Genomic DNA, 72,089 nt, shown 5'->3' with positions numbered 1-72,089 from the left:
TCAAAAACCTGCCTCCACCCAAACCTCCGGCCAGGCACCAGCGCTCCACTGCCCCCGGCAAAAGGCCCCGTAACCACAAGACCCCGACGCATCCGTACACAATTCCAAATCAAAACCGGACACAGGCGCCTCCATCCACACCGAATGCCCATTAAATTCCTCCAGAAAACGCTCCCACACCAACAGGTCATCCCGAACCTCAGATGATAACCGCAAAAAATGGAAGGGCCTCCGCACCCCAGCCGTCGCCATGGCCAAGCGCCTGCAGAACACCCGGCCCATTGGCAGAATTCTGCATGCAAAATTCAACTTCCCTAGAACCGACTGCACACGCTGCAACTGCACCTTTTTCGCCCTCCTTAAAAAGGCAATATCCTCACGCAAGTCCGCCACCTTCTCCTCCGGCAACCGACACTCCATGGCCACACTATCTATCACTATACCCAAAAATTTAACAGACGTCGCCGGGCCCTCCGTCTTTTCCGGTGCCAACGGGACACCCAAACGACCAGCTATGCTCTCCATCGTGTGAAGTAACACCGAGCAAACTCGCGACCCAGCAGGTCCCAGAAACAAAAAGTCGTCAAGATAATGTAAAACAGAAGTCCAACCCGCCTCCTGCTTCACCACCCACTCCAAAAAGGAAGCAAACTTCTCAAACAATCAAAGAACATGAAATTGCACAACCCATCGGCAGACAACAATCAACATAAAAACTGCCTTCCCACTTAAACCCCAACAAATGCAAACTGTCCGGATGAATGGGTAACAAACGAAAAGCGGCCTCTACATCCGTCTTCGCCAACAAAGCCCCTTTTCCAAAACGACGCACCCACCGAACCGCCTCATCAAATGAAGTATACGAAACCGAACAAAGCTCCTCAGCAATACCATCATTAACAGAACTACCCTCAGGAAACGACAAGTGGTGTATGAGCCTAAACTTGCCCGCCTCCTTTTTTGGGACCAAACCCAACGGTGACACCCATAAACCTGACAACGGGGATTCCGCAAATGGGCCAGCGACCCGCCCCGCTGCAATCACCTTACCAATCTTCTCCGCTACCACGTCCGGCCTACGCAAAGCCGACATCAAGTTACGGGGAGCCACAACCGGGCTGACCGAAATACACGGGATCCGAAAACCATCCCTGAAACCAACAACAAAGCCTCTGCATCCCTATCTGGGTACCTCTCTAACCACGGCAACATCTCTTCCACCTTCACCGGCGTCGCCCCTCTTCTGCGCCCCATCAACTCCTTTTCCTCGCCCCCGCTTGAAACACCGTGACAGACTGTGCGCCCCACCGCATCCGGAACACTCGTGCTTGAACCGACAGTCGGCGAGGTATCTGCAATAACCCTCATTGAACTGCCAACAGCAACCCTTCTTTTGCCCAACACCAGGTTCGGACGCCGAGGGACCCCCGGCTGCCCCACGAAAGGACTGATGCCCCACCTTCGGAGCCGCCATAAGCCGCATCCAAAGACCGATATCTTTGTGATCCCAGCGAATACTCGCCCGGACCGCCTTCCGCTGACGAAACTGCTCGTCGTACCTCAACCATGCCACACCCCCATACGTCCTATAGGCCTCACCAATGGCATCCATGTAACAGAAAAGCGTGGAACAGTGCTCCGGCGCTTTTTCTCCCACCACACTTGCCAGAATGGCAAAAGCCTGCAGCCAATTCAAATACGTCCGCGGTATCAACCGATACTGCCGCTTCTCCTCCTCCTCCTTTTTGGACTCATCAGGCCTAACCCTATCCAAACTAAACTTTTCCAACTGAAGCAAAGAGAATATCTCCACATACTCGTCCTTCCAGATCTTCTCTTTAACCTCCGCCTTCAAATGAGCCCCCAGCGGCCCCTCAAAACAGACGTAGACCTCGCCCTTAGCTGCGTCCGCCAACCGCACCTCGTCCCCGACTTTTCCTTTCTCCCCAACACCGACCGACACATCCCCAGTCCCCGGCGCCTCCACATCCGCCCCAACGCTACTCGAGCCAACCCCGCCAGACTGACACCTCGTAACACCGGACACCTCTGGAGCCCATACCGCCGCAGGTGACTCCCGCACACCCGACCCCAACCTAGACAAAAGCGACACTATCCCCTCTAGCAATTCCTGCGCCAACCCCTGGCCCTGCAAAACACCCCCCCCACCGATTGCTCAACAGGAGCCCGTTGCTGACCCGAAGGCCCCTCACCTGACCGGCCCTGAGGTATCCGCCCAGCAGCCACGGTCCGCCCGGACACTCCCGCCATCGATGGTCCGCTCAGCTGCGCTGCCGCCGGACCGGCTCCATCCTCGTCCATCCGCCCATCGTCAGCTCTAGAGTCGTCCTGGCTCACCTCGCCGTCCTCCACTTCCGCCCGCTGTCCAGGCCCGCCGACAGGCGGCCGCCGTCTCTCGTCGCCCCCGGCAACCGACGTAAACCGCCTCCGTCCAGGCTCACCGGCAGGGGAACCGGCAGCCGCATCCGAAATACCTCCATCACTGCAGTCGTCCAGTACTGCAGCACCTCCTAGTCCAGCTCCTACAGCAACCTCGGCCTCCTGAACAAATCCAGCTGCAGTACCGGGGACAGCCACAGGTGTCGCTGCCGCGCTCCGCCCGCTCCTCTGCAGTCTCACTGAAGAACGCCGCCGGCCCAGCGACAAGGGCCGCGGCGCAACACGCACCACTGCTGACCTCACTCCAGGATCCAGGCCCCCACCGGAAGGCTGTTGGGCCGCATGCTCCTCTCCCCGCCGTGGTCGACTCGCCGCCCGCTCCTCAGGTAAGGGCCGATGCCTGGCTCGCTCCCCGTCCGACAAGGCCACAAGGGGAGACGCCGCACCTGCATAGCTCCTCCCACGCCGTGAATAGGACGAGGCGACGGGCGCAGCCCGGTCCTGTCCCGCTGGTGCCCGGCGCCGACCAGGATTCCTCCCGCTGCGGCGGCGAGGCGCAGGGCTCCCAGCCCTCACCGCCCGCAACGAAGGGTCCCTGCTGGGGCTCCTTAAGCGCCGCCGCACCCGTGGGGTAGCCTCAGGGCTCAGCCTCTCTGGGGGCACAGACCTCCTAGCCCTAGGCCTAGCAGCAGGGGCGGCCGGTGTGGGAACCGGACCCGCCAATACAGCTTGCAGACTCTGCTGCAACCAATCGGCCCCATGTCTCTCCGCCGCTGCCTTCACCGCATCCAATAAAACGTCCAAAGACTCCATAACTCCCAGCAAAAAATCCTTCCAAACCTTAAAAAACCTTCCTACTTCTTCACAAGCTCCTGACTGATAAACCCCGCCCCCCATTCCCTTCATATACTGCCCGGGAAAATAGCTGACCGAGACCCCTCCCCACGACCTAACCTTAACCCTCAGCTGCCTGAGCTTCCCCCCAAGTCAAAGAGCACTACGCCCAGGCTGCGCCCAGCTCCGTTGCTCCCATTCTTGAGCATTCCTCTTTACAGAACTGTTTCAGTTCAGCAATTTTCTTGGGATGTCTGGTGTGAATCGCTTTCTTGAGGTCATGCCACAGCATCTCAATCGGGTTGAGGTCAGGACTCTGACTGGGCCACTCCAGAAGGTGTATCTTCTTCTGTTTAAGCCATTCTGTTGCTGATTTACTTTTATGCTTTGGGTCGTTGTCCTGTTGCAACACCCATCTTCTGTTGAGCTTCAGCTTGTGGACAGATGGCCTTAAGTTCTCCTGCAAAATGTCTTGATAAACTTGGGAATTCATTTTTCCTTAGATGAAAGCAATCTGTCCAGGCCCTGATGCAGCAAAGCAGCCCCAAACCATGATGCCCCCACCACCATACTTCACAGTTGGGATGAGGTTTTGATGTTGGTGTGCTGTGCCTCTTTTTCTCCACACATAGTGTTGTGTGTTTCTTCCAAGCAACTCAACTTTGGTTTCATCTGTCCACAGAATATTTTGCCAGTACTGCTGTGGAACATCCAGGTGCTCTTGTGCAAACTGTAAACATGCAGCAATGTATTTTTTGGACAGCAGTGGCTTCCTCTGTGGTATCCTCCCATGAAATCCATTCTTGTTTAGTGTTTTACGCATCGTAGATTAACTAACAGGGATGTTAGCATATGTCAAAGACTTTTGTAGGTCTTTAGCTGACACTCTAGGCTTCTTCTTCACCTCATTGAGCAGTCTGCGCTGTTCTCTTGCAGTCATCTTTACAGGACGGCCACTCCTAGGGAGAGTAGCAGCAGTGCTGAACTTTCTCCATTTATAGACAATTTGTCTTACCGTGGACTGATGAACAGCAAGGCTTTTGGAGATACTTTTATAACCCTTTGCAGATTTATGCAAGTCAACAATTCTTAATCGTAGGTCTTCTGAGAGCTCTTTTGTGCGAGGCATCATTCACATCAGGCAATGCTTCTTGTGAAAAGCAAACCCAGATGTGGTGTGTGTTTTTTATAGGGCAGGGCAGCTGTAATCAACACCTCCAATCTCATCTCATTGATTGGACTCCAGTTGGCTAACACCTCACTCCAAATAGCTCTTGGAGATGTCATTAGTCTAGGGGTTCACATACTTTTTCCACCTGCACTGTGAATGTTTACATGGTGTGTTCAATAAAAACATGGTAACATTTAATTCTTTGTGTGTTATTAGTTTAAGCAGACTGTGATTGTCTATTGTTGTGACTTAGATGAAGATCAGATCACATTTTATGACCAATTTGTGCAGAAATCCATATCATTCCAAAGGGTTCACATACTTTTTCTTGCAACTGTATACTGCACATCTGGGATTAGACAAGCATAAGTGACTGTCACATTTAGGCCATAAATACGGGTTTGGCATACTGGGGTGAAAAAAGCCACTCATATACTGCACATCTGGGATTACACGTGCATAAGTGACTGTCACATTTAAGACAGAAATACAGCTTATTGGTTAGGGTGAAAAAACCCTCTAATATACTGCACATCTGGGATTAGACAAGCATAAGTGACTGTCACATTTAGGCCATAAATACGTCTTTTTGGTTACTGGGGTGAAAAAACCCTCTAATATACTGCACATCTGGGATTAAACAAGCATAAGTGACTGTCACATTTAGGCCAGAAATACGGCTTTTTGGTTACTGTGGTGAAAAAACCCTCTAATATACTGCACATCTGGGATTAGACGTGCACAAGTGACTGTCACATTTAGGCCACAAATAAGGCTTTTAGGATACTGTGGTGAAAAATCCCTCTGATATACTGCACATCTGGTATTACACTTGCATAGGTGACTGTCACATTTAGGCCACAAATACCGCTGTCATATAGAGTTTTAAAAAAAAATATAGAGGGCAATACCCTACATCAGGCTTTATATTGGGGGTTAATTATTTTTAACATACTTAACCACTTTTTACTTTGTGAACGCTAACTATGAGGCAAACATCTAATAAGGGACACGGTCATGGTCCCGGTGGTGGTGGTTTTGGTGGAGCCTCTGGTGCAGGGAGAGGACGTGGCCGTTCTGCCACAGCTACACGTCCTACTGAACCTACTACCTCAGGTCCCAGTAGCCGCCAGAATCTACAGCGATATTTGGTCGGGCCTCATGCCGTTCTAAGGATGGTAAGGCCTGAGCAAGTACAGGCGCTAGTCAATTGGGTGGCCGACAGTGGATCCAGCACGTTCACATTATCTCCCACCCAGTCTTCTGCAGAAAGCAGCTTCAAGGTTCCCTGGCAGGGCACTTCTTCACACAATGTGCTGACGACAAGACCCGAGTGGTTTGCACGCTGTGCCATCAGAGCCTGAAGCAAGGCATTAACGTTCTGAACCTTAGCACAACCTGCATGACCAAGCATCTACATGCGAGACACGGGCTGCAGTGGAGTAAGCACCTTCAAAACAAAGAAAGGGCTCCCTCTTCTGCTGCTGCCTCGGCCTCTTCCTCCGCCTCTGGAGGAACGTTGGCACCTGCCGCCCAGCAAACAGAGGATGTGCCACCAACAACACCACCTCCGTCACCAAGCATCTCCACCATGTCACACGGAAGCGTTCAGCTCTCCATCTCACAAAACTTGGAGAGAAAGCGTAAATTCCCACCTAGCCACCCTCGATCCCTGGCCCTGAATGCCAGCATTTCTAAACTACTGGCCTTTGAAATGCTGTCATTCAGGCTGGTGGAGACGGACAGCTTCAAACAGCTCATGTCGCTTGCTGTCCCACAGTACGTCGTTCCCAGCTGCCACTACTTCTCCAGGAGAGCCGTGCCCTCCCTGCACAACCAAGTATCGGATAAAATCAAGTGTGCACTGCGCAACGTCATCTGTGGCAAGGTCCACCTAACCACAGATACGTGAACTAGTAAGCACGGCCAGGGACGCTATATCTCCCTAACTGCACACTGGGTAAATGGTAAATGTAGTGGCGGCTGGGCCCCAGGCGGAGAACTGTTTGGCGCACGTCCTTCCGCCGCCAAGGATCGCAGGGCATCATTCTTTGCCTCCTGTTGCCTCCTCTTCCTACTCGGCTTCCTCCTCCTCTTCTACCACCTCCTCATCCGGTCAGCGACAGACCTTCACCACCAACTTCAGCACAGCCAGGGGTAAACGTCAGCAGGCCGTTCTGAAACTGATGTATTTGGGGGACAGGCCCCACACCGCGCAGGAGTTGTGGCGGGGTATAGAACAACTGACCGACGAGTGGTTGCTGCCAGTGAGCCTCAAGCCCGGCCTGGTGGTGTGCGATAATGGGTGAAATCTTGTTGCAGCTCTGGGACTGGCCGGTTTGACGCACATCTCTTGCCTGGCGCATGTGCTGAATTTGGTGGTGCAGAAATTCATTCACAACTACTCCGACATGTTAGAGCTGCTGCGTAAAGCGCGGGCCGTCTGTGCGCGCTTCCGGCGTTCTTATCCTGCCGCCGCTCGGCTGTCCGCTCTACAGGGTAACTTCGGCCTTCCCGCACACCGCCTCATATGCGATGTGCCCACCAGGTGGAACACTACCTTGCACATGCTGGAGAGACTGTGCGAGCAGCAGCAGGCCATAGTGGAGTTTCAGCTGCAGCACGCACGGCTAAGTCGCACTGCGGAACAGCACCACTTCACCACCAATGACTGGGCCTCCATGCGAGACCTGTGTGCCCTGTTGCGCTGTTTCAAGTACTCCACCAACATGGCCAGTGGCGATGACGCCGTTATCAGCGTTACAATACCACTTTTATGTCTCCTTGAGAAAACACTTAGGGCTATGATGGAAGAGGATGTGGCCCAGGACGAAGAGGAGGAAGAGGGGTCATCTCTAACACTTTCAGGCCAGTCTTTTATAAGTGGCTCAGAAAGAGGATTTTTGCAACAGCAGAGGCCAGGTACAAACTTGGCCAGCCAGGACCCACTACTGGAGGACGAGGAGGAGGAGGATGAGGAGGAGGAGGATGGGGATGAAGCATGTTCACAGCGGGGTGGCATACAACGCAGCTCGGGGCCATCACTGGTGCGTGGGTGGGGGGATACGGAGGACGCAGACGATATGCCTCCCACAGAGGACAGCTTGTCCTTACCTCTGGGCAGCCTGGCACACATGAGCGACTACATGCTGCAGTGCCTGCGCAACGACTGCAGAGTTGCCCACATTTTAACGTGTGCTGACTACTGGGTGGCCACCCTACTGGATCCCCGTTACAAAGACAATGTGCCATCCTTAATTCCCTCACTGGAGCGTGATCGGAAGATGCGCGACTACAAGCGCACACTGGTAGACGCGCTCCTGAGAGCATTCCCGACTGACGCCAAGGGACAAGTGGAAGCACAAGGCGAAGGCAGGGGAGGAGGAAGAGTTCGCCGACGTTGCTCTGTCAGCGCCAGCACCTCAGAAGACAGAGTTAGCATGGCCGACATGTAAAAAAGCTTTTTTACCTCGCCGCTACAACCGGCCCCAACTGCTTATATGGAGCGTGTTAGCAGGAGGCAGCATTTGAACAACATGGTGGAACAGTACCTGTGCACACGCCTACACGTACTGACTGATGGTTCTGCCCCATTCAACTTCTGGGTCTCCAAATTGTCCACATGGCCAGAGCTTGCCCTGTATGCCTTGGAGGTGCTGGCCTGCCCTGCAGCCAGTGTACTCTCTGAAAGTGAATTTAGCACGGCAGGAGGAGTCATTACAGACAGACGCAGCCGCCTGTCCACAGCCAACGTGGACAAGCTCACGTTCATTAAAATGAATCAGGCTTAGATCCCACAAGACTTGTCTGTACCTTGTGCAGAATAGACATTTATACCACCATCAAACATACATTCTTGTACTCAAGTCAAGTGCAATGATTCTTTGTTTTCTTTTTTTTTTTTGTCCCAATATTTTGCCTCCACCTACAACACCACATTCATGGCCTCCTCAACCTCCATATCCACCTCCTTCTCTGAGTTGCAGGTTTATAATTTGTAATTTTTTGTTATTTTATTTCATTTAAAGTTATTTCCCTATCCACATTTGTTTGCAGAGCAGTTGCCATGCTCTTAAGCACATTTTACTGCCTTTTACATCTCTCTAGCCTTTTCAAGGACTATTTTAGAGCCATTTTAATAAAAAAAAGTGCCAATTTTAGTGCCCTAAATTGAAAAAAAAAACTTATTTTCAATTGTCGGGTGACATTTCACCATTTTTGGCGTATACAAACCCCTGCTGTGCCTGGGTGACAGGGGCCTAAATCTCTCAAAATCCTCTGTTCTATTGCTGGGTGACATGAACCCCCTTTTTGCCGTGAATGAACCCCTGCTGTGCCTGGGTGACAGGGGCCTAAATCTCTCAAAATCCTCTGTTCTATTGCTAGGTGACATGAACCCCCTTTTGCCGTGAATGAACCCCTGCTGTGCCTGGGTGACATGGGCCTAAATCTCTCAAAATCCTCTGTTCTGTTGCTGGGTGACAAGAACCCCCTTTTGCCGTGAATGAACCCCTGCTGTGCCTGGGTGACAGGGGCCTAAATCTCTCAAAATCCTTTGTTCTATTGCTGGGTGATATGAACCCCCTTTTGCCGTGAATGAACCCCTGCTCTGCATTGCTGACAGGGAACTAAATTTAGTGAAAACATCTGTTACTGATCAGAAGATGCGCGACTACAAGCGCATGCTGATGATAGCATTCCCACCTGACAGCGGGGGCACAGTGGAAGCACAAGGCGAAGGCAGAGGAGGAGGAAGAGGTCGCCAATGCAGCTGGGGCACCGCCAGCACCTGAGAAGGCAGGGTTAGCATGGCCAAAATGTGGAAAAGCTTTGTCAGCCTTGGAGGTGCTGACCTGCCCTGCAGCCAGTGTATAGTGTGAACGTGTGTTTAGCACGGCAGAGAGCATTATCACAGGCCGCAGCCAATGTGTTCAAGCTTACGTTTATTAAAATGAACCAGGCATGGATCCCACAGGACTTGTCCGTACCTTGTACAGAATAGACATTTATACCAGCCTCAACCATCCACTCTTGTACTCAAGTGCACTTATTCTTTGTTTTATTTTGTTATATGTCCCAATATTTTGGGGGATACCCCAATTTAAAAATAAAAAATAACACAACTCAGTGTTGGCTACCTATTCCTCCTTCACTGCCGCTTCCACCTACACCGCCACGTCAACCTACACCGCCACATCCACCCATCCACCGCCTCCTCAACCTCCTACTCCTAGATCCAGATTGTTATTTTTAATTTTTCTGTATTTTATGTTATTTTAAGTAATTTCCCTATCCACATTTGTTTGTAGAACAGTTGTCATGCTCTTAAGCACATTTTGATGCCTTTTGCAGCCCTGTAGCCCTTTCCAGGACTATTTTAGAGCCATTTTAGTGCCCAAAAGTTTGGGTCCCCATTGATTTCAATAGGGTTCGGGTTCGGGGTCAAGTTCGGGTCCCGAACCCGAACTTTTTTTTCAAGTTCGGCCGAACCTGCCGAACCCGAACATCCAGGTGTCCGCTCAACTCTACATATTACCCTTTCTTACTCTAGTTTATTTCAAGATAATTTTCCTAAATTAATTAGGGACACATGCCCATTGCTAGATAAATGGAAGCCCTTGCCAATTTCATTTCTAGGCCGAATAGCAGCTATTAAGATATCTATCCTTCCTAGATACCTATACCTATTTGAGATAATGCCAATATGTGTACCTGCCTCTGTACTGAAATCTATTCAGACCACCCTTGTTAATTTTGTGGGCATTACAAACTTCATAGAATCCCAGTCTCGGTCCTATCCGCAGGGAAATTGAAAGGATGACCCTGCCTTCAAAATATTATGCTTTATTACCTGACAACTCAGTTAAGAAATATAGCCTGATGGACCAATTTGCTTTCCTTTAGCAGGTGGACTGAAGTGGAACGCCTTTGGCTTGCCTCCACACACCCTTGTTCTATGATTTGGGGCCAACCTGTTAATATACTGTCCCACACCCTACTGGGCCCTATAATATTCACGAGGGATGATTAGTATAGGTGAAGAATAAGGTATCAACTGGCCACCCTTGAGTCCCCTCTCACATCTTTTGTGTATTCCCCTCATCTTGCTAATAGCAAGATCTCAGCCATGGTTAGTAGTGTTGAGCAAAGCATTCAAAGTGGAATTCGGTCCAAAGTTTAGGAAAACTTTGATTCAAAACTAATCCGAATTTCCTCACGTTTTGTGGTAACGAATCTGGTTTTCCTAAAATCCTGGCTGCTTGTGTTATAAAGCAAAAATGAGTTTAGAGGAGACAAGCCTGGGAACGCAAGATTGCCCCTAATGCTGTGCAGCTAGCCAATCCACAGATAGCCATCCCCTGTGATGTTTCAGCCCTATAAAAGCGTCATCTGTCATTGTCCTGTGAGCTGAGCATAGGGAGAGATGGGGAAAGCGCTAATACGCTAGGTAAAGTGTTGCTGATTGAATGTTGCTGAATATTTGAGAGGGAGAGTGCAGGAGGAGTGGAGGGAGAGTGCAGGGTGACTTATTCTGCATAAGTATTATTTATTTGTTCCTACATTTAACTATTCCTACATCAGCCATAAACTAAAATATGTAATACCAATAAGATGGAAGCATTTATTATTCCAGTGCCAGCGTGCCAACCAATACCATCCAGTCCACACCCCTTAAGCCCCTTTCACACTGGCGAGTATTCCGCGCGGATGCGATGCGTGAGTTGAACCCATTCATTTCTATGGGGCTGTTCACATGAGCGGTGATTTTCACGCATCACTTGTCGCAGCATGTTCTATATTCTGTGTTTTTCATGCAACGCAGGCCCCATAGAAGTGAATGGGGTTGCGTGGAAATCGCAAGCAAGTGCGGATGCGGTGCGATTTTCACGCATGGTTGCTAGGAGACAATCGGGATGGAGACCCGATCATTCTTATTTTCCCTTATAACATGGTTATAAGGGAAAATAATAGCATTCTGAATACAGAATGCATAGTAAAATGGTGCTGGAGGGGTTAAAAAAATAAAAAAATTAATTTAACTCACCTTAATCCACTTGTTCGCGTAGCCCGGCATCTTCTTCTGTCTCCTTTGCTGAACAGGACCTGTGGTCATCACATGATCTTTTACCATGGTGACCGGAGTGACGTCACCACAGGTCCTATTCAGCAAAGGAGACAGAAGGAGATGCCGGGCTGCGCAATCAAGTGGACTAAGGTGAGTTAAATTATTATTTTTATTTTTTTAACCAGCACCATTTTACTATGCATTCTGTATTCAGAATGCTATTATTTTCTCTTATAACCATGTTATAAGGGAAAATAATACAATCTACAGAACACCGATCCCAAACCCGAACTTCTGTGAAGAAGTTCGGGTCTGGGTACCAAACATGCATGATTTTTCTCACGCGAGTGCAAAACGCATTACAATGTTTTGCACTCGCGCTGAAAAATTGTGCGTATTCCCGCAACGCCCGTGTGAAAGAGGCCTTAGGGTGGCCAGGTCCTAATATTAACCATCCTCATTTTGCTGGCTTTACTTCTTTCAAATCATTCTTCAAATTCTCCATGTCCTAGAAAAGTCAGCAAGATGCAGAGAGAGGAGTAGCTGGATGTTCCTGATGACATATTTTAATTGATATTAGATGATGTGGAAAAGTCTGAAAAGCAGTTGGCCAGTGAGAGCTGGGGTTGGAGAAGTGGGTATGCCAGAGCTGATTAATATTCTGTGTTTACTGTCAAATAAATATATGTTAGAAAAGGACGCTAAAACAAAATAACAAATTCTTTATTATAATGTTCAGGTAAAATAAAGGGGGTATCTACCCACACTGAATATAGCAGCTGAATGAAACAATCAGACGTCACTGAATTGTGGGACCAAACAAACTCATAACACCACTGGTAGAAGAGTATGTGTATGTAAGTAGTATGATAGGTGAGTCCCACAAACTAAACCCACCAACACTAGGAGAACAACAATAATATGCATGTTGTGCTACCACCTACCCAGCCAAACCTCATACCAGCAAAAGCACCTGTTTAAAGGTGGATTAAAGGTTAAACGTGGGCATTAACAATGAAGACCAACTATACAGAATGGTCGCCACCTGGCCACTCCATGTGGCCATACCCTGAGGCAGAGTGGCCTGGATAAACCTGATTTATAGCGATTCATGACAAATTAATCCAAAACAAATCAAATTTCTTGGTGAACTTCAGCGAAGTTGCCGAATTGAATTTTTTAATGGTTAGTTCATGGTTGTGGGCTTAGTTTGCATTATTGACTTGCTATATCTGTCCATTAGAGATAATTCTTTTTGGGATAAAATAGTTGATAATTGTTGTTTGCCCTCGACAGCAATCTTAACATGTTACCAAATTAGACACTATTGTAGGACTTCCATACGTTCCCTATACTTACCATCTCTCACCCCTTTTCAAAGGATATGTTTGCAAGGTCCCTTGGCTAAAGGCCTTATAACCCAGCTTTACAACCTTCTCAATACACGAGTATCCCCTTGACTATAAAAATCACTACATGCAGTGATGAGAGTAATGGCTAAGTAGAGAGATGACACCAGAATCCTAAAGAGTGATATAGTCAAGGGCACTGAAAAGCTCCTTATGTACATCTAAGGAGAATCAAATTTAAATATTGACAACGTGGTATCATGCCCCTGAATTCTCCACAAAATTAATCCAGCAGTCATGGACATATGTTGGATATGCTCAGCTAAGGGTTGCTCATTATATCAAATTTTTTTGGATGTGTCCAGTGATTGGCCCATTTTGGACAGAAGTGGCTTCCTTGATACGCTCAGTCTTTCATTGTTCGGTCACTCTGAACCCTCTTACTTTCATCCTAAACATGCCCTTGAAAGAGTTTGAAAGATCTAGTGCCAGGCTTCTCCTCCACATATTAATGGCTTCAAAATGTCTTATTTCATTGTTTTAGAAGCATCCAGCTTCCCTGTCGAGCTCAGATCTGTATACTTGAATTAAAGATCTCCATACCTTATGGCACTTCTCCATAATTCAAGTTTTGGGATCCATGGGAGAGTGATACCCATCAATTATGGTGTTAAGAGTGGAGAGCCACTCTTAGGACAGGGTACTTTATATGAGGCTGTCGGGAGACTACAGCTTCTTTTCTTTATTATTTCATTGGTTTTATGATGTTTTTGTATTGTCTTATTTCTATACAATTGTTCTTTTTCATTAATTGCACAATTGTGTAAGATGGACACAAAAACTAACAAAATTAAAATAAAGTTGGGGAAAAAAGTGCCCCCAAAGTTGTCCATAGCCTTTAAATTGAGGCGCTACACATATGAAAAGGACTTAAATAGGATATAGATCAAAGACAGATAGATGGAAATAGATAGATATACAGATATGAAATAGATAGGAGATACTGGGTTGCTGTTATTTTAAGGCATCATTAAATTTAGGAGCTATATATATGAAAAGGGGTTTATATATATTATACAAAAAAAACATGCATAATAAGCTTGACAGGATCATAGACAGAGGTTTACAATCTAAAATCTATAAAAAAAAATAAACTGCTACAAAAGGTACCAATCATATTTTATTGGCATCTATAATATTCTCAGAAGCTTTTTAATTGTATGGAGAGGCCTACAGAATGACAGAACATACACAATGTTTTGCATTTGCATGGACTGGGTTTAATAAAGTTGGTGCACCTGGACAAGATCTCTCATTCCCCCCATCCACCCTCCCCAAGATGTCAGGTCTTTATGAATGGCCATGTTTTTCGCCCTGGCCACTTAACAGGAGCAGTTTCTTATAAATATACAAGGTTAAGTGATGCTTGGCAAAACTCACTTTAGATAGAACAGAGACATTTTCAAGACAGGAGGGAGAAATTCAATGGGCCATATATGCCATATGTCATCCCTTTTATTAGAGGTGACGTCAGTGACCTTCATAAAGGGCAGCTAGATAATACGATGCTACACATTCTGTTTGTGCTACATTGAAGTAGGCATTCGGCTAAACACTCAGCATCTGATGAGACTAGAGGTTACTGCAGACTAATTTACTTATCATGTGAACTGACCACATAATTGGCTGAATTTAACCTATAATTATTGCAATGATTATAGACCAAGACTAGAGTCAAAATATTATAGCAGCATTTAACAACTTACTTCTTTGCATAAGTTCACATATGCAGTACAAACTGGCAGAGCAACAGTCCTGAGTTTACCGTATCCAGCATAGATAGATATGGTCAATGGGGATCTGATGGTGTGCAGAACTATATGGATATGCCAGATACTAGGCTTGGCTGGCAACGGTGACATCATTACTGATGACATCAGTGTGCCCGGGTAGCGTGTCGGCGTGGCCTCTTTGCGTGCAAATAGATGAGGTGAGTTCCTGCAATTCGGATTGAAGTCAATTCATTTTACTTCGATTTGCTCAACATTAATTATGGCATATTATGGAATTGAACACATATATTAACAGTCTGCAGATTTTTTCGCGTTCTTCGTACTGCAGGTCTTACTATCCATTTAAAATGTATGGCTTGCATCTTCTTGGATGAGGCTGTGCTAATTTATAGCTCACCAAGTGAGTGTGCTGACATTTCCAGTATTGAGCTGCTCGCTGCCTCATTGGGTTCCTCCTCGCCATGCCGTGTAATCAGAATGACTTTCATCTTCAATCTTTTGATACGCTTTTCATTGCTGTGCTCATTAACATTGTGTTCTCTCAGAAAGCCACCGGAAAGATATATGGGACTAACTCAAGATCACAAACATAGTCTCATTCTCCTTGAATAGGGTCACAAAGTTTGACTTTTTAACAAACCATCAATATGTACAAGCTGTTTTTTGTTCTACTAAGAAACATATCAAGGAAAACACAGTATTACTGTATGTCACTGTAGAGGAAAGGGTGAGATTTGAATATACAGTGGATATAAAAAGTCTACACACCCCTGTAAAAATGTCAGGTTTTTGTGCTGTTAAAAAGTGAGACAAAGATAAATCATTTCAGAACTTTTTCCACCTTTAATGTGACCTATAAACTGTACCACTCAATTGAAAAACAAACTGAAATCTTTTATGTGGAGGGAAGAAAACAAACAAAACTAAAATAATATGGTTGCATAAGTGTGCACACCCTCTTATAACTGGGGATGTAGCTGTGTTTAGAATTAAAGGGATTCTGTCATCAAGATTTTCGATATGGAGCTGTTCATATCATCCTCTCAGCCTCCATTATCTAATTAAAAATAAACTAGTTTTACCCCCACCTGTCCTTTCATTTTGGATAAAAATCGGTTTTATTAATATGCTAATTTCCTTACTAGTGTGCCCAGGGGGCTGTCCCTCCGGCCGTTTGTGCCCAGCCGCGCCCCTTATCTCGTAGCCCAGTGCCCCACTGCTAATTATGCACTCCTGTCATCGCCGATGGTGCGCCGTAATCTCGCGCATGCGCCCTAAATCCACTGGTCAGCGCCCGCGCGGTGTCCTGGCAGCAGCCTCAGCGAACAAAGCGCGCATGCACCAGCTGTCTGCGCACTTCGCCCGCGGGCACTGACCAGTGGATTTAGGGCGCATGCGCGAGATTACGGCGCACCATCGGCGATGAGAGAAGTGCATAATTAGCAGTGGGGCGGCGCTGGGCTACGAGATTAGGGGCTCGGCTGGGCACAAACGTCCGGAGGGACAGCCCCTTAGGCATGTTAGTAAGGTAATTAGCATATTAATAAAACCGATTTTTATCCAAAATGAAGGGACAGGTGGGCGTAAAATTAGTATATTTTTAATTAGATAATGGAGACTGAGAGGATGATATGAACAGCTCCATATCGAAAATCTTGATGACAGAATCCCTTTAAGCAATCACATTTAAAATCATGTTAAATAGAGTCAGCATCCACCTGCCATCATTTAAAGTGCCTCTGATTAACCCCAAATAAATTTCATCTGCTCTAGTTGGTCTTTCCTGAAATTTTCTTAGTCGCATCCCACAGCAAAAGCCATGGTCCACAGAGAGCTTTCAAAGCATCAGAGGGATCTCATTGTTAAAAGGTATCAGTCAGGAGAAGGATACAAAAGAATTTCCAATAGAGTTGAGCGGACACCTGGATGTTCGGGTTCAACGAGTTCGGCCGAACTTGAAAAAAAAGTTCAAGTTTGGGACCCGAAATTCACCCGAACTTGACCCCGAACCCTATTGAAGTCAATGGGGACCCGAACTTTTGGGCACTAAAATGGCTCTAAAATAGTCCTGGAAAGGGCTAGAGGGCTGCAAAAGGCATCAAAATGTGCTTAAAGGGAACCTGTCACCTGGATTTTGGGTATAGAGCTGAGGACATGGGTTGCTAGATGGCCACTAGCCCATCCGCAATACCCAGTCCCTATAGCTCTGTGTGCTTTTATTGTGTAAAAAAACCCGATTTGATACATATGCAAATTAACATAAAAGAGTCATATCTTACTTGTGTGACCAGAGAAGAGTCATATTTTCAAGCTCTGACTCATCTCAGGTCAATTTGCATATTTATCAAATCATTTTTTTTTTACACAATAAAAGCTCACAGAGCTATGAGGACTGGGTATTGCAGATGTGCTAGCGGCCATCTAGCAACCCATGTCCTTAGCTCTATACCCAAAATCCAGGTGACAGGTTCCCTTTAAGAGCATGGCAACTGTTCTGCAAACAAATGTGGATTGGGAAATGACTGAAAAATAACATAAAATACAGAAAAATTAAAAATAACAATCTGGATCTAGGAGTAGGAGGTTGAGGAGGCGGTGGATGGGTGGATGTGGCGGTGTAGGTGGAAGTGGCGGGGAAGGAGGAATAGGCAGCCAACACTGATTTGTGTATTTTCTATTTTTAAATTGGGACATATAACAAAATAAAACAAAGAATAAGTGCACTTGAGTACAAGAATGGATGGTTGAGGCTGGTATAAATGTCTATTCTGCACAAGGCACGAACAAGTCCTGTGGGATCCATGCCTGGTTCATTTTAATAAACGTAAGCTTGTCCACACTTTGGCCATGCTAACCCTGCCTTCTCAGGTGCTGGTGGTGCCCCAGCTGCATTGGCGACCTCTTCCTCCTCCTCTGCCTTCGCCTTGTGCTTCCACTGTGCCCCCGCTGTCAGGTGGGAATGCTATCATCAGCGTGCGCTTGTAGTCGCGCATCTTCCGATCAGTAACAGATGTTTTCACTAAATTTAGTTCCCTGTCAGCAATGCAGAGCAGGGGTTCATTCACGGCAAAAGGGGGTTCATGTCACCCAGCAATAGAACAGAGGATTTTGAGAGATTTAGGCCCCTGTCACCCAGGCACAGCAGGGGTTTATTCAAGGCAAAAGGGGGTTCATGTCACCCAGCAATAGAAAAGAGGATTTTGAGAGATTTAGGCCCCTGTCCCCCAGACACAGCAGGGGTTCATTCACGGCAAAAGGGGGTTCATGTCACCCAGCAACAGAACAGAGGATTTGGAGAGATTTAGGCCCCTGTCACCCAGGCACAGCAGGGGTTTGTTTACGCCAAAAATTGTAAAATGTCACACGACAATTGAAAATAAGATTTTTTTCAATTTAGGGCACTTAAATTGGCACTTTTTTGCATTAAAATGGCTATAAAATAGTCCTTGAAAAGGCTAGAGGGATGTAAAAGGCAGTAAAATGTGCTTAAGAGCATGGCAACTGCTCTGCAAACAAATGTGGATAGGGAAATAACTTAAAATAAAATAAAATAACTAAAAATTAAAAATTATTAACCTGCAACTCAGAGAAGGAGGTGGATATGGAGTCGGAGGTTGAGGAGGCGGTGAATGTGGTGTTGTAGGTGGAGGCAGCAATGGAGGAGGAGGAGGAGGTAGCCAACAATGTTTATTTTTTATTTTTTATTGGGGTAGGTAGCCCCCAAAATATTGTGACAAATAAAAAAAGAAAACAAAGAATCATTGCACATGACTTGAGTACAAGAATGTATGTTTAATGGTGGTATAAATGTCTATTCTGCACAAGGTACAGACAAGTCTTGTGGGATCCAAGCCTGGTTTATTTTAATGAACGTGAGCTTGTCCACGTTGGCTGTGAGAGTGAGGACTTTGTCCATATATAATGCTTGCATCTACAGTACTTTACTAAGTGCATTATTATCTTATTTCTGTGATTTTCTTCAATAATATGGCCAGGGACATCCGCATATTTATATCATACCGTGCAGGATGTTTTAATTTTTTTTTTTCTGTGATTTTTTTTATTTAACCTCTTCAGGACACAGGGCATACCGGTACACCCTGATGTCCTAGTACTTAAGGACACAGGGCGTACGGGTACGTCCTGTGTATTTCCGATCACCGTCACCCGGTGGGCGGTGATCAGAACCCGGTGCCTGCTCAAATCGTTCAGCAGGCACCTTGGCTAAATGCAAGGGGGAGTCCCGTGACTCCCCCGTGTTGGCGATCGCCGCAAACTGCAGGTCAATTCAGACCTGCGGTTTGCAGCTTTACCTGCGGGTTGCGGCGGCGATCGGCGGTGCCATCGGGTCACCATGCGGCTGTAGGGGGGACTCGATGGCATGGAAGGCAGCGCAATGCCTAAGGAAGGAATTGCGCTGCCTTCCGGTGACGAGCCTGTGAGATCCAGCCCCCTGGATCTCATAGGCCGGAAGCTGTATGAGTAATACACACTGTATTACTCATACAGCCAATGCATTCCAATACAGAAGTATTGGAATGCATTGTAAAGGATTAGACCCCCAAAAGTTCAAGTCCCAAAATGGGATAAAAAAAGAAAGTGAAAAAAAAGTTGAAAAAATAAAGTTTTCCCCCCAAAAAATTCAAAGTTTCAAGTAAAAATAAACAAAAACGTCATTTTCCCCAAATAAAGTAAAAAAAAATTGGTAAAAAATAGGGGGGAAAAAAAAGTATACATATTAAGTATTAACGCGTCCGTATCGACCGGCTCTTTAAATATATCACATGACCTAACCCCTCAGATGAGCACCGTAAAAAATAAAAACTGTGCTAAATAAACAATTTTTTTGTCACCTTACATCACAAAAAGTAAAACAGCAAGCGATCAAAAAGGTGTTTGCCCACCAAAATAGTACCAATCTAACCATCACCTCATCCCGCAAAAAATGAGCCCCCTACCTGAGACAATCTCCCAAAAAAAAAAAAAACTATGGCTCAGAATATGGAGGCACTAAAACATCATTTTTTTTTTTTTAAAAGCTGTTATTGTGTAAAACTTACATAAATTAAAAAAAAGTATACATATTAGGTATCGCCGCGTCCGTATCGACTGGCTCTATAAAAATTTCACATAACCTAACCCCTCAGATGAACACCGTAAAAAATAAAAAATAAAAACTGTGCTAAATAATAGCAAGCAAGCGATAAAAAAGTCACACGCACCCCAAAATATTGCCAATAAAACCGTCATCTCATCCCGCAAAAATCCTACCCTACCCAGGGTTATCACCCAAAAACTGAAAAAATTATGACTCTCAGACTATGGAAACACTAAAACATATTTTTATTTTTTTGCTTCAAAAATTAAATCATTGTGTAAAACTTACATAAATAAAAAAAAAGTATACATATTAGGTATCGTAGCGTCCGTAATAACTTGCTATATAAAAATATCACATGACCTAACCCCTCAGGTGAATACAGTAAGAAAATAAAAATAAAAGCTGTGTAGAAAAAGCCATTTTTGGTCACCTTACATCACAAAAAGTGTAATAGCAAGCGATCAAAAAGTCACACGCACCCCAAAATAGTGCCAATAAAACCGTCATCTCATCCCACAAAAATCATACCTTACCCAAGGTAATCGCCCAAAAACTGAAAAAATTATGGCTCTCAGACTATGGAAACACTAAAACATGATTTTTTTTGTTTAAAAAAATATATCATTGTGTAAAACTTACATAAATAAAAAAAAAGTATACATATTAGGTATCGCCGCATCCGTGACAACCTGGTCTCTAAAAATATCACATGATCTAACCTGTCAGATGAATGTAGTAAATAACAAAAAATAAAAACGGTGCCAAAACAGCTATTTCTTGTTACCTTGCCTCACAAAAAGTTCCATATAGAGCAACCAAAAATCATATGTACCCTAAACTAGTACCAACAATACTGCCACCCTATCGCGTAGTTTCTAAAATGGGGTCCTTTTATGGAGTTTCTACTCTAGGGGTGCATCAGGGGGGCTTCAAATGGGACATAGTGTCAAAAAAAGCAGTCCAGCAAAATCTGCCTTCCAAAAACCGTATGGCATTCCTTTCCTTCTGCGCCCTGCCGTGTGCCCGTACAGCAGTTTACGACCACATATGGGGTGTTTCTGTAAACTACAGAATCAGGGCCATAAATATTGATTTTTGTTTGGCTGTTAACCCTTGCTTTATTACAGGGAAAAATGGATTAAAATGGAAAGTTTGCCCAAAAATATAAATTCTGAAATTTCATCTCCATTTGCCAATAACTCTTGTGGAACACCTAAAGGATTAACGACGTTTGTAAAATCTGTTTTTAATACCTTGAGGGTTTAGTTTCTTAGATGGGGTCACTTTTATGGAGTTTCTACTCTAGGGGTGCATCAGGGGGGCTTCAAATGGGACATGGTGTCAAAAAAACAGTCCAGCAAAACCTGCCTTCCAAAAACCGTATGGCATTCCTTTCCTTCTGCGCCCTGCCGTGTGCCCGCACAGCGATTTACGACCACATATGGGGTGTTTCTGTAAACTACAGAATCAGGGCCATAAATATTAAGTTTGGTTTGGCTGTTAACCCTTGCTTTGTAACTGGAAAAAACTTATTAAAATGGAAAATCTGCCAAAAAAGTGAAATTTTGAAATTGTATCTCTATTTTCCATTAATTCTTGTGGAACACCTAAAGGGTTAACAAAGTTTATAAAATCAGTTTTGAATACCTTGAGGGGTGTAGTTTAAAGAATGGGGTCGTTTTTTGGTGGTTTCTATTATGTAAGCCTCGCAAAGTGACTTCAGACCTGAACTGGTCCCTAAAAATTGGGTTTTTGAAAATTTCTGAAAAATTTCAAGATTTGCTTCTAAACTTCTAAGCCTTGTAACATCCCCAAAAAAATAAAATTCCCAAAATGTTCCAAACATGATATATGGGGAATGTAAAGTAATAACTATTTTTGGAGGTATTACTATGTATTATGTAGTAATTAAGTAGAGAAATTGAAACTTGGAAATTTGCAATTTTTTTTACACATTTTTGGTAAATTTGGTATTTTTTTATAAATATAAATGATTTATTTTTTACTTCATTTTACCAGTGTCATGAAGTACAATATGTGACGAAAAAACAATCTCAGAATGGCCTTTATAAGTCAAAGCGTTTCAAAGTTATCATCACTTAAAGTGACACTGGTCAGATTTGCAAAAAATGGCCTGGTCCTTAAGGTGAAATAAGGCTGGTTCCTGAAGGGGTTAAATAGTTTTTATTTTTTTACCACAAAGAAGTTTTTTCTAGCACTGTCCTTAGAGCCTCTCCCTGCACTGGAAAATGGCAGAATCCAAGATGGTTGAGAATATTTTTAGGGCTGTGACATCACAGGGCTGGCTGGCTGCTGATTGGCTGCATGCATTGCATTATGGGTAATCCCACTTTCCCAGAGTTCCTTGCTCCATGTCCTAACACATGCAGCAGCCGTTTTAGGAAAAAATGGGATTCGTTACCACGAATCGCGAGGAAATTCGGCTTCAGTGAAAATCACATTTTTCCTGAAATTCGGATCAAATTCCACTTCGTCAGCTTCAATTCGCTCATCTCTATATATGATCAATGGCTACTTTTCTGTATTTCTGCTTCTAAATTTTTTTAATAAAAAACTTAAAGTTCAAAAGTTGTATCCACATTTCAGATCTTTACTAACTGTCAGAAGAAGACATATTCCTGAACTAAATGCAGGCATGCAGCTGAGTGAAAAGGTTACTTTCACAGATCAAGACATTTATTGAAGAACTCCCTGACATCGCTATGGCAATAATCTGCCAGTTAAATAAGAAAAAAAAAACAACAGCAGCAAAAATAACCAAAATAACACGTGAAAAACAAAATGCTACAAAATTTAAGCAGAGTAGATTTTTCTAGGACAATGATTTGATTTAAAATATGTAATAAGAAGAAGAGGCTCTAAGGGTCACGCAATAGAACAGGTTTTATGTAAGGTGTGCCCAATTAATAGTGTTGATCGCGAATATTCTAATCGCGAATTTATATTGTGAATATAGGCACTTTGAGAATTCGTGAAGATGTAAAATATAGTGCTATATATTTGTAATAGTGAATCTTCTAGTTGTTTTTTTCATCAGTAACCTCCCTTCTTGCTTGTGGGCCAATGAGAAGGCTGCAATATCTTTGTCAGAGCTGAGCAACATCCCTAGCATCCAATAGGAAAGTTGCCTACCCTTTACTATATAAGAAACTCTGCAGCAGCCATTTTCTGCTGTTTTTTTGCAGTTCTGAGAGAGAGAACAGTGACATTGCTGTGCTCTGTGCTTTCATCTGGATCCTCTTCCTTATCCAATTACATTAGATAGTTAGCTCATATACTGTATATACAGAGGGCAAAAATGGAATATATACACAGGGGACAAAAAGGATATATATACAAAGGGGGCAAAATGGAATATATATAAATAGGGGGCAAAATGGAATGTATACAGAGGGGTAAAATGGAATATATACAGAGGGGGGAAATGGAATATATATAAAGAGGGGGTAAAATGGAATATATATACAGAGGGGGCAAAATGGAATATATATACAGAGGGGGCAAAATGGAATATATATACAGAGGGGGCAAAATGGAATATATACAGAGGGGGCAAAATGGAATATATATATCGAGGGGGTAAAATGGAATATATATAAAGAGGGGGCAAAATCTAAATATATACAGAGGGGGGAAAATGGAATATATATAAAGAGGGGGTAAAATGGAATATATATACAGTGGGGGCAAAATGGAATATATATACAGTGGGGGCAAAATGGAATATATATACAGAGGGGGCAAAATGGAATATATAAAGAGGGGGAAATGGATATATAGTGAAGGCTGTTCACAGCCTGTATTTGTGGGAGGGGCTGCCTCCACTACTTATACCCGGCAGCCGGGAATCTGAGGGCGGTCGTCTCGTGCAGCAAGCGCCACGTCAAGCGCCACGTCATTTCCGCCTATTCCCGGCTCCTTCTCGCAGCGTGCAGTGGCCGTAAGCGGTGAGTAGCTTCGTCGGGTATTCCGGCCCTGGGTTCAGCAGCGCTTGCCTCCCAGCCGGCACAAGTCCCGCGGGACTGACGCGCCCAGCAGCCTGGTCAGAAGCATCCGCTGCTTGGAAGCGCCACTTTCCGGTCTCTGTCGTCCCAGGCGGCCATACTGTAGCATCACCTGTCATCTCAATTTCTCTGGTAAGCTAGCCATGGAGGCAATCGCATTTCAAGGTGGCGTACTATTGTCCTCTCCCGGTCTTGCATATTTTTCTCATTGCGATCTACTCCTTCTGTCCCTCAAATTATCCAGGTGTTTGGGCTTTATTTTCCACAGTACTCGGCTGTCTTCCATTTAGTGTCTGCCCTGCATCACTCCGGGCTCGGCATGCATATTCACCACGTGTCGGGATTCGTTCATCCTCTGAACGCTCATCTATCCTCTCCAGGTTTTCTTTCTCATTCCCCTAGCTAACACTCTACTATTCGTTCGCCCGGTATTGCTAGGGTTCCTGAAGCTCTCAGGCCATGTATCATTCAGTGTTTTCGCTCAAGTTGCTTGGTTTGGATCAGTCGATTCCAGGTTTGACCTGTGTCGCACAGGTCTCATGCATTTCCATGTGTGCTTTGTTTCCTGAATCATTCGGGGCACAGATCTTGCCGTGTCATGCACGTCTGCCTTCCTTTCAGTTCAGGTATCCCCGGTGTAGACATTTTCACCTGGATTGCCCAGGCCTCGTGTTGGCACGGTCATGCTTGGCTACTCGAATCGCTCAGGTTATGCCTCACCCATGTCATGTTCGTCCAGGTTATGCTTCATATAGTGTAAGTTGGTTCCTGAATCTCTCAAGTCATGTGTCATTCATGTATAATTGCCTGGATCATTCAGGTATTTCGTCATGCAGTGTGACGTTGGTTCCTGAATCGCTCAGGTCTGGTATCATTCATGTAGAATTGACTGATTCACTCAGGTCATCCTTCATGCAGTATAATATGGGTTCCTGAATTGCTCAGGTCAGGTTTCGTTCACGCATAATTGCCCAGGTCACTCTTCATGCAGTGTGGCGTGGCTTCCTGAATCGCTCAGGTCTGGTGTCATTCATGTATAATTGCCTGAATCGCTCAGGTTATCCTTCATGCAGTGTAACGTTTGTTCCTGAAACGCTCAGGTCATGCATCATTCATGTAGGGTTGCCTGAATCGGGTCATTCTCCATGCAGTGTTACGTGGGTTCCTGAACCGCTCAGGTCAGGTACCATTCATCATAGGCGTGCGCAGCCTATTGCATTAGGGTGTGCACCCTAAAGCACAAACACAGACGCAGCGCACGCACCTGTGTATGTATGTATATATATATTATATACACATACACACACATATATATATACACAAATACACTCTGTATACATACAGACCTGCACTATCAATATAATGAAGGGAGAAGAAATCATTTTTAAACTTACCGTATTTTTCGCCCTATAAGACGCTCTATTCGCCCTATAAGGTTTTAGAGACGGACAATAAGAAAAAAAAAATTCATTACACCTCAGGTCAGACCACCAATCAGACCCCCAATGTCAATAAGACCCCAATAAGACCTCAGATCAGACCCCAATGTGAATGACCCCCAATCAGACCTCAGATAAGAGCCCCAGTGCCTCATATCAGCCCCCAGTGCCTCATATCAATCCCCCGTGCCCCATATAAAATAAAATAAAAAACACTTTCCTGCTCCGGACGCTGCCGCTCCTCACCGCTCGCGCTCGGTAATCCTCTTGTACAGTATGCTGTGTGGGCACGCACAGTGTGAGGTCACAGCGCGGCCTCACACTGTGCGCAGCCTTCATAGTGGAGCGCATGAGGACCAGGAAGAGGTGAGTATAGCGCTTCCTGGCTCTCTGGTACTAATAACTTGATTAGTATTCGCCCCATAAGACGCAGGGGCATTTTCCCCCCACTTTTGGGGGAAAAAATGCATCTTATGGGGCGAAAAAGTGCAGCACGGGGGTGACAGAACCAGTGTTTCCTCTAAGCCTTGGCAGCTGCTGAGCGGGATCGGCTCAGAGCTGGGCACAGCGCCATCAAAGGTGGGCGATAGGAAAACCTAAGATAATTGTCACATCAAAGAGCATAAAAACCACTGCGCCATCCCGTACAATATACAGTATAATCCCTGCCCCATCCCGTACAATATACAGTATAGCCCTCTCTGTTATCACTGGACATTGCTCTCCATATATAAACCATACGGGGAAAAAAATCTCATTGATCCAGAGAACTTACATAGAAAAACTAATAACCAAGAGGCTAAACAAAACCCTGTTTTTGACCCTTATGTTAAAACAGAACTTCATTTGATTGCTCTAATACCTAAAGGAATTTTTTTTTTTAAAAAAGCTGCTGTTTCTCAGAGTCTCAAGGGTCTATAAAAGCAGCTACACTATTTTTGCAAACCTTTGAGACTCTATTAACACTACTATCAACATAAGGTCATCTAAAGAAACAGTAGGTTTTAAAAAAAAAATTCCTTTAGGTGTTAAAACATAACTTTCATTAGATTGCTCTAACACCTAAACGGAAAAAAAAAAAAAAGAATAAAAAAAAAATGCTTTTTCTCTAGATGACCTTATGTTAATAGTAGTGTTAATAGAGTCTCAAAGGTCTGTAAAAATAGTGTCGCTGCTTTTATAGACCCCTGGGACTCTATTACCACTACTATAATGTCATCTAGAGAAACAGCAGCTTTTTAAAATGATTTTTTTCCATTAGGTGTTAAAGCAATCAAATGAAAGTTATGTTTTAACATAAGGGTCAGAAGCAGGTGTTTTTTAGCCTCTGTCTTGGCCATTAGTTTTTCAATTCATAAAGCTCCACATGGAGCTCCCACCCAGCAGTAGATAGAAGCCTGCAGGACACTTCACCTGGGCACTTCACCTGGGCACATGGGGATGGCTCCATTCCTATGCTTTCCCTGGCACTTCATCAGCAGCAGGGCTGGTGCGCGCTTCCTGTATTCATAATAACTGAAAAGGAAGCTACTGCTGCTGTGTTCAGCTCCCGAGAGAAGGGGGTGTGAGAGGATCAGCCAATAGCAGGGCAGCCAGCTGATACTGGCCAATCAGCAGCCTCCTCCCTTATAACAGCGCTCTGTAATGTACAGAGCTCTGTTATTGGAGATTTCAGGCATCAGCTGTATTGCTCTGCTGCCTGCAGTGCCCCACATTGTAAACCTCAAGTCGGCTTGATTAGGGTGTGCCCAGGCACACCCGGCACACCCCGTGCGCACGCCTATGCCATTCATGTATATTGCCTGAATCGCTCAGGTTATCCTTCATGCAATGTAACGTTGGTTCCTGAATTGCTTAGGTCAGATATCATTCATGTTTATTGCCTGAAACGCTCAGGTTATACTTCATGCAATGTAACGTTGGTTCCTGAATCGCTCAGGTCATGTATCAGTCATGTACGATTGCCTGAATCGCTCAGGTCATTCTTCATGCAGTGTAGCATTGGTTCCTGAATCGCTCAGGTCATGTATCATCCATGTATAATTGCCTGAATCGCTCAGGTTATCCTTCATGCAATGTTACGTTGGTTCCTGAATCGCTCAGGTCATGTACGATTGCCTGATTCACTCAGGTCATTCTTCATGCAGTGTAGCGTTGGTTCCTGAATAGCTCAGGTCATGTATCATTCTTGCATAATTGCCTGAATCGCTCAGGTCACCCTTCATGCAGTATAACGTCGGTTCCTGAATCTCTGAGGTCAGGTATCTTTTATGTATAATTGCTTGCATCGCTCAGGTGGCATCCTTGTCATCAATCTTGTCTTGTCTTCCGGATCAATCAGGACACGCGTTTGCCGGCTATTGGTTCATCCGAATCCCAGACTTATTTGGTTGTCTTCACCCGGTCATTGCTGGTTTTCGTGTACACTCCTCTCCAGGTCTCGATTCAACGTAAGCTTATTTTCTTTCAACTGGACCACAAGCCTACCGGAATTCCCGGTCCAGGTTCCTACGGATCACTTCACTTCTCCATTGCTGTTCATTCCGCTTTTCCAGGTTCCAGATAAGTCAAGGAAAGGTTGCGACATTCGGTCGCGCTACTGTTTGGGGTTTTTCCCCTTATTCATTGCGAGTTTTATTTCCAGGTCTCCAATCCCGTCAGAGAAATTAGTCAGGGTTGACAGTTGGTTCGGGTAGGTTTAAGAATCACTTCTATCTCACGCTCTTCCAGTTTCTCACCTCTCTCGTCTGGTCGTTTCTATCGCAAATTGTCTAAAAACAAAAACAAACACAAAATATATACATACTTGTTTTCTCATACAGGCGGAAGAAGTCTCAGGCATCAGACGTGGAGGATAACATGTCAGTGCCCGGGTCTTCAGTGTTGGTATGAACCAGTAACCAGTCCCTTAGGAGCTGGACCATACCTAAGCTCATCGCGGAGCTCAATAAGAGAGGAATTCATCATCCCGCATCAGCGAGGAAGGCAGAACTCTACCGTCTCCTGATGACAGAGTCGGGGGGTTCAAGCGAACAACCCTCTCTCTCGTCTATCTAGCTGTCCCTGATTCAGCTGCAGTCCACTATTGGCAGCCTGGCCGATCAATGGAGTTGGAATCTCGGTCACCGGCGCCTATCCCTTCCACTTCACAGGAGTCGGCTTCAGGTATGCCTTGTGCCAGTCCCCAAATCGCCCCGTCGCACTTCATCCCAGATAACTTAAAAAAAGATATCTTAACGGGGAAAGATGTTAATTTAGCGTCCATCCTCATTGCGTCCCAGGACGTTTCAGAAAGCAAGATCATCAATTGTGGGGAGGTGTCAGTCGTGCTAAGAGCCAGGGACACTCGTTTGAATAGGAAGCTATCAATTCCGGAATTTGTGCTGGCGTTCAGCCTGTACAGAGACACCATTTGCTCGGCGCAACCCCACAGGCGAGAGGAATTAGACACTTATTTATACTGCATCACTGATTTAGGATACAAGTACGGTGGCAAAAATTTCTATGATTACCATAGGTCATTTTTTGCCAAGGCAGCCGCAGCCCTCGCCCAGTTCCAGTTTACCACTAACTGGGCGAACCTTGACATGGAGCTCTTCTGTCGGCATTTTGCCGGTCTAAGAGCTCATACTTGCGCAGCGTGCCAGTCAATCTTGCATACTGCAGACTGGTGGCCCAATTTGGCCACTCCTGGCCGGGACGGTTCCCTATCAGGTTCCTCCGGCGCCTAGCGGAATCAGGCCACAATGGACAAGCTGGGTAGACCGATCACTTATCTGGGGCAGAGCCAAATATGTAATAATTTCAATTTAGGGGGATGTGGATTTAGCAGTTGCAGAGCCTTGCATGTCTGCTCCCTTTGTTTCAGGGCCCATCCTCGTTCCAGCTGCCCGAAAAAACAGAACAAAACGTTATGACTAGCCAACATTAATATCTAGCTATTAGCCATTCTGTTGCAGAATCACCCTGATCGTCAGCTGGCTCAGTTCCTTCTCTCTGGATTCGAGAGGGGTTTCCACACTGGATTCATTGCCCTCCCTCAAGTTTCCTGGGAGGGAAGGAACTTGCTGTCAGCTACTCAGGACCCGGCCGCAGTAGATACCTCCTTGCAGTCGGAGGTCCAGAAAAGTTTCCTGTTGGGTCCGTTCCAGTCGATCCCTTTTGAGATTTGGAGGTTAAACCCAATTGCCCTTGTAACCAAGCAGTCCTCCAATAAAAAGTGCTTAATTTATGAATTGTCTGCTCCTCACATGTCATCCATTCCCAGTTTGAATTCTTTAATTCCGTCTGAAGAATTTGCCATGAGTTACTCATCCATCGATGAGGCTATCAGGTACATCTTGCTAGCAGGGAAAGGGGCATGGTTAGCTAAAGCTGACATAGCGGATGCATTTAAATTGATACCCATTTTACCCCAGTTATGGAAGTAATAGGGCTTACATTGGGCGCATAGATTCTATTTTGCCAACCGGCTTACTTTCGGGTCTAAGAGCAGCCCATGGCTGTTTGATCGATTTACGTGCGCCTTACATTGGATTCTGGTTCACCATGGAGGGCTGGACATGGTCATTCATTACCTCAATGATATCTTGATCATCGAAAGTCTGCATGGTGAACCTACGGGTTTAGGGATTTTGCTACAACTTTTCACCAAATTAGAAGTCCCCATAGCAACAGCGAAGACTGAGGGGCCGGGCACGAGGGTTACCTTCTTGGGCATCGTCCTAGATTCTGTCTATATGGAGGCCAGCCTCCCCGTAGCAAAGGTATCCAGGATTGGGGCCGCAGTCTCCTCGGCGGCTTCTTCCAGGGTCCTCTCCAAGCGGGAGCTCCAGTCCCTGCTGGGTTCCCTAAACTTTGCCTCCAGAATCATGCCCCAAGGCAGATCATTCATGCCCAGGCTACTCAGTCTCCTCCCTTCAGCTCCGGATCAGGATTCCATCATCCAACTGGACAATCACGCCGTGGTTGATTTACTGATGTGGCAATCGTTTCTCACCAATTGGAACGGCATCTCTTTGTTCGTGCCTTCTCCGGATTCCGCTTCAACCACAATCTTTTCAGATGCTGCAGCCTCTCGCGGGTTCGCCGCCATTTTCCATCCCCACTGGTTCGTTGGCAGTTGGCCGGTGGAATTCATCTCCGACCCTGTTTCTCGGAGGTTATCCCCATTGTTAGAGCTGTACCCGATAGTGGCAGCCGCCCAAGTCTGGGGCTCACTCTGGGCCAATAAATCGGTAGTTTTCATGACAGACAGCCAGGTTTTAGTAGATGTAAATAGGGATGAGCGAACCCGAACTATATAGTTCGGGTTCGTACCGAATTTTGGGGTGTTCGTGACAGGGACCCTAACCCGAACATTTTCGTAAAAGTCTGGGTTCGGGTTCGGTGTTCGGCGCTTTCTTGACGCTTTTTGAAAGGCTGCAAAGCAGCCAATCAACAAGCGTCATACTATTTGCCTCAAGAGGCCATCACAGCCATGCCTACTATTGGCATGGCTGTGATTGGCCAGTGCAGCATGTGACCCAGCCTCTATTTAAGCTGGAGTCACGTAGCGCCGCACGTCACTCTGCTCTGATCAGTGTAGGGATAGGATGCAGCTGCTGCTGTTAGGGCCAGATTAGGCAGTGATTTACTTACTGAAGTGATCGATGTACAGCTGTGTATCATTCAACCTCTTCTATTTAATTGCTCATTGTTTTAAGGCTGACCAGAGCGTTTTTCAGTCACTTTTTTCTGGGGTGATCGGCGGCCATTTTGTGTCTTGTGGTGCGCCAGCACAAGCTGCCACCAAGTACATTTAACCATCAATAGTGTGTTTGTTTTTTTTTGCTATATCCTACATAGGGCTTGGCTGTGCTTGTTATTTTATTGAGGGGTGAATACAATCGCCAAAATAGCAGTACCCTAAATCTGATGTTTCAGCTGTGGCTAGCCAAGTTTAAATTTATACATAAAACGGTATATTAGATTGAAGGTGCGGATAGGGTCATTCTCAATAAATTCAAACGCTACTGTGCATCTCCAAGTCTAATTCTGTCCGTAAACGTATACCTGTCATCCAGCGCCTAAATAATAGGCCTACAATTTATATTCAGCTAAATCTGTGTTTACTGCTGTGGCTGGTAAAGTTATTTAGTGTCCGCCAAAGCACAGTTTTTGTTCTGGGTTGAAATACAATTCCCAACTTAGCAATTTCCTAAATCTGTGGTTTCTGGCCAAGTTTAAATCTATCCATAAAAGGGTATATTAGATTGAAGGTGCGGATGGGGTCATTCTCAATAACTTCAAACGCTACCGTGCATCTCCAAGTCTAATTCTGTCCGTAAACGTATACCTGTGATCCACCGCATAAATAATAGGCCTACAATTTATATTCAGCTAAATCTGTGTTTACTGCTGTGGCTGGTAAAGTTATTTAGTGTCCGCCAAAGCACAGTTTTTGTTCTGGGTCGAAATACAATTCCCAACTTAGCAATTCCCTAAATCAGTGGTTTCTGCTGTATCAGGCCAAGTTTAAATCTATCCATAAAAGGGTATATTACATTGAAGGTGCTGATAGGGTCATTCTCAATAACTTCAAACGCTACCATGCATCTCCAAGTCTAATTCTGTCCGTAAACGTATACCTGTCATCCAGCGCCTAAATAATAGGCCTACAATTTATATTCAGCTAAATCTGTGTTTACTGCTGTGGCTGGTAAAGTTATTTAGTGTCCGCCAAAGCACAGTTTTTGTTCTGGATTGAAATACAATTCCCAACTTAGCAATTCCCTAAATCAGTGGTTTCTGCTGTATCAGGCCAAGTTTAAATCTATCCATAAAAGGGTATATTAGATTGAAGGTGCGGATAGGGTCATTCTCAATAACTTCAAACGCTACTGTGCATCTCCAAGTCTAATTCTGTTCGTAAACGTATACCTGTCATCCACCGCCTAAATAATAGGCCTGCAATTTATATTCAGCTAAATCTGTGTTTACTGCTGTGGCTGGTAAAGTTATTTAGTGTCCGCCAAAGCACAGTTTTTGTTCTGGGTTGAAATACAATTCCCAACTTAGCAATTCCCTAAATCAGTGGTTTCTGCTGTACAGGCCAAGTTCAAATCTATCCATAAAAGGGTATATTACATTAAAGGTGATGATAGGGTCATTCTCAATAACTTCAAACGCTACCGTGCATCTCCAAGTCTAATTCTGTCCGTAAACGTATACCTGTCATCCAGCGCCTAAATACTAGGCCTACAATTTATATTCAGCTAAATCTGTGGTTACTGCTGTGCCTGTATTAGTGTAATACGGTGCCTAAGTAGATAGCCAGATAGTGTTAGGTGTCTGCAAAAAAAAGGCCTGAATTTGAATTCAATACATTGGGCCAAATATTTTTTTCTTATTGTGGTGACCGGTAACAATGAGGAAAACATCTAGTAAGGGACGTGGACGCGGACATGGTCGAGGTGGTGTTAGTGGACCCTCTAGTGCTGGGAGAGGACGTGGCCATTCTGCCACAGCCACACGTCCTAGTGTACCAACTACCTCAGGTCCCAGTAGACGCCAGATTTTACAGCGATATTTGGTGGGGCCCAATGCCGTTCTAAGGATGGTAAGGCCTGAGCAGGTACAGGCATTAGTCAATTGGGTGGCCGACAGTGGATCCAGCACGTTTACATTATCTCCCACCCAGTCTTCTGCAGAAAGCGCACAGATGGCGCCTGAAAACCAAGCCCATCAGTCTGTCACATCACCCCCGCCTAGCCCTTCCCCAGCACTGGAAGACATAAAATGCACTGACGCACAACCACTTATGTTTCCTGATGATGAGGACATGGGAATACCACCTCAGCACGTCTCTGATGATGAAACACAGGTGCCAACTGCTGCGTCTTTCTGCAGTGTGCAGACTGAACAGGAGGTCAGGGATCAAGACTGGGTGGAAGACGATGCAGGGAACGATGAGGTCCTAGACCCCACATGAATTGAAGGTCGTGCCACTGACTTTCAGAGTTCGGAGGAAGAGGCAGTGGTGAGACCGAGCCAACAGCGTAGCAAAATAGGGAGCAGTGGGCAAAAGCAGAACACCCGCCGCCAAGAGAGTCCGCCTGCTACTGGCCACCGTTATCTGGGACCGAGCACCCCAAAGGCAGCTTCAAGGAGTTCCCTGGCGTGGCAGTTCTTCAAACAATGTGCTGATGACAAGACCCGAGTGGTTTGCACGCTGTGCCATCAGAGCCTGAAGCGAGGCATTAACGTTCTGAACCTTAGCACAACCTGCATGACCAGGCATCTGCATGCAAAGCATGAACTGCAGTGGAGTAAACACCTTAAAAATAAGGAACTCACTCAGGCTCCCCCTGCTACCTCTTCTGCTGCTGCCTCGGCCTCTTCCTCTGCCTCTGGAGGAACGTTGGCACCTGCCGCCCAGCAAACAGAGGATGTACCACCAACACCACCACCTCCGTCACCAAGCATCTCCACCATGTCACACGGCAGCGTTCAGCTCTCCATCTCACAAACATTTGAGAGAAAGCGTAAATTCCCACCTAGCCACCCTCGATCCCTGGCCCTGAATGCCAGCATTTCTAAACTACTGGCCTATGAAATGCTGTCATTCAGGCTGGTGGACACAGACAGCTTCAAACAGCTCATGTCGCTTGGTGTCCCACAGTATGTTGTTCCCAGCCGCCACTACTTCTCCAAGAGAGCCTTGCCTTCCCTGCACAACCAAGTATCTGATAAAATCAAGTGTGCACTGCGGAACGCCATCTGTGGCAAGGTCCACCTAACCACAGATACGTGGACCAGTAAGCATGGCCAGGGACGCTATATCTCCCTAACTGCACATTGGGTAAATGTAGTGGCAGGTGGGCCACAGGCGGAGAGCTTATTCGCGCACGTCCTTCCGCCGCCAAGGATCACAAGGCAACATTCTTTGCCTCCTGTAGCCTCCTCCTCCTACTCAGCTTCCTCCTCCTCTTCTTCCACCTGCTCATCCAGTCAGCCACACACCTTCACCACCAACTTCAGCACAGCCCGGGGTAAACGTCAGCAGGCCATTCTGAAACTCATATGTTTGGGGGACAGGCCCCACACCGTGCAGGAGTTGTGGCGGGGTATTGAACAACAGACCGACGAGTGGTTGCTGCCGGTGGGCCTCAAACCCAGCCTGGTGGTGTGCGATAATGGCCAAAATCTCGTCGCAGCTCTGGGACTAGCCGGTTTGACGCACATCCCTTGCCTGGCGCATGTGCTGAATTTGGTGGTGCAGAAGTTCATTCACAACTACCCCGACATGTCAGAGCTGCTGCATAAAGTGCGGTCCGTCTGTGTGCGCTTCCGGCGTTCACATCCTGCCGCTGCTCGCCTGTCTGCGCTACAGCGTAACTTCGGCCTTCCCGCTCACCGCCTCATATGCGAAGTGCCCACCAGGTGGAACTCCACCTTTCACATGCTGGACAGACTGTGCAAGCAGCAGCAGGCCATAGTGGAGTTTCAGCTGCATCACGCACGGGTCAGTCGCACTGCGGAACAGCACCACTTCACCACCAATGACTGGGCCTCCATGCGAGACCTGTGTGCCCTGTTGCGCTGTTTTGAGTACTCCACCAACATGGACAGTGGCGATGACGCCGTTATCTGCGTTACAATACCACTTCTATGTCTCCTTGAGAAAACACTTAGGGCGATGATGGAAGAGGAGGTGGCCCAGGAGGAGGAGGAGGAGGAAGAGGGGTCATTTTTAGCACTTTCAGGCCAGTCTCTTAAAGTGACTCAGAGGGAGTTTTTTTGCAACAGCAGAGGCCAGGTACAAATGTGGCCAGACAGGGCCCACTACTGGAGGACGAGGAGGACGAGGATGAGGAGGAGGTGGAGGAGGATGAGGATGAAGCATGTTCACAGCGGGGTGGCACCCAACGCAACTCGGGCCCATCACTGGTGCGTGGCTGGGGGGAAACGCAGGACGATGTTGATACGCCTCCCACAGAGGACAGCTTGTCCTTACCTCTGGGCAGCCTGGCACACATGAGCGACTACATGCTGCAGTGCCTGCGCAACGACAGCCGAGTTGCCCACATTTTAACGTGTGCGGACTACTGGGTTGCCACCCTGCTGGATCCCCGGTACAAAGACAATGTGCCTACCTTACTTCCTGCACTGGAGCGTGATAGGAAGATGTGCGAGTACAAGCGCACGTTGGTAGACGCGCTACTGAGAGTATTCCCAAATGTCACAGGGGAACAAGTGGAAGCCCAAGGCGAAGGCAGAGGAGGAACAAGAGGTCGCCAACGCAGCTGTGTCACGGCCAGATCCTCTGAGGGCAGGGTTAGCATGGCAGAGATGTGGAAAAGTTTTGTCACCACACCACAGCTAACTGCACCACCACCTGATACGGAACGTGTTAGCAGGAGGCAACATTTCACTAACATGGTGGAAAAGTACCTGTGCACACCCCTCAATGTACTGACTGATGGTTCTGCCCCATTCAACTTCTGGGTCTCCAAATTGTCCACGTGGCCAGAGCTAGCCTTTTATGCCTTGGAGGTGCTGGTCTGCCCGGCGGCCAGCGTTTTGTCTGAACGTGTATTCAGCACGGCAGGGGGCGTCATTACAGACAAACGCAGCCGCCTGTCTACAGCCAAAGTGGACAAGCTGACGTTCATAAAAATGAACCAAGCATGGATCCCACAGGACCTGTCCATCCCTTGTGCAGATTAGACATTTATAACTACCTCCCCTTAACCATATATTATTGTACTCCAGGGCACTTCCTCATTCAATCCTTTTTTTATTTTCATTTTACCATTATATTGCGGGGCAACCCAAAGTTGAATGAACCTCTCCTCTGTCTGGGTGCCGGGGCCTAAAAATATCTGACAGTGGCCTGTTCCAGTGGTGGGTGACATGAAGCATGATTCTCTGCTATGACATGAAGCCTGATTCTCTGCTATGGGACCTCTCTCCTCTGTCTGGGTGCCAGGGCCTAAAAATATCTGACAATGGCCTGTTCCAGTGTTGGGTGACATGAAGCCTGATTCTCTGCTATGACATGAAGCCTGATTCTCTGCTATGGGACCTCTCTCCTCTGTCTGGGTGCCGGGGCCTAAATATCTGACAATGGCCTGTTCCAGTGGTGGGTGACGTGAAGCCTGATTCTCTGCTATGACATGAAGCCTGATTCTCTGCTATGACTTGAAGCCTGATTCTCTGTTATGACATGAAGCCTGATTCTCTGCTATGACTTGAAGCGTGATTCTCTGCTATGACATGAAGCCTGATTCTCTGCCATGAGACCTCTCTCCAATTGATATTGGTTAATTTTTATTTATTTTATTTTTATTTTAATTAATTTCCCTATCCACATTTGTTTGCAGGGGATTTACCTACATTTTGCTGCCTTTTGCAGCTCTCTAGCCCTTTCCTGGGCTGTTTTACAGCCTTTTTAGTGCCGAAAAGTTCGGGTCCCCATTGACTTCAATGGGGTTCGAGTTCGGGGCGAAGTTCGGGTCGAGTTCGGATCCCGAACCCGAACATTCCCGGGAAGTTCGGCCGAACTTCTCAAACCCGAACATCTAGGTGTTCGCTCAACTCTAGATGTAATCACTAAAGGAAGGGCCAAGTCCCAAAAAATTATGTCCCTTTTACGTAGATTAGTTTGGCTGTCCTTGAAGTTTAACTTCCATTTTTTCTCATTACACATTCAAGGGGCAAACAATGTTGCGGCCGATGCCTTGTCCCTCTTTAATTACACCATTTTTTTCCAGGAACTACCAGATGCAGACCCCGTCGGAACTCCATCCCCATCATTCAGCTCCCTCCTGATGGACTAGGGTCTCTGGTAGCCTCTGCAAAGATTTTGGTGCAACGTTTGTTAGAGGTTTTTTGTTTTTTTTTGCCTTCCTCTGGATCAACTTGCTGGATGACAGGCCGAACTGGATGGACAAATGTCTTTTTTTGGCCTTATATACTATGTTACTATGTTACTAGCCAATACTGCCAGGAACTACAAAGCAGGATTCAAGGTTTTTCAACAGTTCATAGACGTCCATCCACAAGGTGACTTGGACGAAGTCACTTTCATCATGGCGTTTATAGCCTATTGTCATTCCCACCTACACCTATCATTTAATACAATCAAATTGTATCTAGCGGGAATACAGCACCACCGTATGCTCAGCGACCCCACCAGCAAGTCCATCATGTCAAATCAGGCCATCAAAGCTACTCTTAGGGGTATCCAAAAGAATAACACGGGTGTTCAGGTTTCAAGTGAGCTGTTTCGCAAATTGGCATTAGCCCTGGACGGTCTTCCTTTTGGGCACTCGGCCAGCATCTCAATCAAATCAGCCATGTACCTCGGGTTCTATGGTTTCCTTAGACCTGGGGAATTCACCTGCAGCTCTGTCAGTCGCACCACGCTCCTCAAGCGACATCTCATCTGGCACGATAGTCACTTCACGCTGTACATACCGACCACCAAAACCAACCAGGCAGGTCCTCCTACCGAAGTCGAGTTTTTTCCCACATCCAATAGTTGGTGTCCTGTCAAAGTTCTCAGGGAACTAACGGCCTTGCCTCAGTCAGCTGCTTTAGACGACCCGTTGCTTCCTTGGCAAGCCCCTCTCATCTGCCCAATTCATCTCAAACATTCGCATATTAGCGGCAGGGTTAGGGTACAATCCTAGCTCAATTTCCGGGCACTCCTTCCGTATAGGAGCTGCTCCTCAGCTTCAAGGTATCAGGTTCCGGCCCATGTGATTCGTAAGATGGGTCGCTGGAGGTCATCATGTTACGCTAGGTATATTCGTAACCCACAGGTTGAAATATCTAGAGCCTTTTGTTCGTTAGCTCTGTGAGAAGTTATGTATTACTCAATTAAACTCTTTTCATCTACCAGAGTGGCGGCCGCTATTTTTGCCCACATATTTAGGCCTTACCTCGTACCTGGCTCCGGGCACACTTCAGCCAGATAGGTCAGGGTGATGATGTAGGCATGCCTCTCTTCCGTCACACGCTCATCTCAGCTCATATCACAAATGGTGAAGGCTGTTCACAGCCTATATTTGTGGGAGGGGCTGCCTCCACTACTTATACCCAGCGGCCGGGAGTCTGAGGGCGGTCGTCTCGTGCCCCACCCTCCCGTCCCTTCTGCTCATATGTCTCTCCTTGGGTGGCCCACATATTTAGGCCTTACCTCGTACCTGGCACACTTCAGTCAGATAGGTCAGGGTGATGATGTAGGCAAGCCTCTCTTCCGTCACACGCTCATCTCAGCTCATAGCACAAATATATAAATATATATATATATATATATATATACATGGGGGGCAAAATGTAATATATATACAGGTGGGCAAAATCCAATATATATAAAGAAATATATACAGAGGGGTCAAAATGTAACATATATATATATATATAAGGGGTCAAAATGGAATATATATACAGGGGTCAAAATTGAATATATATGGGGGGCAAAATGGAATATACATGAGGGGGCAAAATGGAATATATACAAGGGGGCAAAATGGAATATATACAAGAGGGCAAAATGGAATATATACAAGGGGGCAAAATGGATATATATACAAGGGGCAAAATTGAATATATACAGAGGGGGCAAAATGGATATATATATACAGTACAGACCAAAAGTTTGGACACACCTTCTCATTCAAAGAGTTTTCGTTATTTTCATGACTATGAAGGCATCAAAACTATGAATTAACACATGTGGAATTATATACATAACAAGCAAGTGTTAAACAACTGAAAATATGTCATATTCTAGGTTCTTCAAAGTAGCCACCTTTTGCTTTGATTACTGCTTTGCACACTCTTGGCATTCTCTTGATAAGCTTCAAGAGGTAGTCCCCTGAAATGGTCTTACAACAGTCTTGAAGGAGTTCCCAGAGATGCTTAGCACTTGTTGGCCCTTTTGCCTTCACTCTGCGGTCCAGCTCACCCCAAACCATCTCGATTAGGTTCAGGTCCGGTGACTGTGGAGGCCAGGTCATCTGGCGCAGCACCCCATCACTCTCCTTCATGGTCAAATAGCCCTTACTTTCAAAGTTTTCCCAATTTTTCGGCTGACTGACTGACCTTCATTTCTTAAAGTAATGATGGCCACTCGTTTTTCTTTACTTAGCTGCTATTTTCTTGCCATAATACCAATTCTAACAGTCTATTCAGTAGGACTATCAGCTGTGTATCCACCTGACTTCTCCTCAATGCCACTGATGGTCCCAACCCCATTTATAAGGCAAGAAATCCCACTTATTAAACCTGACAGGGCACACATGTGAAGTGAAAACCATTTCAGGGGACTACCTCTTGAAGCTCATCAAGAGAATGCCAAGACTGTGCAAAGCAGTAATCAAAGCAAAAGATGGCTACTTTGAAGAACCTAGAATATGACATATTTTCAGTTGTTTCACACTTGTTTGTTATGTATATAATTCCACATGTGTTAATTCATAGTTTTGATGCCTTCAGTGTGAATCTACAATTTTCATAGTCATGAAAATAAAGAAAACTCTTTGAATGAGAAGGTGTGTCCAAACTTTTGGTCTGTACTGTATATATATATATATATATATATATATATATATATATACTGAGGGGGCAAAATGGAATATATACAGAGGGGAAAAAATGGATATATATACAGAGGGGGCAAAAAATGGAATATATACAGGGAGCAAAATGGAATATATACAGAGAGGGCAAAATAAAATATATACGGTGAGAGAGAGGTTTTCATATTTTAACTGAGTACCTTTACATGTGGAGTACCCTCCTCTGATGCTGCCAGAATTGTTCTTTTCTTAAAAGATCCCTTGTCTGCCCCGCTATGATCCCCAAAGTTTTGGAGACCAATATGTTAATACCGAGCATCGGTACAGGGAGGAAGAGATGCCAGCGTTTCTTAGTGGGTGTCTCCTTCTCCCCAGCTATGACGCAGTCCACTGCCATTGGACCGCTCAGTAGTAACATATTGGGCGCCAAAACTTTAGGGGATCACAGCAGGGCAGACAAAGAGTCTTTGAATCAGTGGAGGGTACTCCGCTTGTAAATGTACACAAAAAAACCTGTAAAGGGTCGTCTTTAACAATGATCTGCTTTCATATAGTTATCTGTAATACTGGGTTCACATCAACATTAGCCTTTCCGTTCTCCTGCTCCATTATAGGAACAGAAGAATGTAAAGGATGGATTTGTCACATAACTGAGCCGAACGGAGCCTACGGACCCCCTAGACTATAATGGGATCCGTTAGGTTTCCCTTAAGGTTTTTGAAGCTGAGACAAAAGTCCTGTATGTAGGAAACCTATTGGACCGCATTATACTCTCACTGCAGCGTGTCCGCTCCCAGAAGAGGTTTATGGGGTCCGTAGGCTCCGTTCAGCTCAGTTTTGTAACAAATCTGTCCTTTCCATTCTTCTGTTCCTATAATGGAGTAGTGCCTCCCCAACAACTGGGGTGTGCCTCACCAGTGAGGTCTGTTTCTCAGTTTGAGAAGAACTATTTTATGCCATTACAGTTTTTGCATGTCTTTAAACTGATAGCTTTAAAACTCAGGCTTTCTTCATATTTAATTTGCAGATTATATAAATTTGTGTAGCAGCAACTAACATAATCCACCATAATGTCATCTTACCATCATATGAGTGGCTCACAAAAATGCAAAAAAAAAGGGAAGCTGAACAAAAAATTCAGAAACTCCCAGAAATAAGCAGCTATTTTTTACAGGCTGCTGGTGCTACTGGTGGTTCTGCAATTAGTGAGTCCATAACTGGTCAGTATGAGGAGATAAGTGAGAGACCTTCTACTGCTACAGTTACTGAAAGCTGTCAGTCGTTGATTGAGGTGGTTAGTACCCACAGTGAAACATGTAGCTTCAGTCCTAGCATTGAAGAAGTGGAGCCACATACAAGTACCATCATATCTGAAGTACAAGAAACATTAGAAAGTGAAGACACTGGCACTGTCTGTATAGAACATACTTTACTTGGAGAAATGTATGTTACAAATAGGGGACATTTCCCATTACAATAACAGACCCCAACATAAAAAAATGTATTCTTGCTAATGGCCCCTGCAGACCTAAAGGGCCATTTCCCAGAGATAACGATAACAGATGTTTCTCTGAAAAGTACTATGACAGAATTACAAAAGCAGGTCATAAGATTCCAGTTATATGGTTATGCTACTCTCCAAAGTTAAATGTTGCTTATTGCGAGCCATGCTGGTTATTTGGTGATCGTAAAAAATTAGGCTTTGAACCAATGTTTGAGTGTATACTCGGGTGTTCAAACTCGCATTCAAAAGAAAGAGAGAAATGCCTTGTACATTCACTGTGCAGCTCACAACCTTAATTTAGTTCTACAAGATGCCGTGAGCCATGCTCCTGTGGTGTCAAGATTTTTTGAGGTGATACAGTTTGTATGTTTTTTGGGGAGAAAGTATCCCCCGATGGTCTGTTCTTCAGTCACTAACCAATAAATCCATTGTGACCCTAAAAAGATTGTGCTCTACACGATGGTCATCCCGCTATGACTCACTGCTTGCCCTACGCTTTCGGTTTGTTGATGTCCTTTAAGGCACTGTCTAAATTAATATTGACTTCTACAAAAAGTAAAGAGAGGGAAGAGGCCAGGGTCTTTAGGAATAAAATTGAATCTTTTGAGTTTGTCTTCCTACTTGTTCTACAAAGCAAAATTCTGGACAAGATAAATGCAATATCTAAGGTTCTGCAGTCAGACCATATGGATCTGTGCAAAGCTGCCCATTTAATTCATAATGCCATTGAAGCTCTTAGCAGCTATAGAAACCAATTTCAAGATACGAAAACAACTGCCATCACACTTGCAGAGAAGTGGGGAATTCCTGCAATGTTTGTGAATGAATGAGTGTCCTAAGTAAAGCGCCATAGTGGTGAGCTATGTTTGGAATGAAAGACTGCAAGACCCAGAGAAGCGATTTAAAAGTGCAATTTTTTATGCTACTTTGAGGCCTTATGCACACGACCGTAGTTATGGTCCACATCCGAGCCACAGTTTTTGCGGCTCGGATGCGGACCCATTCACTTCAATGGGGCCGCAAAAGATGCGGACAGCACTCCGTGTGCTGTCCGCATCCGTTGCTCCGTTCTGAGGCCCCGCAAAAAAATATAGCATGTCCTATTCTTGTCCTTTCCGCGGACAAAAATAGGCATGTGTACAATGGGCCGCAGATATAAAGCAGATTTGGTAGCATGAACACTGTAGTTGAAAGATTTCGGAACATTCAGCCACGTGTGCTGGCGACTGAATCAGTCGATAACTTGTTTCAAGCCGCACTGCAATTTCAGCAGTATTATGAAGATTAGAGTTGAGCGAACACCTGGATGTTCGGGTTCGAGAAGTTCGGCCGAACTTCCCGGAAATGTTCGGGTTCGGGATCCGAACCCGACCCGAACTTCGTCCCGAACCCCATTGAAGTCAATGGGGACCCGAACTTTTCGGCACTAAAAAGGCTGTAAAACAGCCCAGGAAAGAGCTAGAGGGCTGCAAAAGGCAGCAACATGTAGGTAAATCCCCTGCAAACAAATGTGGATAGGGAAATGAATTAAAATAAAAATAAAAAAAATAAAAATTAACCAATATCAATTGGACAGAGGTCCCATAACAGAGAATCTGGCTTCACATCAGCAGAGAATCAGTCTCTTCATGCCATAGCAAAGAATCTGGCTTCATGTCAGCAGAGAATCAGTCTCTTCATGCCATAGCAGAGAATCTGGATTCATGTCAGCACAGAATCAGTCTTCATGTCATAGCAGAGAATCAGGCTTCACGTCACCCACCACTGGAACAGGCCACTGTCACACATTTAGGCCCCGGCACCCAGACAGAGGAGAGAGGTCCCGTAACAGAGAATCTGGCCTTATGTCAGCGCAGAATCTGTCTTCATGTCATAGCAGAGAATCAGGCTTCACGTCAGCCACCACTGGAACAGGCCACTGTCACACATTTAGGCCCAGGCACCCAGGCAGAGGAGAGAGGTCCCGTAACAGAGAATCTGGCCTTATGTCAGCACAGAATCTGTATTCATGTCATAGCAGAGAATCAGGCTTCACGTCACCCACCACTGGAACAGGCCACTGTCACACATTTAGGCCCCGGCACCCAGACAGAGGAGAGCGGTCCCGTAACAGAGAATCTGGCCTTATGTCAGCGCAGAATCTGTCTTCATGTCATAGCAGAGAATCAGGCTTCACGTCAGCCACCACTGGAACAGGCCACTGTCACACATTTAGGCCAAGGCACCCAGGCAGAGGAGAGAGGTCCCGTAACAGAGAATCTGGCCTTATGTCAGCGCAGAATCTGTATTCATGTCATAGCAGAGAATCAGGCTTCACGTCACCCACCACTGGAACAGGCCACTGTCACACATTTAGGCCCAGGCACCCAGGCAGAGGAGAGAGGTCCCGTAACAGAGAATCTGGCCTTATGTCAGCGCAGAATCTGTATTCATGTCATAGCAGAGAATCAGGCTTCACGTCACACACCACTGGAACAGGCCACTGTCACACATTTAGGCCCAGGCACCCAGGCAGAGGAGAGCGGTCCCGTAACAGAGAATCTGGCCTTATGTCAGCGCAGAATCTGTATTCATGTCATAGCAGAGAATCAGGCTTCACGTCACCCACCACTGGAACAGGCCACTGTCACACATTTAGGCCCCGGCACCCAGACAGAGGAGAGGTTCATTCAACTTTGGGTTGCCCCGCAATATAATGGTAAAATGAAATTAAAAATAGTATTGAATGAGGAAGTGCCCTGGAGTAGAATAATATATTGTTAAGGGGAGGTAGTTAATATCTAATCTGCACAAGGGATGGACAGGTCCTGTGGGATCCATGCCTGGTTCATTTTTATGAACGTCAGCTTGTCCACATTGGCTGTAGACAGGCGGCTGCGTTTGTCTGTAATGACGGCCCCTGCCGTGCTGAATACACGTTCAGACAAAACGCTGGCCGCCGGGCAGGCCAGCACCTCCAAGGCATAAAAGGCTAGCTCTGGCCACGTGGACAATTTGGAGACCCAGAAGTTGAATGGGGCCGAACCATCAGTCAGTACGTGGAGGGGTGTGCACATGTACTGTTCCACCATGTTAGTGAAATGTTGCCTCCTGCTAACACGTTCCGTATCAGGTGGTGGTGCACTTAGCTGTGGCGTGGTGACAAAACTTTTCCACATCTCTGCCATGCTAACCCTGCCCTCAGAGGAGCTGGGCGTGACACAGCTGCGTTGGCGACCTCTTGCTCCTCCTCTGCCTTCGCCTTGGGCTTCCACTGGTTCCCTGTGACATTTGGGAATGCTCTCAGTAGCGCGTCTACCAACGTGCGCTTGTACTCACACATCTTCCTATCACGCTCCAGTGTAGGAAGTAAGGTGGGCACATTGTCTTTGTACCGGGGATCCAGCAGGGTGGCAACCCAGTAGTCTGCACACGTTAAAATGTGGGCAACTCTGCTGTCGTTGCGCAGGCACTGCAGCATGTAGTCGCTCATGTGTGCCAGGCTGCCCAGAGGTAAGGACAAGCTGTCCTCTGTGGGAGGCGTATCGTCATCGTCCTGTGTTTCCCCCCAGCCACGCACCAGTGATGGGCCCGAGCTGCTTTGGGTGCCACCCCGCTGTGAACATGCTTCATCCTCATCCTCCTCCACCTCCTCCTCATCCTCGTCCTCCTCGTCCTCCAGTAGTGGGCCCTGTCTGGCCACATTTGTACCTGTCCTCTGGTGTTGCAAAAAACCTCCCTCTGAGTCACTTTGAAGAGACTGGCCTGAAAGTGCTAAAAATGACCCCTCTTCCTCCTCTTCCTCCTGGGCCACCTCCTCTTCCATCATCGCCCTAAGTGTTTTCTCAAGGAGACATAGAAGTGGTATTGTAACGCTGATAACGGCGTCATCGCCACTGGCCATGTTGGTGGAGTACTCGAAACAGCGCAACAGGGCACACAGGTCTCGCATGGAGGCCCAGTCATTGGTGGTGAAGTGGGTCTGATCCGCAGTGCGACTGACCCGTGCGTGCTGCAGCTGAAACTCCACTATGGCCTGCTGCTGCTCGCACAGTCTGTCCAGCATATGCAAGGTGGAGTTCCACCTGGTGGGCACGTCGCATATGAGGCGGTGAGCGGGAAGGCCGAAGTTACGCTGTAGCGCAGACAGGCGAGCAGCGGCAGGGTGTGAACGCCGGAAGCGCGAACAGACGGCCCGCACTTTATGCAGCAGCTCTGACATGTCGGGGTAGTTGCGAATGAACTTCTGCACCACCAAATTCAGCACATGCGCCAGGCAAGGGATGTGCGTCAAACCGGCTAGTCCCAGAGCTGCAACGAGATTTCGCCCATTATCGCACACCACCAGTCCGGGCTTGAGGCTCACCGGCAGCAACCACTCGTCGGTCTGTTGTTCTATACCCCGCCACAACTCCTGTGCGGTGTGGGGCCTGTCCCCCAAACATATGAGTTTCAGAATGGCCTGCTGACGTTTACCCCGTGCTGTGCTGAAGTTGGTGGTGAAGGTGTGTGGCTGACTGGATGAGCAGGTGGAAGAAGAGGAGGAGGAAGCTGAGTAGGAGGAGGAGGAGACAGGAGGCAAAGAATGTTGCCCTGCGATCTTAGGCGGCGGAAGGACGTGCGCCAAATAGCTCTCCGCCTGGGGCCCAGCCGCCACTACATTTACCCAGTGTGCAGTTAGGGAGATATAGCGTCCCTGGCCGTGCTTACTGGTCCACGTATCTGTGGTTAGGTGGACCTTGCCACAAATGGCGTTCCGCAGTGCACACTTGATTTTATCGGACACTTGTTTGTGCAGGGAAGGCACGGCTCTCTTAGAGAAGTAGTGGCGGCTGGGAACAACATACTGTGGGACAGCAAGTGACATGAGCTGTTTGAAGCTGTGTGTGTCCACCAGCCTAAATGACAGCATTTCATAGGCCAGTAGTTTAGAAATGCTGGCATTCAGGGCCAGGGATCGAGGGTGGCTAGGTGAGAATTTACGCTTTCTCTCAAATGTTTGTGAGATGGAGAGCTGAACGCTGCCGTGTGACATGGTTGAGATGCTTGGTGACGCAGGTGGTGGTGTTGGTGGTACATCCCATGTTTGCTGGGCAGCAGGTGCCAACGTTCCTCCAGAGGCGGAGGAAGAGGCCGAGGCGGCGGCAGCAGCAGCAGAAGAGGCCGAGGCGGCAGCAGCAGAAGATGTAGCAGGGGGAGCCTGAGTGACTTCCTTATTTTTAAGGTGTTTACTCCACTGCAGTTCATGCTTTGCATGCAGGTGCCTGGTCATGCAGGTTGTGCTAAGGTTCAGAACGTTAATGCCTCGCTTCAGGCTCTGATGGCACAGCGTGCAAACCACTCGGGTCTTGTCGTCAGCACATTGTTTGAAGAAGTGCCATGCCAGGGAACTCCTTGAAGCTGCCTTTGGGGTGCTCGGTCCCAGATGGCGGCGGTCAGTAGCAGGCGGAGTCTCTTGTCGGCGGGTGTTCTGATTTTGCCCACTGCTCCCTCTTTTGCTACGCTGTTGGCTCGGTCTCACCACTGCCTCTTCCTCCGAACTGTGAAAGTCAGTGGCACGACCTTCATTCCATGTGGGGTCTAGGACCTCATCGTCCCCTGCATCGTCTTTCACCCAGTCTTGATCCCTGACCTCCTGTTCAGTCTGTACACTGCAGAAAGACGCAGCAGTTGGCACCTGTGTTTCGTCATCATCAGAGACGTGCTGAGGTGGTATTCCCATGTCCTCATCATCATTAAAAATAAGTGGTTGTGCGTTAGTGCATTCTATCTCTTCCACCCCTGTGGAAGGGCTAGGTGGATGCCCTTGGGAAACCCTGGCAGCAGAGTCTTCAAACAGCATAAGAGACTGCTGCATAACTTGAGGCTCAGACAGTTTCCCTGATATGCATGGGGGTGATGTGACAGACCGATGGGCTTGGTTTTCATGCGCCATCTGTGCGCTTTCTGCAGAAGACTGGGTGGGAGATAATGTGAACGTGCTGGATCCACTGTCGGACACCCAATTGACTAATGCCTGTACCTGCTCAGGCCTTACCATCCTTAGAACGGCATTGGGCCCCACCAAATATCTCTGTAAATTCTGCTGGCTACTGGGACCTGAGGTAGTTGGTTCACTAGGACGTGTGGCTGTGGCAGAACGGCCACGTCCTCTCCCAGCACCAGAGGGTCCACTAACACCACCCCGACCATGTCCACGTCCGCGTCCCTTATTAGATGTTTTCCTCATTGTTCCCGTTCACCACAATTTTGAGAATGGCAAATTTGGGAATGCTTTTTCAACCCAGAACAAAAAGTCTGCTTTTACGGTCACTACAAATAACTTGACCAGCTAAAACTGTGCAGATTTGGTTGAATAGAGATGTGAGACCTGTTTTTTTTTTGCGCTGTGTGACAGTTATAGGTTTAATCACAGAATGACACTTCTATCAGCACGCTAGCGTGTGTCTTAGGTTTTTCTGAATGACACTATCAATACCTTCAATGTAAGATTTTCTTTTTGGGATAGATTTCAAGTAGGCCTCAAATACCACAAACTAGTTATTTTCAGAATGGCAAATTTGGGAATGCTTTTTCAACCCAGAACAAAAAGTCTGCTTTTACGGTCACTACAAATAACTTGACCAGCTAAAACTGTGCAGATTTGGTTGAATAGAAATGTCAGGTCTATTTTTTAGGCGCTGGGTGACAGGCTCAACCTGCCCCTGATGTAATATATGGCCAAAAAATAACCACACTGTTGATGGTTAAATGCACTTGGGTGACACAGGCTCAGCCTGCACCAGATGTAGTATACGGCCAAAAAATAACCAGACTGTTGATGGTTAAATGCACTTCTTTGACACAGGCTCAGCCTGCAGCTAATGTAGTATATGGCCAAAAAATAACCAGACTGTTGATGGTTAAATGCACTTCGGTGACACAGGCTCAGCCTGCAGCTGATGTAGGATATAGCACAAAATAACCACACTATCGATGGTTAAATACACTTGGTGATAGCTCGTGCTGGCGCACCACAAGTCACAAAATGGCCGCCGATCACCCCAGAAAAAAAGTGATCTAAACACGCTCTGGGCAGCCTCAAAAAAGTGATCAAGTCAATAATAGCACTTCAATGATCCACAGCTGCAGATCGATCACAGAATGAAGTCTTTTGGAGGAGTTAATCTGCCTAATCTCGCCCTAACGTCGCAGCTGCAACCTCTCCCTATACTGATCATAGCAGAGTGACGTGCTGCGCTACGTGACTCCAGCTTAAATAGAGGCTGGGTCACATGGTGCACTGGCCAATCACAGCCATGCCAATAGTAGGCAAGGTTGTGATGGCCTCTTGGGCCAAGTAGTATGACGCTTGTTGATTGGCTGCTTTGCAGCCTTTCAAAAAGCGCCAAGAAAGCGCCGAACACCGAACCCGAACCCGGACTTTTATGAAAATGTTCGGGTTCGGTTCCGTGTCACGGACACCCCAAAATTCGGTGCGAACCCGAACTATACAGTTCGGGTTCGCTCATCCCTAATGAAGATGACATATCTTCAGATTTTCTAGGGCAATTGGTTAGTTTTCGTAACACACTACAAAATGAGATCTCTGAGCTCCACACAGTTAAAGATTTGGCACACTTTCTTATAATTGACAATGCTGCTTTGTCATCTGCTGCTCTACCGGATGTATGTACAGCTTTAATACTTTTCCTCACATTACCAGTGACGGTGGCATCTACAGAAAGATCATTTTCCAAATTATCTCTGATTAAAAATTACTTTAGATACAGCATGTTACAACAACGGCTTTCTGGCATTGCCTTTCTAAGCATTGAGAATGAAAGAGCAAGAAAACTGGACATTCCAGTTATTGTTGACAAATTTGCTGCGTCGAAAACAAGACGGCACAACTTCTAGTAATATGTATTTTGCGTAAGTGAGCAGTTTGTTGGGTACAGGGAGTTGTACTATCAAAAAGTTCATAATAACCCAGTTCAATGTGTTAAATTTTTGTTTTACTAAACAGTTAACTAGTTTGGTTTCACTATTATTTTAACTCCTTCTTTTTGGTAACAATGATATAGATAGTTTACAATTATTAAAGCATTCTGATTTCATTAGACTCTAAAACACAACAAACTCCTTTGAACTATTTGAAAATAGCACTGTTTTCTGCACAACAAAAGCTTTATGTCAAAAAGAAGGCAGATGTTACTAACATCAAAAATACTTAATATAATTACTAAATGTTACCATCTTCTTTCCTACAGTGAGAACAAATTGGTTTCTTTCTACTTGATGCCTCCTCGTTGGACTTGACAGGTTAATATTGACGTTTCATTTGGATTTCTGTTCTGGTTAAGAAACACGACTCGTACTTATTCACAATCAAATTTCTGTAAGTAAAAAATTAATTATATTTAAAATTTGCATCTAATTATGCAGACTGACAGCTAATATACTGTGATTACCATCTTTTTAATTGTAGGTGACTTACCAAGATATGGGTCCAGAAGGTTTATGCCTTATGTGGGGAATCTTTGTTCCAGAATGCTTTAAAACTTAGTTTTTCTATATTTTATATGGTAACAATAAAAAAATTAAACACCTACCTCTTATATTTCATAGGGCTCGGGGGAAGGGGCCCAATTCAAAGTTTGCCCTGGAGCCCATAGAACTCTAGTTATGCCACTGAATACTTGCTATCTCTTTTTTTTGGTCCTGATTCAAGATCACCCTAGCCAACAATTTCCCTGGGCGGCCCGATTCGGCAAAATATTTTTGTCCCTTAAAGAAAAGCCTCTGCTGTGCCTTATCCAGAAGAAAATCGGAATACGCCTAGCTTGCAATCTTCATAATTTCCCTATTTTCTTCTGTTTTATTTCTGGAATATTCCTTCATAGCGCCTACCGCTAGTTCTTTTAAATCCCTCTCTTTCATACCATACTCCTTTCTTAAATTGGAAATATTACTAATGAATAAGCCCTCATGAAGGCCTTAAAGGTGTCCCATACCAATTGAGTTTTTGCTGAATTGTAATTGGTACCCCAAAAATGGACAATCTCCTGTTCCACCATTTTGTGATTATCCATTATGGAGATCCAGTGGGGATTTAATCTAAATGGGGGTCTTACCCGATATTTATTATCCACCAAGAATACTTCAAGTAAATGGTACATGTCCGATAAAACCCTGGCCTCATATATCATCCGCTTTATATATCTGAGAGAGTTTTATTTATCAGAGCCAGATCTATTCTAGACATCTTTGCCACATACAAAACAGTGAACACGTTGTGTGGTAATATGGATTAGCATTAAATACAACAAATATGGCCTAATTATTGGAAATTCGCTTGATGATGCGAGGCTTATGAATTTTCACTGCTCATCTCTATACAGTGATTGTACAATATGTATTTTGTTGTCTCCTGTACAAACACTGTCTTGTTTAATTCTCATTTTCCTTCTCTTTTCTTTGTGCATCATGATAATTTTTATTACTCATGGCCATTACATTGTAGTGTAAGTGCTATTAAAATTGCAATCTCGGCGGCAGCATCTTATGTGTACCCAATTATCCTGAAACCTATTCCGAACTGTCAGAAACAAGCACTTTCTTGTAGAAGGAAGAAACTCTTCAGATGTGCATGCTCGTGTCTAATAAGGCGCAAGGGAGAACTTTGTCTGGGTCCCTGCTCTGCATACGGTAATAAAATGAGTCTGTAGAATCTCAAGATGTTCTGCATCCTTTTTTTTTTATTTAGCAGAAAAGGATACAATAAATGAAAAAAATACATTGAAACAAAAATAAACTAAAAAAGAAATAATCAATAAAAAATTTAAATACATACAATAAACAAAATAAACTTCCACAACAGCTAATATGCATAAGAGAAAATTTTCTAGAACACCAAGGGGGTCTGTCTGGATAAAGAACATCTGCAGCTATTTATATTTTCTGTCAAAAAGATATTTTATCCAATAAATAGATGTCCCACAGCCTCTGCATGGTGGAACTTCCAATTCCCTTACGTCCTCAACAGCAGCACAGATGGGGTTAACTGCCCCTGTGGACTGGTAGGACCGGCGGAATTTTAATGAGCCCAAGAACCAATAAACTATCTTCAGCTCCCTGAAAGGGAGGAGATCACCCCCCAGCCCACCGTGTTTTTTTCTGTCCTCTGGACAGGTGGACTGGCGTGTCGCTCCCTCTCTGGGAGCTGAAGATTGCTTAGGGGTTCTTTTCCCCTCCTTAAGCTTAGCTCGCTTTCTATGGATCTCAGTGCCTTTATTTTAGGCCTGATCATGGCGATTTCGGTCTGGGGTACCGTCGGGGAGGGGGGCGTCCCCTCCCCTCTTCTCTCATCATCTGTAGACGGTGCTCCGTCCCTCCGTTACCGCATGTGTGCGGCGCTATGGGCGCCGCCATTTTCCGGAAGTGACGCGCCCTATGTGCGCTACGTCACTTCCGGTTTTCCGAAACGTTGCGGTGATGTATAAAACTCACCTTTCTTTTAAACTGGCTCCCTAGAAGGACATCCTGGACTTAGGATTAGTCTGGGGAGACAATTTTCGTATAGGTAGAGCCAGTATAGGCTCTGGTTTTTCTACAGGAAAAAAAAAGAAAAAGGGAGTGGTGCTGATCTCGTTTCAGGAACCTGCCCAATGGGCGGGGCTTTCTCCTTTTAAGCGCCCAGAGCCCATCAGTCAGTGCTCTGGTTGCGTTGCTTTCACAAGTTAGCTCCAGAGCTCTCCTGTGCTTTGTGATATTCCTGCAGTATTGCTTTGCTTGGGTTTTGTACTTCCTCTTCTTTCAGCTCTATTTCTTCTAGTGCTGGTGGGCCCCCTTAAGGTCTGGTTTTCTCCACCTCCTGATATTCTAAGTGTTATGACCTGTTTTGTTCTTCCATTACAGACTATGGCTTCCCCTAAGGAGCAGGATCAGCGGAAGGCTGGGGCCAAGAGGAAGCATTTGGCATGTTACGAATGTAACACACCCCTAGATGACAGCTGTCCTTACTCCAGATGTGAGAGTTGTCGCACGGCATCCACGGAACCCACGATGCAGGAGATGTTCCAATGGACCAAGACATACGTGGATGATTCCATCAAGGGAGTAGTTCAGCTGCTTAATGAGAGGCTACCAGGTCCCTCTCAGACTCCCATAGAGGTGGTCGCACCGGTCGAAAGACCTACCCCCTGTTCAGTGGGGTCTTCTTCTTCTGAGGAAGAAGAATCTACTTCTTGCTTTTTCCCTCCAGAAAAGACGCAGACGTTACTCAAGTCCATCAGGTCGGGGGACCAGGATGTTGACATGGGGGAGTCCTCCGATCCCGCCGGTCGGACACAGCGTGTCTTTAGAGCGGATGAGACCCTCCTCTCTGTGATGCGCACAGAGTGGAAAAAGCCTGAGAAGGGTCCAGTGCTTACCAGAAAATTCAGACTCATGTACCCGATGGCTAAACCCTTGGTGGAATCGTGGGGTTCCGTTCCCAAGGTGGACATGGCTATAGCCAAGTTGTCCCGGCGCACTCTAGTCCCTGCAGACAATGGGTCTAGCCTGCAGGACCCTCTAGACCGGAGGGCAGAGTGCACCCTTAGGAGGGGTTACGCGGCGGCCGCTGCCTCCGCATCTACTTCCATTGCGGCCACTGAAGTAGCCACCTATCTACGCTCTAGGCTTAATTAAATCCAGATGGATGTGGACCAGAGCGTATCAAGTGACGACATCCTGGCAGCCTTCAAGTCAGCCAACCTGGCTATGGACTTTTTAGTTGATTCCTCCCAGATGCAGCTGAAGCTGGCCGCCAAAACTATGGCCCTAGTTTCAGCTGCCCGCAGACCACTCTGGCTGAAACCGTGGATCGCGGATAACGCATCCAAGTTTAACCTTTGTGGGCTCCCCTTCGAACCAGATAGGTTATTCGGGTCCGAATTGGACAAAATAATGGAGGGGCTCTCCGATAAAAAAGGGAAGAGCCTCCCCCAGCAGCCCTTTCGGGGACGCTCCAGACAGGAAAAGAAGGGCGGAGGTCGTCCTGGGCAGCAGTCTAGGCGCAGAGATTGGGGGGGGGGCCGTCTCGTAAATATCCGAGACGCCCCCGCAAACCCACCAGGGAGGCAAAACCCTCCTGACTATGGGCCTCCTCGAGGCTCTTGGATAAGCCCTGCTGCCCCTGCAGTGTCTCCTCTAGATTTTCCTGTACCCCTCCCCCAGATTCCCGTGGGGGCCGTCTTACCCATTTCAAAGACTCTTGGAGCCGGTTGATTGCAGACCCCTGGGTCCAGGACATAGTTTCCGCCGGGTACCGGGTAGATCTTATCTCTCTCCCCCCAGAGAGATTCATCGCCACACGAAACTTCGGGTCTGCCAAACAGGTGGTCCTAGAATCTTACATTCAGGACTATATTTCCAAGGGAGCCCTAGAGGAGGTACTGGCAGGGGAGAGGGGCCTAGGGATTTATTCACCAGTGTTCCTGGTTCCCAAGAAGACAGGAGATCTCCGGATGATCATCGATTTGAGATTCCTCAATCGATTTATAAGGAAAACAAGGTTTCGCATGGAAACCATAAGGTCAGTCAGCCATATCCTCAATCCTGGGGACGTCATGGCTACTCTGGACCTCAAGGATGCGTACCTTCACATTCCGATCCATTCCGCTTCCCGGAAACTCCTCAGGATCGCGGTCCAGATTTCAGGGGTTTGCAGGCACTTTCAGTTCGCCGTGCTTCCCTTCAGAATCTCTTCTGCCCCCCTTATCTTCACCAAGGTGGTGGTTTCGGTGGTGGCAGCTTTGAGACTCCAAGGACTGACTATTATTCCTTATCTGGACGATTGGCTTTTCATAGCCTCTTCAGTTCCGATCCTTACCCACCATCTTCAGGTCGCAATCTCTTTTCTCTTCCGCCTAGGCTGGATTATCAACTGGCAGAAGTCGAATGTAAGCCCATCGACTTCAATCCATTACTTAGGATTCGTGGTCGACTCTGTGGAGATGTCCCTCCGGTTGACTCCAGAAAGGAGAGCGCGGATTCAGGACCTGGCAAAGGTCCTTTATGTCCCTCGTCGAGTCTCTATCCGGACTCTCATGAAGATGCTGGGGCTCATGTCAGCGGCTGCGGATGCGGTCCCTTGGGCGCTATGGCACCTTCGTCCTCTTCAGTCGGAGGTCTTACACCTATGGAACGGCAGCCCTGCGGGGCTAGATTCCCTGTGCTCCCTGTCCGGTCAAACCCGAAATTCCCTCAGATGGTGGTCTCAGCTACCAGCAGGGAAGTCTATGACCCAACCAGCTTGGGTCATATTGACTACAGACGCGTCCCTTGTAGGCTGGGGCGCTCACCTGGACGGATCCCCAATTCAGGGATCTTGGTCTCCTCTGGAGCGGCATCTTTCCTCCAATCTTCGCGAGATGCGAGCTATCCGGCTAGCCCTCCTTCACTTTGCGCCTCAGATCCGGGGCAAAGCAGTGAAAGTCCAGTCAGACAATATGACTGCAGTTCTCTATATAAACAAACAGGGAGGCACAAGATCATTTCCCCTTCTGTCAGAGATCGGGGTAATTCTTCGGTGGGCAGAGCTGAACCTTTCCCATCTATCTGCCGTTCATATTCGAGGCTCCCTCAATATGATAGCGGACCGCTTAAGTCGAGGATTACCGACCATGGAGTGGTCCCTGCATCCGGAGATCTTCAGGCAGCTAGTTCACAGATGGGGTATGCCAGAAGTGGATCTCATGGCAACCAGGTTCAACGCCAAGGTGATGAGGTTCTGTTCCCTCTACAGGGAAGACAACCCCCTGGCGATAGATGCTCTGTCAATACCGTGGAGGTTCAGGCTGGCTTACATCTTCCCTCCCTTTTCCATGATACCGAGGGTATTGATGAAAATCCGTCAGGATCAGGCCTCGGTAATAGCCATCATACCATTTTGGCCCAGAAGATCCTGGTTTACCCAGCTCATTCAGATGAGTCGGGGACAATACTGGAGACTCCCCCCGGAGCAGACCCTGGTGTCGTGGGACACTCACCTCTGCCTAGATCTGCACAGGTTCAACCTGACAGCCTGGAGGTTGATCAGTCCCTTCCCAACATAGAAGGGCTTTCCGAGTCGGTCCTGAGAACTTTGTCGCATTCCCGAGCAGAGTCTACAAAGAAGGCCTACTCCAGGATCATGAGAATCTTCAAGGCATGGTGTGATTCCAGACAGGTGGCGTCTGCAGATCCGCCCCTTCCTGCGATACTTCAATTTCTTCAGGATGGATTAGATAGAGGCCTATCTCCAGCTACCTTGAAGGTACAGGTTTATGCCATCTCGGCCTGTCTCAACAGGCCACATTCTCTGGACCCACTCATCAAACGCTTCCTGAAGGGAGCTGAAAGACTAAAGCCTACTATACTGAAACCTATCCCCCAGTGGGATCTTTCAATAGTGCTCAGGGGGCTAGCATCTCCCCCCTTCGAGCCCTTGGAGGAGGTAAATTTTAAATTTTTGACTTTAAAGATGGTCTTTCTTCTGGCTATAGCTTCAGCCAAAAGAATTTCTGAATTGCAGGCTTTCTCGGCAAATCACCCGTACATTATTTTTCTACAGGATAGAGTACTCCTGAAGTTTTTACCTTACTTCAGGCCTAAGGTGCCTACTTTCCAGAACATCAATCAGGTAATATCTTTACCAGTTTTGTTTACAGCCTCCTCCTCTGATACTCCAGCTAGAGACCCGCTGGATATTTCAAGATGCCTCCAGATCTATGTGGATAGATCTAGTGAGTTCAGGATAGATGAGAATCTTCTTATCCTGTTTGCCGGTAAGTCTAAAGGCGTAAAGCGTCTAAAGCCACCATTAGTCGCTGGATCAAGGAGGCCATTATGGAAGCTTTCGTCTCCCAATCCTTAGATCCTCCTGAGTTTGTGAGAGCCCATTCTACTAAGGCGGTCTCCACCTCGGTTGCGGAGAGAAGACTCCTCCCCTTAGAGTTGATCTGTAAGGCGGCCTCCTGGAGCTCTGAGTCAACCTTCATCTCCCATTATAGGATAGATGCTAGGATGGCAGAGTTTTCGGCTTTTTGGCAGACTGTTCTTAGTTCTGCCAGGCATGAGGACCCTCCCTAGGGGATTCTTCTTGCTATCTCCCCATCTGTGCTGCTGTTGAGGACGTAAGGGAATCGTTAATTTCTAACGATAATTTGTTTTCCCTTAGTCCTAACAGCAGCACACAAATATCCCACCCTAAATACATTATGCTTGTTAAAAACACGGTGGGCTGGGGGGTGATCTCCTCCCTTTCAGGGAGCTGAAGATCGTTTATTGGTTCTTGGGCTCATTAAAATTCCGCCGGTCCTACCAGTCCACAGGGGCAGTTAACCCCATCTGTGCTGCTGTTAGGACTAAGGGAAAACTAATTATCGTTATAAATTAACAATTTTACTTTCACCTTCCATCATAATTATAAAAAATTGTTAAAGGGAATCTGTCACCAGCTTTATGCTGCTAGGTTCTAACAGCTCCAGCACACGCCAATGTTTCTCCATATTCATGAGCACATGGCTTTCCCCACCCACCTGCCTCTGATTGACAGGTTTTTCCCATATGAATCAATTGCAGATGGGGGGGAGAGCCATGACCTCATAAATGTGGGGACCCGTTCTATATGTACTCGAGCAGCTTAGTACAAGATTTTAGCAAAACAACTAGGCCAATTAAACAAAGTGACCCCGCATTTTGCCACACTTGTGATGGATTCCCTTTATATTCAAGATGTGTAGAATAACCACCGGCCATAGTGTAAGTGTCCATAAAGTCATGGGAATTGAGATTAGTGTGAAATAGAGGTATCCAGTAGACTGTGTCCTAGATAAAAGGCCCCTAGAAGGGCCTCCTCTAAGGAAATGTTTCCTCCTCTGAGTCCAATAGGCTTCTTGAAAATGGCACCCATGATAATGTCATCTTTGTTTTACCCCTAAGGGCTAAAGCAGAACAGAGAGTCCCTATGATTCTGATGCAGAGCTCCAAATCCTCTACATAGACTTTGGGGGAGAGATATCAAGAGTGGCGCATCCATATGCCAGTCGGCATGAGAGGTGTCTAATTTACTAAGAGGCAGAATCCCTTCCATACATCAGAAACTGAAGTCTACCCTAGCTACATGCTGTCATAGATTTCAGCTATAACTTCCACCACTTTCTGTCGAAAGTTATAGTAAATTTCTCTAAGCCCCTCCCCCCTTTTTACTCGCCGCTTCAGAAAAGTGGTGAGAAGCAAATTTTTTTGTGCATAATTACCTTAATAAATGTTACCTGTAGAGTTTCCTGATAACTTTCTGCCTAACTGCAATCACCAATAGACTGTAAACTGCCTATACACTGAACTCAGTTTGTAGTAAAGCTCATGCTGTCTGTAGCAGTGGCTTTAGGCAGCAGAATTTTACTGTGGTACTTTGTGGGGTTATTTAACATAGCTGGCTGACTACTGTACAAAAGTTGAACATTTTTGTGCAAGCAGCATTTTCAGCAAAAATGTCCAACTCTTCCAATTTTTTGCTGAGCTTGCCACTTTTGGGGAAATTGGATTGGGCTTAGCAGGGGGCATGACTTTTCCTAAGTCAAGTGACCTACTATGATTTATGACACAGACTGCCAGAAGATGTGTCAAATTTATTAAGGAGCCTGCACCACTTAATAAATTGGGTGCATATTACTCCAGCACATTTTCCTCATTATGTCTCTGCATAAAATTTTGAGATCTGTATCAGGAAAACTGTTCTGACTGCTATAAAGATACACACTACCAAAAAATAAAAGAAGAACACCCAGAAGTAGTTAAGATAAAAAGCCAAAAAACTTATTCAAACTACAAAGAGTTAGATGATCCTGGTGCTGCTGTCCCCGGGAACCACAAGATTCTATTTTGTCGCTGCTGGGTACACAAATAACTAGGTAGACTGCCAGTACCCCCTATAATACACATATAAAAATAGTTTAAAAATATGAACCCGCGCTGACTAATTGAGTATCAAACAATGCTGTATTATTATAAGGCACACATAAATACAATTGCAGTCCCTGATGAAGGAATCCGAGTATTCCGAAACACGTTGGAGGAAGTGTGGACTCAGGAGGCACCCGTAGAGCGTGTGACGTCACACTGAATACCCGTCTTCTTGGTTACAGAGTAGATTCTCCCTGCACATGCGTGCTACCGGCCGGAGCCGCACGTTGAGGATAGAAGAAGCCGAAACTTTTGGATCAGTTCCTATAAATCTCTTTGGAGGAGATCAAAGAAAAAAAGACTCACTCAACAGCTTGAAAGGCAAGTGTATTTTAGTGTGCCTTATAATAATACAGTATTGTTTGATACTCAATTAGTCAGTGCGGGTTCACGTTTTTGAACTATTTATATAAATATAAAAAGCCTATCTTACTAAAATGGCAATGCTGGAGGGTGTTACCTGTAGTGATCAAAATTCCCAAATCCTTACTTTACTTACAGATGCTCTACAGACTTTTTTTTTTCTGGCACCACTGTTGTTTTTTTCTCCGACAGCACTGTTTTTATCTTCTCTCTTACAGGATTGTTGATTGGGTGTTGTTGAAGTGTTCATTATTCCTGCCAGACATAAGAGTGCACCATTTGTGCAATAAATGGACTTTAAAAAGGGCCTAATTTTGGGACTTCAAGAAGCTGGAAAGGTCCAGATGTCACATCTCGAAAAAAGTTGATTGAGAAATTTCAGTAGCACATTGATGGTGTTGACAATGGTCAGAGGAGGGCAAAGGGGAGTATAATGAGGCAAAGCTTTGTAACAACCTCTGAGAGATTATTTTGGAGTGTATATTAGCCATTGAGAGAAAGCGTGTGATTAAAAAAAAAAAAAAAAAAAAATAAAAAATAAAAAAACTGTGGAGATAACCTGTGCAAAGCTTTTTGACTCCATAGCATATTCGTCTGGGAGAGTAGGAGGTTCAAGCACACACTCATACTTTAGAGGCAGACTGTGGTTCTGCTACAGGTACTAATCCCCTCCGCTGGTTATTGTAGTATCACATTTTAATGATAAACAGAAGTGAAGTTGAGAGGAAAATGAGAAAAAGACAGAGAGAAAGTTATTGCACCCTTGTGGCTGGAACAGAAAGAGAGAGAGAGAGTACATATCTATTGGCAGATTAACTCAGAGGACAAATGGTCTGTTAACTCAAAAGTTACAGTCTCCAGAGCTGTGAACGGTGAAAGACATTTGAGACCTGCCAGTCCATGCATTACCAGAACTGTGCCTAATACTGTGAGGATGTTTATTTGAATTTTTCCACCGTTATTGCCTGTAAAGAACTGTTTATTGTTACACAAAGGTGACCTAATAATTGTGGATGGTCGACAGCATCTATTTTCCATCTGCCTGCCTTGCAACCCAATATTCTCCAGCACCATGGGCACCCCAAACCACCACTAGGCAGGAGACCAACACTATGGTATGCCCCAAGGGGAAGAAAGGGTGCACCTCTTCCAACACTGTTGGTGCTCGGCCCAGGGAGAGCTAGAAAAGGATCTACACCATTAGTACTAATACCACCATCACCACTGCAGACATCACTCCCATCCTCTCCACCTCATGCCATACTCCATGGGTCCACCTCATGCTGTATTAGAAGAGCTGCTGAATCTTAAAGAAAAGTTGCAACAAATTGGTTCTGCAGGAGCCATCTAGACTGTAAGAAACTGTCTACTTGAAGGAGGACTGCATTCATGCAGTTCATTAGCTTGCTTGCCACTGATGTCTCATCATTGCGAATAGCCCCTGCCCTGGCGAGAGAGCTTATTGGAGGCATGAATAGCAAAGACATGCAGACCAATACCAGGTGTGGATTCAGAGTGTCATTAGCTACCATGGTCATTCTCATCTGGTATTCGTTAAGGGAACATTGACCATACTTTGGTATGTCCAGGATATTGTGAAACCAGTGCTACTGCATTTTTTTTACTCAGTTAGGAGCTGTGTCCCAACAATATAACTCCCAACCACACTGTGCCCGTACTATACAATGTGCTCTTCAGGGTATCCAGCAACTCCCCTAGCAAGCTTGATCAGCAGATCTCTTACCCATTGACAATGTATGGGACTGGACAGATGATAGATTTTTCATGCACAGCAGCCAACAACCATCTTGGTTGAACTACAGGTCCAGAGCTTGAAATTACATAGCACAAGAGGATTTCAAGCATCTGTACAACTGTTACCATGAAAGAGTGGCATCCTGTATCGCAGCAAGGGGAATTTGCCACTAGAGATGGCCTTGCGGTTCGCCCAGCGGTTGTTTCGCTGCAAACTTTGCTCGTTCACGATTCGCTGAACATATTCTTTTGCATTGCACCAAACTTTGACCCATGACAGGACAGCCAATTGAGACGTTTCAGCACATAGACACACCCCATACCCTATAACAGAACCCGATCTGACAGCCATTTTACATTATGTGTTTTGCCAGTGTAGGGAGAGGTTGCATTTTGGAGCAGGGACCGTTAGGGACACAAAACGCTAGCAATAGGGCCACAAAAGTCCTTTTAAGGAGTGGTAACGTTGTGCTATCGATAGGTGTGATACACAGAGGGGTGTAATATAATATACTTTCTAACATAGAAAGTATATTATCGTGCAATTGTATGCTTCCAGAAAATACTGATTGAGGCCTGCCATATATCAGCTTCCACAAAATAGTGATAGAGGTTTTTCATATACCTGCGTCCAAAAATTACTGCTTGAGGGTGATATACCAGCTTCAACTAACAACTGATTGAGGCCATCCATATATCAGCTTCCACAAAATAGTGATAGAGGTTTTCCATACACTGCGTGCAGAATTATTAGGCAAATGAGTATTTTGACCACATCATCCTCTTTATGCATGTTGTCTTACTCCAAGCTGTATAGGCTCGAAAGCCTACTATCAATTAAGCATATTAGGTGATGTGCATCTCTGTAATGAGAAGGGGTGTGGTCTAATGACATCAACACCCTATATTAGGTGTGCATAATTATTAGGCAACTTCCTTTCCTTTGGCAAAATGGGTCAAAAGAAGGACTTGACAGGCTCAGAAAAGTCAAAAATAGTGAGATATCTTGCAGAGGGATGCAGCACTCTTAAAATTGCAAAGCTTCTGAAGCGTGATCATCGAACAATCAAGTGTTTCATTCAAAATAGTCAACAGGGTCGCAAGAAGCGTGTGGAAAAACCAAGGCGCAAAATAACTGCCCATGAACTGAGAAAAGTCAAGCGTGCAGCTGCCAAGCTGCCACTTGCCACCTGTTTGGACATATTTCAGAGCTGCAACATCACTGGAGTGCCCAAAAGCACAAGGTGTGCAATACTCAGAGACATGGCCAAGGTAAGAAAGGCTGAAAGACGCCCACCACTGAACAAGACACACAAGCTGAAACGTCAAGACTGGGCCAAGAAATATCTCAAGACTGATTTTTCTAAGGTTTTATGGACTGATAAAATGAGAGTGAGTCTTGATGGGCCAGATGGATGGGCCCGTGGCTGGATTGGTAAAGGGCAGAGAGCTCCAGTCCGACTCAGACGCCAGCAAGGTGGAGGTGGAGTACTGGTTTGGGCTGGTATCATCAAAGATGAGCTTGTGGGGCCTTTTCGGGTTGAGGATGGAGTCAAGCTCAACTCCCAGTCCTACTGCCAGTTTCTGGAAGACACCTTCTTCAAGCAGTGGTACAGGAAGAAGTCTGCATCCTTCAAGAAAAACATGATTTTCATGCAGGACAATGCTCCATCACACGCGTCCAAGTACTCCACAGCGTGGCTGGCAAGAAAGGGTATAAAAGAAGAAAATCTAATGACATGGCCTCCTTTTGTTCACCTGATCTGAACCCCATTGAGAACCTGTGGTCCATCATCAAATGTGAGATTTACAAGGAGGGAAAACAGTACACCTCTCTGAACAGTGTCTGGGAGGCTGTGGTTGCTGCTGCACGCAATGTTGATGGTGAACAGATCAAAACACTGACAGAATCCATGGATGGCAGGCTTTTGAGTGTCCTTGCAAAGAAAGGTGGCTATATTGGTCACTGATTTGTTTTTGTTTTGTTTTTGAATGTCAGAAATGTATATTTGTGAATGTTGAGATGTTATATTGGTTTCACTGGTAAAAATAAATAATTGAAATGGGTATATATTTGTTTTTTGTTAAGTTGCCTAATAATTATGCACAGTAATAGTCACCTGCACACACAGATATCCCCCTAAAATAGCTAAAACTAAAAACAAACTAAAAACTACTTCCAAAAATATTCAGCTTTGATATTAATGAGTTTTTTGAGTTCATTGAGAACATGGTTGTTGTTCAATAATAAAATTAATCCTCAAAAATACAACTTGCCTAATAATTCTGCACTCCCTGTATATCTGCGTCCACAAAATACAGATTGCGGGTTTTGATATACCTGCTTCAACTAACAACTGACTGAGGCCTGCCATATATCAGCTTCCACAAATACTGCTCTTCTCTAGGGACTTTGGTACAAGGTCATTTTGAAAATGACAGGCAGAGGAAGAGGCAGGCCGTTCCATAGGGGTGGTAGGGGTCGGGCAGGTGCACCAGGCCTTAGCCTAAGTGGGAAGTTAGAGAAGGTGCGTGCGATTATGTCAAAGGACGCACCAGAGTTGCTTCCGCTTCTGCACCCTCCTCATCCTCTGTATCTGCACCCTCCTCATTCTCTGCTGTGTGCACCCCCAAAGACACCAACACCACCACCACCATAGCCCCTTCACTCGAGTCAGAGGAATTATTTTCCCATCCATTCCAAGACATTACCGATGCGCAGCCATTCTTGGCATCGGATGAGGAAGAGGAGGTAGCAACGGCCGCCACCCAGCGGTCTGACGACAGTACCAGATCAGCCCAAGGAGGGTGGTCCCCGCTGTTGCGGCCTTCTCCGAGATCTCTAATGTCAGTGGTGGTGAAGGTGACGTGTCGATGGACGTCACGTGGGTACCCACAACAAAGTAAGAGGAGGGGAGTTCAGAGGGAGAGACAGAGCAGCAGATAGGTAGTAGAAGGAGGAGAAGCAGGCAGAACTCGCAGTGCACAGAAGGCAAAAAGCAGACTGCAAATGTATCTGGAGCGAGCCATCCACCATGCACGGTCACATCTTGTGCTCCCAGGACGCCGGCATATGGCTCCGCAGTGTGGGCTTTTTTTAACGTGTCAGTTGCTGAAAATAGTGTTGCCATCTGCAGCCTGTGCTCTAAACGCATAAGTCGCAGTAAGCCCAACACTCACCCTAGGATGACCGCTTTAAGAAGGCACCTGTGTCACGGAACCATGAACCAGACGTACAACAAGAGATAAGAGAAAATAAGAAGGCTTTATTGAAAATAAAGCTGTAAAGCAAAAGTCCAAACGGATGGTGAAACCGAGCAGAGTCTTTGCGAAGTCAGAGGTCAGGAACCAGAAGGGTAGTCAGACGAAGCCAGGATCAGGAACCAGCAGGGTAGTCAGACGAAGCCAGGATCAGGAACCAGCAGGGTAGTCAGACGAAGCCAGGATCAGGAACCAGCAGGGTAGTCAGACGAAGCCAGGATCAGGAACCAGAAGCAGCAGCAGTCTTAGAAGCATGTGTACACAAGAGGACCAAGCAAGGAACTGAAGCCACAGACCTCCTATATATATGAGCTAGGCATCCAGCTCCTCCCAGTGGGAAGGAGGAGCCGCAGGGTGGAAGGCTACAAGAAACCCAGAAACCAAGATGGCCGCCAGCACATGTCAAACGAAGGAGAACAGCAAGAAGGTAAGACCATGACAGTACCTCCCCCTCAAGGGCCCCTCCTCCGCGGAGCACAAAACGGTTTCTGAGGGAAGCGTGCGTGGAAGGCTCGGAGCAAGGCAGGAGCATGGACATCTGCGGAGGGAACCCAGGAACGCTCCTCTGGACCATAACCACGCCAATGGACCAAAAACTGCAACCGACCGCGGACCAGGCGTGAGTCCAGGATATTGCTCACCTCATATTCCTCACGATTGCCCACTTGGACCGGACGAGGCCGAGGAACCGAGGAAGTGAAACGATTACACACCAGTGGCTTCAACAGGGAGACATGAAACACGTTGGAGATCCGCATGCCAGGAGGAAGCGCAAGGGCATAGGCTACCGGATTTACCCTGCGAAGCACTCGGAAGGGACCAACAAAGCGAGGCGCCAGCTTGAGAGTGGGCACTCGAAGGTTGAGGTTGCGGGTGGACAACCATACACGGTCTCCGACCTGGTAGGAAGGAGCAGGCGCTCGTCTGCGATCAGCCTGGAGTTTCTGGCGCTGCGCAGAGGCCTCAAGGGACCTCTGGATCTGTACCCAAGAAGCACGTAGGACGGAAAGGTGATCCTCCACAGCCGGAATATCCTGGGGAGAGAATACCTCCGGTAACACGGCAGGTTGGAACCCATAATTGGCCATGAAGGGAGACGTCCCAGAGGAAGAGTTCACCGCCGTGTTCCTGGCAAACTCAGCCCAAGGCAGGAGGTCAACCCAATTGTCTTGGTGGTCGGAGACATAGCAACGAAGGAATTGCTCCAAGGCCTGATTGGATCGTTCTGCGGCCCCATTGGACTGAGGGTGGTAGGCCGAGGAGAAGGAGAGATGAATCCCCAACTGGGAGCAAAAGGCGCGCCAGAACCTGGACACAAACTGACTCCCCCGATCCGACACAATCTCCTTGGGCAAACCGTGCAACCGGAAGACCTCCCTGGCAAAAATCGTGGCCAACTCTTGTGCAGAGGGTAACTTCTTGAGAGGAACACAGTGGCACATTTTGGAAAACCGATCCACAATCATGAGAATGACCGTATGGCCTCGGGATGCAGGGAGGTCCACAATGAAATCCATCCCCAGGTGTGACCATGGGCGCTCCCCGGTGGCTATGGGTTGCAGAAGACCCACCGGAAGGTGCCGAGGGGACTTACTCTGGGCACAAACGGAGCATGCCGCTACATATGCGGCGATGTCGGAACGTAGGGAAGGCCACCAGAACAGACGTGAAACAGCCCAGGACAGCTGATTCTTTCCAGGATGCCCCGCGGTCTTGGAGTTATGGTAGGTACGCAACAACCGAGTGCGCAACTCCTCAGGCACAAAACATCTGCCGTTGGGTCTCCCAGAGGGAGCACCAGATTGAGCCGCCAAAATCTGCTCACCCAGGGGAGAGGTCAGGCTGGTGCGAATGGCGGCCAGGATCTGATTCGGAGGTATGACCGAAGTCGGAATCGACTCCTCCCTGGACAGCTCGGAGTACTGCCGTGATAAGGCATCCGCCCTGATGTTCTTGGAACCGGGTAGGTAGGAGACCACGTAATTAAAACGTGACAAGAACAGAGCCCATCTGGCCTGACGTGGTGTCAATCTCTTGGCCTCAGAAAGGTAGGTCAGATTCTTGTGGTCCGTCAGGATGAGAACCGGAACCACCGAACCCTCGAGCAAGTGCCTCCATTCTTTAAGGGCCTGCACGATGGCCAATAACTCCCTGTCACCAATCTGATAGTTGCACTCCGCGGAAGACAGTTTCCGGGAGTAAAACCCACAAGGAAGCAGAGGACCCTCTGGTGTTCTACGCTGAGACAGAAGGGCGCCTACTCCCGTCTCAGACGCGTCCACCTCGAGGACAAAGGGCAACCCAGGGTTGGGATGCGACAGAATCGGAGCCGACACAAAGGCGGACTTTAGGGCCTCAAAAGCTCGGATGGCCTCGAGCGGCCAGACCTGGGAATTACTGCCCTTCCTGGTCAGATCCGTGAGAGGCTTGGCCAGCAAGGAAAAGTCCCTGATGAACTTCCGATAATAATTGGCGAAGCCCAAAAAGCGCTGCAGGGAACGAAGACCACTGGGCTGGGGCCACTGTAAGACAGCCGAAACCTTCTCAGGATCCATGGAGAACCCCTCAGCGGAAATGATGTAACCTAAGAAGGTTACCTGGGATCGGTGAAATTCGCATTTCTCAAGCTTACCGAACAGCTTGTTCTCTCGTAACCGTTGCAACACTCGTCTGACATCCAGAATGTGGACCTCCATGGATTCAGAATATACCAAGATGTCATCCAAATAGACCACCACACACTGCTGCAACAGGTCACGGAAAACATCGTTGATGAATTCCTGAAAGACTGCGGGCGCATTGCACAACCCAAAGGGCATAACCAAGGATTCATAATGACCGGTCCTGGTGTTAAACGCGGTCTTCCACTCATCGCCCGCCTTGATCCTTACCAGGTTATATGCCGCCCTCAGGTCGAGTTTGGTAAAGACCGTGGCCCCTTTAAGGCGATCGAACAGCTCGGAAATCAAGGGTATCGGGTAAGCGTTCTTGATCGTGATGCGATTGAGACCCCTGTAATCGATGCAAGGCCTCAACTCACCGCCCTTCTTTTTCACAAAGAAAAATCCAGCCCCTGCCGGGGACGAAGATTTGCGAATGTGTCCGCGTGAAAGCGCCTCCCTCACGTACTCCTTCATGGCCTCATTCTCCGCTACCGACAGTGGATAGACTTTGCCACGAGGAGGAACGGCACCAGATTGTAACTCTATGGCACAATCGTATGGGCGGTGCGGAGGTAGGGCAACCGCGCGCACCTTATCGAATACATCCCGGTACTCCTCGTATTCAGGAGGCAACAGAGAGTCCGAGGAAGTACACAGCAACTTGACAGGCCCATGGATGCAACTAGCCCCACACTGCGGTGACCACGAGAGGATCTCGACCGATCTCCAATCGAAAGTCGGATTATGCTTCTGGAGCCAGGGGTACCCCAAGACCACCGAGTAGTGTGGAGACGAAATAACCTGGAGACAGACCGACTCTCTGTGAACGGCACCAATGGCTATCCCCACTGGAAGGGTCTCATGAGTCACGTGTGGCGGCAGAAGGGGTCTGCCGTCTATCGCCTCAAGAGCCAGTGGGGAACCTCGAGCCTGCAGAGGAATGGAATTGGCGGCAGCGAACACACTATCAATGAACAAACCACCAGCACCAGAGTCCACCAACGCCTGGGTCGTCACCGAGCCCCCGACCCAGGAGAGGACAACAGTGATCAGTGGTTTGTCAACACGGGAAACCGGGGACGAGGAGACTCCACCCAAGATCTGCCCCCGACAGGATCTCAGGTACGAGCGTTTTCCCGGACGGTTCGGACATGCTAACCGAAAATGCCCACCGAGACCACAGTACATGCATCGGCCCTCGCGTCTCCGGAGTGCCCTCTCCCCCTCGGACAGGCGAGCAAACCCCAGCTGCATGGGTTTACCCCCAGACAAGTCATCCCCAGGAGGCGTGGGAGGAGAGGGAGGCACGGGTGGGACAGCAAACGTAGGCACCAATCTGTTAGAAGACCTCCGCAGGTTCTCCTTAAAGGAAGGTCTCTCCCTGAGTCTGGTGTCAATCAAAATCAGGAATGAAATAAGAGACTCGAGCTCAACTGGTAGGTCCTTAGCTGCAACCTCATCCTTCAAGGCATCCGAGAGACCATGAGAGAAAGCAGCGACCAGAGCCTCATTATTCCAGCCCACCTCTGCTGCCAGGGTACGAAACTCAATGGCGTATTCAGCTACGGATCGTGAACCCTGTCTGATGGACATAAGGAGCTTCGCAGCAGAGGCAGCACGAGCCGGCACATCGAATACCTTCCGAAGAGAAGCAACAAAACCGGAAAACTCGGCAACCACCGGATTGTTGTTCTCCCATAAAGGGCTGGCCCAGGCCAAGGCCTTGTCCGAGAGCAGCGAGATCAAGAAGCCCACCTTTGATCTCTCAGTAGGAAAGGCATGTGGCAGCAACTCGAAATAAATGCCCACCTGGTTAAGGAAACCTCGGCACTGAGTTGGCTCTCCCCCAAAGCTCTGTGGAAGAGGGGCAGAACCGGTCATACCCCGAAACACCGCAGGCGCAACAACAGGTGTCGGGGTAGACTCTGGCGCAACAAGCGGAGCGGCAGTAGGAGCGAGCCCAGGAGCGACAACCGACCCATCGGCAACGGGAGCGAAATGAGCCGTGCGTTCAAGCAGGGTTTGCAACGCCACAGCGAACCGACCCAACAGGTGATCCTGCTGATCAAGTCTGGCAACCAGCGTGGGTAGCGAGGATGGCCCTGTACCGTCAGAATTCATGGCTTGGTCCTAATGTCACGGAACCATGAACCAGACGTACAACAAGAGATAAGAGAAAATAAGAAGGCTTTATTGAAAATAAAGCTGTAAAGCAAAAGTCCAAACGGATGGTGAAACCGAGCAGAGTCTTTGCGAAGCCAGAGGTCAGGAACCAGAAGGGTAGTCAGACGAAGCCAGGATCAGGAACCAGCAGGGTAGTCAGACGAAGCCAGGATCAGGAACCAGCAGGGTAGTCAGACGAAGCCAGGATCAGGAACCAGCAGGGTAGTCAGACGAAGCCAGGATCAGGAACCAGAAGCAGCAGCAGTCTTAGAAGCATGTGTACACAAGAGGACCAAGCAAGGAACTGAAGCCACAGACCTCCTATATATATGAGCTAGGCATCCAGCTCCTCCCAGTGGGAAGGAGGAGCCGCAGGGTGGAAGGCTACAAGAAACCCAGAAACCAAGATGGCCGCCAGCACATGTCAAACGAAGGAGAACAGCAAGAAGGTAAGACCATGACAACCTGGCCTCCCATCACCGAGCCCAGTGGGAGCAACGTTGTCAGAACCCACAAAGCCACACTTCCGGCGCTCCACGTCCTGCCTCTTCTCCTTCTCCTCTCTCCTCCTATTTGTCCTCCACTCCACCTTCCACCGTGCCGTCGTCACGTTCATCTGGCACAAGGCAGGCTTCTGTGGCCCAAATGTTCGAGCGTAAAAGAATGACGCCGGATAATCCTCTTTGCCAAAGGCTGATCGCTGGCTTGTCGGAACTGCTAGCTTGCCAACTACTGCCATATAATATGGTGGACTCAGAGGCCTTTTAAAAATTTGTGGCCATTGACACACCAAAATGGATGGTCCCCGGAAGGAAATATTTCTCCCAGAAGGGCATCCCTGAACTACATGGCCACGTTCAGCGGCAAGTTAGTATATCTCTGGCACACAGTGTCGGTGCCAAGATACATCTTACCACAGACACGTGGTCTAGCAAACACGGGTAGGGAAGGTACATAACTTTTACTGCCCACTGGGTGAACCTTCTGATGGCTGTCAAGCATGTAACCCGTGGCACCTGTGTTGATTTAGTGTTAATGCCACGGATTGCATGCAGGCCTGCCTCTTCTTCTCCTCCTCCTACTCCATCCTCCCTCTCATCCTCGGCTGACTCCTCCTTTTCTGCTGCTACCGTCTCTTCTGCTGTGCCCCCCAAGCTCCCCAGAACCTATTCGACGTGCCAGGTGAGACGTTGCCATGCTGTGCTGCGGCTATTTTACCTGGAAGCCAAGAGCCACACCGGTCCTGCTCTGCTTTCAGCTCTGTGGTCACAGGCTGATCAGTAGCTAACCCCGCTCAAATTGACAGTTGGTAAAGTGGTGTGCGACAAGGGTGCCAATTTGCTGAGTGCTCTGAAACCTGCATGGCACATGTCCTGAACTTAGTAGTGCAGCGATATTTTGCCAAATACCCCGGGGTCCAGGACGTCTTGCGGCAGGCCAGGAAAATCTCTGGCCATTTTAGAAGATCTTACCTAGCCATGGCTCGCCTTGCTGACGTTCAGCGGCGACACCACTTGCCCGTCAGACATCCGATTTGTGAATGCCCGACGCGCTGGAACTCCACCTTGTATATGCTTGATAGGCTGCTCCAGCAGAAACGTGGTGTTAACGACTACCTGTACGAACGATGTGGCAAGACAGGTTCTGGGCTTGGTTTCTTTTTACCTCGCCAGTGGCTGCTCATGCGCAACGCATGCAGACTTCTGCGGCCATTTGATGAGATCACCAAACTGGTCAGTTGCAGCCAGGGCGCCATCAGTGACATAGTACCTTACGCCTTCTTTCTGGAGTGTGCATTGCGTTGTGTCATTGATCAAGCCGTCGAGATGCAGGAGCTGGAAGATGAGGAAGTTGCAATGCTGAATGAATTCCCAGGGGGGACTACTCCATCTGAGAGGAGTCAGAGGAGGATGGTGGCTGGGGGGAGGAGAAGGAAAAGCAGGCTTTAAACTTTTCGGGGATCCCTGATGTTGTTCGTGGATGGCGGGAGGAGACCAAAGACGACATTCTCCTGGGCGATGAGCAGGAGCCAGGGCGCTCCACCACTTCCAATTTAGTGCAAATGGGGACTTTCATGCTCCAGTGTTTGAAGAGGGACCTCCGTATAAAAAGCATAAAGGTCAAGGAACTGTACTGTGTGGCAACGTACTTAGACCCCTGGTACAAACACAAAATGGCGGACATGTTACCTGCATGCATGACAGAGGGCTGTCAAAATGCAGCATTTCCAGGACTTGCTGCCAGAGATGCTGCATTCTGCTGTTGCGGGTACTGGCAGAGGAATTTCCACCCACAGCGAAACAGGTGCGGGTACCAATCTTACCGCGCCTGCAAAAAAGAGGGTGGTTTGAAGATGTGTTGGTCACTTCGGGTATGAGATCATTCTTGCAGCCAACCCATCGACAGCCGCCCTCTGGATCCTGCCTCAGGGAATGCTTAGATCTACAGGTATCTGACTACATCGGGTTAACGGTCGATGTGGACGCTCTGAGAAGTGAGGAGCCCCTGGACTACTGGGTGTGCAGGCTTGACCTGTGGCCAGAGCTGGCACAGTTTGCCATGGAACTGTTGGCTTGCCCCTTGTCGAGTGTCCTGTCCGAAAGGTCGTTCAGTGCAGCAGGGGATATCGTGACCAATAAGCGCACTCGCCTAACTCATGAAAGTGTGGACTACCTCACATTTTTAAAAATGAATGGGGCATGGATCTCGGAGGAATTCAACACCTGTGATGACCATGTGTAATGAAATTTCCTCATGCCAGCCCACACATATCCGCCATAACCCAGAACAAGGGAAAGAGTATTCCATGGCACACTCACGTAGTTTACACGATATATGTATTTTAATATTAGCCACCAGCAACTTTTACAATAAATCGTCACTTGAATTCAGGGCCAACGTTTCAGTCCACTCGGGACCTTGATCACGGCCTAAGACAATACAAACAAGTACATAATTTAAGCTAAGTGTTAACTCCACAGTATACAATAGAAAATAAAGAGATTAAAAATAGACAGTAATATGTCTAATAGCAGGTATGGTAGATAACAACAACAACAACAGAAGGAATCAGTCCTTATCATACTCAAATAAACTAATAAACAAATATATTCACGACTTAGTCTGTGTTATTTTAAGCAGATGCATGGTGTTTTAAATGACAGAGAAATAGCTGTCTATCTTTTAGCTGTATCTTTACAGACATTTATAGGAAAAACAACTAGGAAATATACTATATATTGGACATATATATATATATAGGTAAGTACCGGACAAAGAAGAAAATGGAGTGTAAATAGGAACATGGAAGGACTGACCGCAACCATAATAAACAAATTGTACATTGATATAATGTTTGACATACCTTGTGCTAGAAGAGAAGTGTTTGTTCGTTGGTGGCATGGTGGGAAATAAAGACAAGACACCTGTCTATATAGTGTCTGCCACGAGCGCAATGGCGTCTCTTGAATGACGTCAATTGCATGCGCCGGTGCCTCACTAGGACGCGAACCGCTTGAGAGGGAAACTGGGCATGCGCGGGAAGTATGACGCGCCAGTCACCTGATCGCGTCGGATGTACGCACTTGTATAAAAGATACCGCCGGGACTAGTGCGCGTGTGCCCAAGGTATGACGATTTGGTCACATGATCGGATCATCCCGGTCATGTGATTAAAGAGAGG

Source organism: Bufo bufo, chromosome 6 (genome assembly GCF_905171765.1).
Source record: "Bufo bufo chromosome 6, aBufBuf1.1, whole genome shotgun sequence".
In the NCBI taxonomy this organism is placed as follows: domain Eukaryota; kingdom Metazoa; phylum Chordata; class Amphibia; order Anura; family Bufonidae; genus Bufo; species Bufo bufo.
This window is presented reverse-complemented; position numbering follows the sequence as displayed.